Source organism: Spea bombifrons, chromosome 4, assembly GCF_027358695.1.
Source record: "Spea bombifrons isolate aSpeBom1 chromosome 4, aSpeBom1.2.pri, whole genome shotgun sequence".
Taxonomy (NCBI): Eukaryota; Metazoa; Chordata; class Amphibia; order Anura; family Pelobatidae; genus Spea; species Spea bombifrons.
The window spans coordinates 93,283,142-93,340,352 of record NC_071090.1 but is presented as its reverse complement, the minus strand read 5'-3'; the positions used below and the strand labels follow the sequence as shown (position 1 = coordinate 93,340,352).

The following is a 57,211-nucleotide window of genomic DNA, read 5'->3' as shown; positions in this document are numbered from 1 at the left end:
AAATGTGTATTGTGGTGGGTGTAAAAAACAGAGATGTCCTTAAGCTTTTAAAGATGGAGTTCTGTCGCCATCTAGCGAAAGTTTAGTAAACAGCAGCAGCAAAAATAAAGTGTCACCTACAAGTGTCCCTCTATTGTCTCAAATATCCTATTATTCGTTGGTATTTCTGCATTGGTATCCCATTCATATTGTAATTATATAACCAATCTTATTTTTTCTCTGGTTTTGTACCTGCAACATTTTTATACATTAAAGTGTGCAAACTACAAAAACATTATTCTTATCAACACCTTACACTACACATAACTTTTGTTACACAGGAATATAAAAAGAAATCTCAGTAAATCCTCCCGCTTTTGCAACGCTCCTAAATATACCATGCTAAAATAGATTTTGCTAATGGACATGATAGGAGATATATGTCTGATGATAAATCTGGAGAAGCACAATGTAACCATGAAATTTCATAACCAAAATACAATATCAATTTTAATGGCAGGTGCACTTTAAGACAACCATCTCTCAGCCTTAACGATGGGCATAAGGAGGTTTCCAAATGATGGCAGATATGAACCATTAGGTCTACTAGGCTGCCCATTTTGCCATTTTTTTCCCTGATGTAAGGGAATCAAACTCCTATCAGTCCTTGGTCTGGTCACATAGTAAGGATAGCGTTAAGTCTATCCCACGCATGTTTAAATTCCCCGACTGTATTAGCCTCCACCACTTCTGCAGGAAGACTGTTCCATGTAATTGCTACTCTCTCAATAAAGTAGAACTTCCTTACATTACATCTAAGCCTCTGATGTAACGGTGATTTAGACTAATACTGCCTGGGCAGAGTTGCACAACTGCAAGAGGCTTTGGAGTTTGCTGCCTGTTATCAAAATAATATATCATGATAGGCTAGAATGGGCTACCAGTTCTTTAGCTTTATGGGGTCTGAAAATTAGGCAGAGACAAATGTCTAGTGACTACCATGATGTAACTGCCCTGTGCACTGTAAAGAGCAGAATATAAAAAGGCTCCTAACAGTAAGGCAGCTTATGCAGAATACTTCACAAGGGTGGATGCAGTTGAAGGATAGGTGTTCATATGGAGGTAGTAGGGGGCATGTGATGATGGAGGGGTGCTAACTTTTTGAGTGAGGGAAGAAAAGATAACTAAATATGAGGGTGCTTGATGAACTTGCGGGAGGAACAGATCTGTATACATATAGCGTGCAAGGCACTATTCAAAAGCTTTGGCCAGAGTACATCATTTCTTAGCTACTACACTGGGCTTACCTACTATGGTTAACTTTGCCTGTTCCTGGCATTGTAGGAGTTGTAGTTCAGCATCAACTGGAGCATTAAAGACAGCTTCCACATGCGCATGAGCTCATCTTGTAACTGGAATAGTTTGTGCCTCTTTTACAGGCAAGAGCAGGCAATGGAGTCAAAGGGCAAGTGTCCAATGGGCTGCTCTGATTTGAAGATTTCTGACTATGTACCAGAATATTTCTTTTATTTTTATCTCTGTGTCTAAAGAGTGGTTTGATTCCTATGTGTTTTATGAGATGCTTGTACCTGCAGATATAATTGTTGTTCCCAAAGGTTTCTTTTTGAGATACAGTCACCCTTTTCATATTGACTTGTATGCAGGGCCATTCGGTGAATGCATGTCAGACAGAAAGGCCCGCCAAATGTGTTTAGGGCAGTAGAACTGGCTCACTTGGCTTGTCTCTGGGTAAAAGTTGTCAGCCACCTCCTGCTGACTCTACTCATACCCCTTAACTGAACAGTATCTGAAACTTTCTCCAAGTAGAGAAAAATACCAAATTATTGCATCTGGCACCTAAAAGAGCAATATTTTAATTCTTGTATAACTTTATCACAATCTTTTTATGTCTTTGTTATTCCATTGGAATATGGCATGAAAATCGTATTATCATACATCATTCTTACACACTACATGTGATCAAAAAAGCATCTTCTGTTATTCCAGCTATGGTAGACTCCCTGGACTTCTTGGAAGAAGTCGTACGAAGCGGATGGAGGGCCAGAGGTCGCCTATCCCTATTTGTGATCAGAGCCGGCCTTAGGTGTTTTGGCACCCTGTGCGAACTACTCCTCTGTTTTGTTTGTTTGTTTTAACTTTATTTAACATCCTCCATGTTAAATAAAGTTAAAAAAAACTTAATTTAACATGGTGGATGTTAAATAAAGTTAAAAAAACAACAACAACAAAAAAACGATGTTTTCATTTAGGTGCAGAGGGGGCGGCAGCGGACCCTGCGGCGTCGGCGGACCCCGCGGCGGCGCCCCCTGGAGTGTGGCGCCCTGTGCGGTCGCACAGGTCGCACACCCCAAAGGCCAGCCCTGTTTGTGATACTTTCCTGTTTTAAAAATCACTAAAGTACACATTTGCATTGAGCAGGTATAGCTGCTGTACACATCAGATTTAAAACCACTAATATCACAAACTATAAAAATGGCAATTTCATAAAAATAAATAAAAAATGTTATAAGATTGCGTTTGTGTTGATGAAACTTGACTTTTTCTCAACATAACTAACATTGCACGTTGGATGAAAAGGAAAACTCCTTTAACACCAACATAATTACAAAGAGGTCCTGGCTACAATAAAGAGCTACCTGGTGCGTGATTTGTCATATTTTCATCAGGCAACGATCAACAAAACACACATAGCGTTCTTTTTCATTATGTTTCGATATAAGCAAAGATTTATCCACAGACACAATCTTATTTTTTTACATCATGTTTACAAATTTGGATTTATAACCTATTTTTGCAGCAACGCAAACTGTTTCAACTGTTTTGTTCTTGATTTCTTTTTTGTGAATCTGGGTGTGTTTCAGAAAAAACAGGATTCCACCAGAACAGAGAAGAAGCAGATTCCACTCAATATTTTATATTTGTGTACAAAAGGTTATATTTCTGTAAAATGAGAAAAAGTCAAAGGGCGTTAAAGGAAAAAAACTGCAGCTGAACACAAAGGCACTATACACAAGACACAAAGAGCTATATTAATAAAAAACAACAACAAAGGAATAAAAAAGTTATTCTGGTGCTAATCTAACAGTACTATGGGATGTGTTGGAGATGCCTACATAGGTCTGCATATTGGTAGGCACTTATAGTTATTACATTGTAACAAACTAGGATATATACACTCATCATAAATAAAAAATATCTCTCCTTCTCCTTTCTCTGTCTCTTTATTCCTCTTTCACTCTCCTTGCCCTTTTCTTTCTTCTCTCTTTTCCTGTCTCTCACATCTTTCTCCTCCCTTTTCTTTCTCTCTTTCCGGTTTATCCCTCTTTTTCCTTTTATTCCTATTTAATTTTCCCTCTCTTTCTCCTCTCTTAACCCTGTTTATTTTCTTCTTTCATTCTTTTTTCTTAGCCCTCTTTTCCACTCTCCCTCTTTCTTATAATACTTCCTCTTTCTTCTTCCCATTTCCTCTCTCTCCCTTCTCTCCAGTCCTTTTTTCAACTCATTTCTTCTTACTCTTTTCACTCTCGCCTTCTTATTTCTCTCCCTTTCCCCTCTTGCTTTACTTCCCCCTCTTTCTTCCTCCTTTCTCTGTTTTAGTTTCTTATATTTCCCTTTCTTTCACTCTCCCTCTTATTTTGTACCCTTCTGTATCTCCATTTCCCTTTTTCTCCTAACCTCTCTGTTTTATCCCCAGCCCCAATTTCTCATACCAACCCAGCAAACATTTCTCAGCAGCACTTTTATATGCTGCTCAGTACACACTCTCCAGAAATCCTTTGGGGCATTTTTTGACCCCAGGGATCTCAATCGGCACAGGGCCCCCCTGGATAGCAATCATGGGAATCCTATAGGGAGACCTTTGATTACTATTTGCAGCATAATGACAGCTCTGATGCCATTGCGTGATCAGTCAGTGAAGTATTATGGCAGGAGCAGGGGTGAGCCTAGGGTAAGTAGCACCTGGGTGCTCCCTCACCCACTCACCTTAACACACAATTACTATATACTTACGCTCGCACACACACACTCTCTCACTCTGTAACACCATACACCAACACACACACAAACACTAACATTCACACTAACAACATGTGAGGGTTGCATGCATAGTTTGTATGAGGACACATTCCAAATATATTCTGTAGTGTTAATATTTTTATTTGTTTTACCCTCTTGAAACTACAGGACAAACTAATAGAAAATAAACAGCAGCATTTATAGCATTGAAGCATTAACCTGTATAGTTGGTAGTTGAATGACTTACTATATATTATATCATGTAGTATTTTGCATCCTTGTGCGATAATAAGACATCTTTCTTTCTTAAGGCAGTAATAACAAAAATTTAATTTTTACTTTTTGTCTCTATTTTTTAAACTTCCTACTTAAGTAATATATTATATTAAAAATGGTAAGCATTTAGCTGGAACAGTTAACTTAGAAATAAAAGCATGGATGTGTTTGCAAGAAAACCGGTAACACAGTATCTAAGAGAGTCTTCTGCCAGTTTAGAAACAGAACCACAGTTGGAATCACAAAAATGTGGGTGCGGAAAAAGATAAGACAGGATTAAACCCGTTTGCGTAGAAATTCGTGTAAAAGCAGTTCTGTTCAGTATTCGGAAAATCCAAAGCAATGCCACAACAGCCCGGCTAGCTCAGTCGGTAGAGCATGAGACTCTTAATCTCAGGGTCGTGGGTTCGAGCCCCACGTTGGGCGCGTTGCTTTTTTCCCCACTTTTTGTTGAAAGGCTAAATTAAATTAAATTGAAACATGCACACAAAAGAAAACATATTAATTATTGTGTTATCGCTAATTATAAAGGGATTATGTGCAAAAGTATTTCACGATAAAACGCATACGTAGCATCAGATATATTCATACCAGGCATACAAACTCAGCAGCGTACATAAAATCGTAATTTACATATGTATTCGGACATTGTTATTTACACGCGTAGTACGCCTGTTGTAAACGGCATCTTTTATAGCAGAGAACCGTGGGGAAATGCGCTACGCGGATTTGAAAGAAAAGCCTGAGATGGCGGGAAGGTCACATAACTACAACACCCATCATGCAGAGCGGCAGCTCGTACTCATTGACCATGCGTGCTGCGAGGTAACGCGAGAGGGTCTGAGACCTGCGCATGCGCGTGGAGCGCGGTAACGTGCGGGCCCGCGCGGTGAGTAAATGCGGCGGAGCCGTCGCCGGGAGCCGCGGACTTTATAAATGGCGCCGAAGCAGGACCCTAAACCCAAGTTCCAAGAGGGTAAGAGAGATGCCGGGTACCTGAATACAACATTAGGAGATTGGTGGCGGCAAAACATGTCCACCGTCTGAGCCTATAGCGCTCGCTCGTATGAGGAACGGGAGCGGGTTTTTTTTCTAGCTTAGCAATCAGGAAGAATCAGGCGTGTCTGTCGGATACATCTTCTCGGCCTGTGTTCTCCGTAAAGCGAGAATTAACGGCGTTGTTTGTGCTAAAGTCTCAGCCAGCACGCTCTTAGCGGTAAGGTCTATTGTACTGGGGTGGGTTGCATCTAAAATATATTCAGAGGGTGGAAGCGTCTAGAATAAACTAGAAAGCGGAAGCTTAATTGGTTGCTGCGCTCAATGCTCGGAAGGTGTTCTTTGCAGCAAAAGCAAAATGTGGTAGGTGGAATAGCCCGTTACTGGGGTCTTGAGGGAGAGGAGTTATTCCACGCAGGAAAGGATGGAGTTGTATAGACGTCATACGCCTCAGGAATGGAGAATATGGTGTTTTTTTCATATGTCTGGATCTTCCTAGAAGTGGCTTGAAAATCATAATTTCTTGGTGAAATAATGTCTTTCATGAAAAGACGAGTCGCAAAGGGTTTAGCATGGTAAAAACCCAGCTGTGTCATCATACAGCCCTGGTTGGCACATAGGCCCCGCCAAAATGAATAAAGGCCGGCTGTAGTTATCACAACTTTCAATAACTTGGCAATAAAATGTAGTTTTGGTAATATTTGATTTCCACATTACGTTTGTGGATGTGAGATAAGATGGGGGCATATGATGGAAACCTTTTAAATACCTGAAGTATAGGAAGGAAGGATGTTCCAGAGGAGGGGAAATGTTGGGTAAGAGGTCAAAGTCTAAAACTAGCTGAGGCTTACACATAAGCTATACTGTACTGGGAGTGGAGAGATGGGGTGTTAGGGGCTAATACACTGACATGGGCATGTGCTATCATTAAGATTAAGGAGTGCAGGTTTGTTCGGCTGGCAGACCGTTGGGCCATTTGCCTGATTTCAGTAAATGAGTGGCTCTGTTTATTCCTTTACAATATTTTCGTAGAGGAACATCAAATTCCATAGCACTGTTACCGAGACGGAGCATTACGTGTTTTCAAACAAATACTGGTACAGGAGAAGAGAGCCCTCTTCGTACGAGCTGACGATCTATTAGGAAAGGGCTTAACCTCTGCCTGGTTGCCACGGCAACTAGGATTTGCTTTGTGGAACCCAGTGTGACATTCTGTTTTTATGAACAAATCCTAGGCCGTCAGCGGATTAATATTTGGTATTTTACACCGGAGTAAGTTTTGTGGTTTAGAAAACCCCCAATGTAGGAATCTGATTTAATGTAAATATGAACTTTGGTAGTCTGCCGAGCGACGTATGATAAAAGCTTAATGGAGCGGTTCACTTCTAGACAGTCTGCCCGGGTGTTCAAGATCTTGTTCCACTGTGGATGAAAGCATGGCACTTTGAGAATTAAGACATTCTTGGCACACCATTGGCGGTGGTAAGTTAGACCCTACGCTAGAGCAATCGTGTCCAGGTCATGTATTTTTTTGCTCGACAGCCTAGTGGGTGGGACAGCGCTTGGTCCAAAAATCTCCAAAGCAATTACTTGAAAACCAGGAATTTCAAGTTTTTTATTTTATTTATGATTAATATTGCTAAATTAGTGTAATTTGTTTTAGTAGTGACATTGTGCTTCACATAGTATACGAGGAACACTATTCAAGAATGCCATGCGAAACCTCTTTGTTGGTTCTGGCACCTTATTGATTCTAGCAGGTTACCTTGCTGTTTGCGGATACCGTTGGCTTGCTTGATCGATTTAGCCATAAATTGGAAGTGTGTGAATGCGCCTCTGTGCCTGCTCAGAAACCCCGAGCTTCTGACAGGTTCATGCACTAGATTGCAAGTTGGCAGGGGAGTTTCGACTCCATGGACTCCCTCTGCTTTATGAAGGGCCATCCCTGGCTAGTTTCTCTGTGTGGGAAGGCTGATTTGGCCCTGCACAATGTATAAGCCGGTGAGTTGACTTTCCAAAGATTTTTCAAATTGAAATATAAGGGCAGTCGAGTAAACCATTTACCTGAGAATGAGGGTGTGTGTGTTGTATCTTTTTATTTATTATATACACACACTATAACATCTATATTATAATTGTATATGTGCATACAGTTATTTTGCTGTATTCCCAGAAACACACAGTGGGCTCCTGCTGCACATAAATGCTACATCGTGTGTAGTTTGCATATATTTACTTGCGGTACTAGAGATGATGAATGTATGCTAACACAAGGCGATTTATACGTTCTCATTTATACTTGGTAACCCTTGTAAAGAAGAGCAGTTTAATGACTGGTAGGTTGCTTTAATATGGTAATGGCCTTTTACGGAAAGTTTTCTGTCTGGGGGGGTGTCAAGGAGGGGCTGTTTGGGGAAAGAGCTGTCGGGTGTGTAGGGGATGAGTACAATAATAATGTAAAAAAAAATAATGCATATGAAATAATGATGGAACATGGGTGGGGGCCGCGTGATAAGCATATGTGTGGGCTCCCTGTTACAGGGAGTCTGTTTATGGTAAGTGGAGACGGGTAGCGTACGGCGTTACCCTTTGTGGTGAAGTTATTGGATAGAAGGGTATTGGCAGCCAGTGTTGGCTTGGCAGCCAGCTTACGCCTTACCCCTTTTTCATTCTGGTTCTACGTACATAACATGACTACACGGGGTGCATGTTACTTCTTGCTTTTTCCTGGGCGGATCTCTTGGGAAGTATCACGGACATCGCATGCCTGTCCCTCAGAACGGATTTATCTATATGGGAGTTAGGAGGTTCCCGGACATGCTATTGCTACTTTCTGTGGGCTCTCTTCCAAAACCACTACTTTGAACAGACTGTTTTATTTGACTCATACTTCTCAACTCATGTAGTTTGAGACTCAAACTCTTCCTGATTTCTTTTGTTTCCTCGCAGGTTAGGCTGTTCCCCTGCTATTGATGGACATTTACGCCATTGCAAGGTTTATTTAGTAAGGAGGCTCCAGAGTTTTCACTGCTTGGGTTGAGAAGTATGTTGATTTATTTACTACAGACAATTACTAAGACGTGTAAGGTGGGTTAGGGGCACAGGTTGGGTATGGGAGGGTACATGAGCAAAATCTTGATTAGTAACGTATTCTGAGAAAATTGCTTATTCCTCTCGTGAACGTGCTGCTCTGCGTCTAAATGTGAAAATAAAGACACATCTAGTTGTAGGTATTGTATGTTTTAATGATCTGCTCCCTACCTGTTTCTGCGTTCAGCCGAACCCACAGCCAAGATTTTTTTTGTGTGGGTTCTTCTACCTCCTATCAGCGATTTATTGGATCAGTGCTCTTGCGAAATAAAATCTCTTAAACACACGGGTGGCTTGAAAACTGGGTGTGACGTTTCTGGTTTTTTTTTCTTCCTCATTTTGCCATACAAGAGAGCTTAGAATTGGTGCGTAGAGCTGTAAATCCAGTACCATGAGATGAACATTGAGGTGGCATGCCTTTCTAGACCATGGGTTTTATCTGTTCCAAAAAGGACCACATTGAAACATGTCCATCTGTACATTACTATAACTTTCTTCACTTCCGCTAACCCTGTTACTACTTAAGTAGCAAACATTAATATCAATGCCCTATTGCTTTCTCTGTATTGTTTCCGGTGTGTAACCTGTCCATTCTTCTTCTGTAACAGGTGAGCGTGTCTTGTGTTTCCATGGGCCTCTCCTTTATGAAGCAAAGGTACAGCTCTGTTCGCAACACTTTATTTAACAGATTGTGCATGTGAGAAGCATGAAAAATAATTGCATCTCTCCTCCCTGTAGGTTAACTTTTAATCTTTAGCAGTTTAATGTAAATGTTTAATTCCTCTTGTAAAGAATGCTGTAGCAAAACTACAGACTTTTTTCTGTAAACTATTGTTTTTTGTTTTTCCCCCACTTTAATTAAAGCCAAAACCAGACACTTAAGTGTACCGTATATATCAATTGTATATTGTGCTTCTGCAGCTTAGAGAGATGACACCTTTTCAAAATCAATAGATAAAACAGAACTTCTTGCATGAATTCTATTTTATTATTATTTATTTGTCCCCTGTGGGTCCTGAATTTAAGTGGTCTCTTTTCTTTCTCAGTGTGTGAAAGTTTCCATTAAGGAGAAACAGGTGAAATACTTCATCCACTACAGCGGTTGGAATAAGAAGTAAGTATAACAATAAAAGCCTGTCGTGGGCGTTCTGTGTGCATTTTGTAAACAGGCGTAATATCCATTTGGGCAAGATGCCGGTTTCCGCAGTAGCCTGCGTTAGTGAACAGTCATGTCATTCTCAGGCTCTGGTGATTGTTCTCTCTTTCTGCAGCTGGGATGAGTGGGTACCAGAGAGTAGAGTACTCAAATACGTGGACACCAACCTACAGAAGCAGAAAGAACTTCAGAAAGCCAATCAGTAAGTGCGGACCTGGCAGGGGTCTTTTCAAATCTTAATGAAATCGGCTTGGGCCGAACATGCATTTCAACGCTTTGAGCGTTGGGATTAAACCTAGTAAGTGTTTTGATGAGACGTCCAGACCTCCTGTAACAAAGTGCTGTGTCCGAGCCAATGTTCTGGAACTTTCTTGCAGGGATCAGTATGCAGAAGGGAAGATGAGAGCAGCAGCTCCAGGAAAGAAGACTGCTGCCCTTCAACAGAAGAATGTAGAAGTGTAAGCTCTTCTGGCAATCAGTTGCATTCAGTTCTCGTAAAAGGGATCCTGTTTTCAACATTGGTATCTTGTCACAAACCATTTTTTCACTAGATTAGTGTTTAGAACACAACTTATTGAATAAAAAAGGAGCCGATCAGCCTTAACAATTCTGTTTTTCTGCATAAAGTACAAGTCAGATAGCAGCATACATATAATTCTGAATTTAAGATAGAGGAAATTAGTGTTTATGAACAGGGGAGTATTCCTCTGATATATCCATTGTACATTTCCTTATATAGTTATTTTCTCTGGGGCACAATTCAACTTATGATGTTGGGATGTTCTTTATATGCATTTGTGTATTTATTATATATATATTTTTTTTTTTCAGGAAAACAAAAAAGAACAAACAGAAAGGTAGGATATTTCCCAGGACTTGAGACTTATTATTCTCCCTAAAAAATAAATAAAATACATTTTTAAAAAGTTTGCGTTTTGATGTGTATTCTTTCTACAGGCCCTGGCAGTGGGGAGGGTAGCAGCACCAATGAGACACCCCAGCCCCCGCGCAAGAAACGGGCTCGTGTGGATCCCACTGTAGAAAGTGTAAGTATCTTTTTGGAAAATTTGTGGCATTCATCACGTTTCTCAAGCTCTTAACATCATTGAAAACAATTTCTAATATGCCTAGCTTTATCCCCTTCATGACAAAGCCCGTACACGTACAGGCTCACAATGCATTGTCCTTAAGGGGTTAAAATGTATATTCCCCTTGATTTTATATATGTTTAAGAAAAATTGTGCTTGTCCACCTAGTCTTTTAAATTGACAATTTCTGTAACTACATGCAGCATTAGAAACAGCATTCCAAGTAATGTTTTAATTTGTTAAACCCTTCTAAGAGAAAAATGTCTGAACAGCACCTTTAAAACAGGTGTGTGTGAATGTTGGACAAACAAGACCACAGTCTTGCTAATGCCTTGATTTAAACATACGTGAATTAATTGGTTCCAACCCTTTTAAGTGAGCTGGCCTGGCTCTGGTTTGACACGACTAAAGAGGAAAGACTAAATTGTATTCGCCAATGTGCTAGAGAGCTCTATTATAATAGTGTCAGATTAGACAAAATATTGTGTCCCATGTGTTCTGTTTCAGCGCTGTATCAACTGTTAGAAAAATGTGTCTTCTGGGTGTAACCATTCTGGGTTTTTTTTTTTTTTATTGGAAATTATGTGTGGCCATGCACAATAGTTTAGGGCTGCAACGAACGATTATTTTCATGCTCTATTAGTTGGCCGGTTTCTTTTTTTTTTTTGCCTCCCCGAAATTTCATGTCACGCTGGTGCTCCTCCATAGAAGTCCCAGTGAAAGTGGAGGACAGTAGCGGAGGATGTCTGCGCGCATCGCACAGACGCTCCCGCCAGCTGTCAGAGACGAGGATCCGGGTCCTCTGCAGCACTGCGGGGGACCTGGATCTTAGTATTATTATCCAACCTCTATTTGAGGTCTGATTATAAGACGAGGGGTATTTTTCAGAGCATTTGCTTTGAAAAAACACTCCTCTTATATTCGAAAAAATCGATTCAACTAATCAATAATGAAATTCTTTGGCAATGATTTTCATTATATATTTTGTCGATTTAGTTGTCGCAGCCCTACAATATTTAGAAAACACTTATAAAATAAAGTAGACATTTATATAAGAATAACCCAAAATGGGTATACTTATTACATGCGACGTGTCTATATAAACATAAAAGAAGCAAGCAGGTACGCTATGTTCAACTACATAAAAAGTGCTGCTGTGGAAATGTGTATTTTGACTATTTGGTTTTTCAGGAGGAGACGTTTATGAACAGGGTTGAGGTGAAAGTAAAAATCCCTGAAGAATTGAAGCCTTGGCTTGTGGATGACTGGGATCTCATCACACGGCAGAAACAGGTATGGGGGTTAAAATGTTGGTATGATGCGGTTCTCTTTTCCCAGAGAATGTTTTGCCAACGTTATTGACAGGTTGAACTCTATGTATATCTATGAAGGTGTTAAAAGCACCCCTTAGATTCGGCTAGGTTTCTGAAACCATAACATAAACTTGGCACTTCATTCAACAGTTAAAAATTTTGTTCAATTAACCACTTTTTTCCCCTAAGGCAAGGTCTGATTATCATTAATGAAAGCTTTAATTGTAGACGGCAAAGTTATTTATTTAAATGTATAAATATCGTGCTTCACCCGTTCGCTTCTTGCTGAATTATTTCTACCCTCTGTCTACAGCTTTTTAATCTTCCTGCCAAGAAGAATGTGGAAGCTATTTTGGAGGATTATGCCACATATAAGAAATCCCGTGGGAACACAGACAATAAGTAAGATCCCACTCTATATATGAAAACATGCAGTGGTCGTATGGGATACCCCAGTTATTCAGCATTATCACATTAGTGTTTTGTTTTGGGGGCTGTTGGGCATTCCCAAATAACTAGAATGTAAGTGTAAGGTTAATGTACCTTGCTGGGGAGGAAAAATTACCTATTTGGATTAGCCATGCAACATTTTTCACAATGTTGATCTTGGCTGTACGTGCTACTGCTAACAGTTCTGTTTGTCTCCCAGGGAATTTGCAGTGAATGAGGTTGTGGCTGGAATAAAGGAATATTTCAATGTCATGCTGGGTACTCAGCTTCTTTATAAGTTTGAACGTCCTCAGTATGCAGACATCTTGGCTGATCACCCTGATGCCCCCATGTCACAGGTTTACGGAGCACCCCACCTTCTGCGTCTTTTTGGTAACTTATTTAAAAAAATACGCTGTTATATATTAAAGCTTGAAATTTTGTGCTACGATTCGCGTTTATTTATCTTATCTGACCGTTGTCCTGTTGCCCTTAGTTCGCATCGGAGCTATGCTGTCCTACACGCCTTTAGATGAGAAAAGCCTGGCCCTTCTGTTGAACTATCTCCATGATTTCCTGAAGTGAGTATTTTCTTGTTTTATAGGGACACTCATGCCATCGTATGGACTTTAACGCAAATGATACCCGTGTGGTACCTTTACATTTTTATACTATCCATCTTTGTAGTAGGGCTGCAACAACTAATCGATAAAATCGATGATAAACGATAATGAAATTCGTTGCCAACGAATTTCATTATCGATTAGTTGAATCGAGCAAATGCTCTGAAAAATACCCCTCGTGTTATAATCCGTTTAGTGTGACTCACAGGAGTTACAGCAGCAGTTGCTACTTACTGTTCCCCCCTGCAGTCACTGCCGATTGGCCCGCCCACTTCCTTTTTCCAGTCCCTCCCTGCAATCGCTGCTGGACAAAGAAAGGGGCGGGGCCAATCGGCAGTGACTGCAGGGAGGGACAGGGAGGAAGAAAGGGATGGAGCCAAACAGACGATTGGCTCCGCCCATTTCCTTAGCATCGCCATGGCTGTGACACTCATCTAACTGAGTATAAAATTAATATTTGGGCTGCTGAAAGTTAGGGGAGGTGGGGGCTAATTTAGGGGCAGTTATAGTTAATGGGGTGTTTAGGGTTAATTTAGGGGCAGTTATAGTTAATGGGGTGTTTAGGGTTAATTTAGGGGCAGTGGTGGTTGATGGGGTATTTAGGGTTAATTTAGGGGCAGTTGTGGTTAATGGGGTCTTCTCTTCAGGGTTAATTTAATGATGAGGACTGAGGGTTAATTTAATAAGGTTAATGTAAGGTGCAGTTAGAGGTAAAGGAGGGCAAGCTGAGGGGAATCTAAATCCTGGGGGCAGTGAAGAATAATCCTGTATTTATTTATAAAAGTATTGTCTGAACGAGTCTGCAAATCCTATGAGGGCACTATGGCATATCAGGGGGGTATACGGCATACCTGAGGAGGACGCAGTGACATCTGGGGGTATAAGGCATATAGGGTATATAAGGCATATGTGGGGAGGGCAGTGTGGCATGTCGGGGAGGGCAGTGTGGCAAGCCTGGGCTCAAATATGCATAACTGGGGGGGCAGGTTGGGAAAATAAAAACAAGAAAAAAATTTTTTTTCTGCTGTTTGTTTTTAACATCCTATGTTACTTTATTAAATTTAAAGTAAATGAAAAATGTAATTTTTTTTATCCGATTTGTTGAAAAAAATAATCGGCCAACTAATCGATTATGAAAATAATCGTTAGTTGCAGCCCTACTAGGTAGACTGACTTAATTAAACTCAACCTTAGCTGTGAAAACGAAGTAGCCTTTGAGTACATTGGGAAATGAGTGGAATAGTTAAGGAAACCGGCAGCCATTTAGAGGATACACAAGGACCAGGTTGCTTCAGTGATTCCTGAAGAACAAAATCCTTTACGTAAACAGCCCATCTTATACTGGATTAGTCCAGCTTTCTGACTGTATAATGTTGTGTTATCAGAATTCTGTTTTCTTTTAGGTATTTATTATTCAGAGAGTGGTTTGAAGTTATCTAGATAGAGAACTGTAGATTTTATAATCTCTGTATATCTGCAAGTACTTATAAGATATTATTTTTCCCTCTTTCTTCAGGTATTTAGCCAAAAATTCAACCACGCTGTTCAGTGCAAGTGACTATGAGGTGGCACCCCCGGAATATCACAGGAAAGCAGTATAATGCCATGATGACCTTTTTATTTGTCCTGGATAACGCTTTGGCGACTGTTAGTTGTGTCTGACTGGTGATACAGGACATTTTCCAGTTCACTGCCCTCCCTAATCCATGCCGGACATGAAGAGTACATTTTTGAGTTAACTGTAAAAAAGTTCTCTAACAACCAGCCGCTGGATTGAAGAATTTATTGGCAGGAAGACACATCTGACCAGTCATAACTTCACCCATCCTGTTACACAGCAGATCTTCCGAGTACTTCCATATACTTGGAGGAAATTAATCTCTATATTCCCAATTCTCCACAATTTCTGTTCAGCACACACTCCAATCCAAGACCTGGCCGGCTGTAAACCTGATTCGATGAGCTCGGTCCTTTTCACCGGTCTTTTCCTTTGAGACTTTACGTGAAGACGGCTTGAGTTTCATCAAAATTGACTGATGCGGACTGTGGTTGAAGGACATGCTTTGTCAATAGAGCGTGATGCCCCACAAAAGGGGAAACATTCTTTGGTGTGGAGCAGGATCGTGCTTGTCGCGTCTTTTGTAAAAGTTTTTGTGTATTTTGAAAGGAGTTTGGACTGCTAGATGCCAGAAATTAAGTGGAACATGTAAGAAGTAGCTGCGTCACGGACGGACTAGTAAATGGTTGTATTGTAGGTGTGTTCAACATGCGATGCTGATTTCATTGCAGAGTTTCTGGGCACTGCAACCATGCCTGTCCCTTCACATGTATACAACACGCCAACAGTCGCTCCTTGCCATGTACCTGCTTGAAATGCTTTGAATCATTGCCCCCCAGGGAGGGTGTTTAGTCTCATTCCATTTCTTCTGCCAACTTTTTTTTGTTGTATATAGCTATTACTTGATTTTGAAGTTTGGACTTCTGTGTTGTGGCAAGCTGCTTTCATGTATTTTGTTTTCCTTTTCTCCCTTCCCATGGCAGCTGAAGCATTTAACAATGTCTGTATGCGTCATACAAAAAAAACGTATTGCTCTAAAGAGGCTGAGGGTACAGGGCCTGCAAAAGAAACCATTTTTATTGCAACCTTTAAAAAGGTTATATGTCAAGATGGTGAGTGTGTGCAGGTGTAGAATAAAAGTGACGAGAAGCCCAATGATGGATTTAGTCGCTGTTCTGTATATTGATTAAATCTGTCCAGATGAGAGATTCTTCATGTACAGGGATTTTTGGAAGATGTCGTGTTTTCTTCCTTGTTGCGGGTTTTTGTCTTCGGAGATCCAATGCTCAATACAGTGTGCACGTTTATGGTGTTCACGTTTTTTAATGCATGGCTGTCTTGTGTATTTTTTTAAATACATTTGTACAAAAGATATTGTATAAAATAAAGGCGCTATTATGCCTTGGGGCATTATAAAAAAAAATGCCTTTTTCTTTCCTCTTACCTCTCTGGATGGGGTCTTGCCAAGTACTGTAATGTTTTTGCCCTGCCTTAAATTAGTGAATTTACAACATTCACAATAGTAGAACTATTGAATAAGCACTTGTTTCTGTTGCTATACTTTAAAATAGTAACTTTGGCTTTTTTGTAATCTTCAAAAAAAATTGTCTTATTAGATTGTCTTGAAATACTGTGAAGGTTCGTTACGCAATGTATTGATCACACGCAGTGTTTCGTGATGGATTATTGGTGTCCATTAACATGGCAACTTTTTCATGCAAGAGGGAGGATTATTCTTGTCAAATGAATGTTCTGCCTGGACTATTGTGTATACCGGTGGCATCCAAAACCTCCTCGCGTTGCACGTCAGTGGATCGTATTTCCGGATCACTGAGTGAGTGTAAGAAGTAAGCCGCTCCTGGGCACACGCACAAGGCGATCTCACGGATGGAGCTAGCACCTGCTTCTGAGGCTTCCTGCGTGTAACTGGTGATCTAGTGTTGCATGGTGTTAGAATGTGGACATATTGGGCCGCAGCAGATGCAGAGGGATTGCGTGGCAGCTAGTCCAGTCTTTAATGATATGTTATAAAGGCTGCTGCTTTACTTTCTTGGCAGTCGCTCGTTAACATGCAATACCGCTGGGCATCTACAAAGATATATGCAGTATGTTACCACTCGCCTGGTTTGTGCTGTCAGGGGCCACACGCAGAGTTCGCATTTGCCATTGACCTGTGTATAAAGGGGAACAGCGCTGCAGCCTTCTATCAGAGACAGAATGAGAGGAACTGAAATGGTAAAACACACAACTGTTCCTTTTAAAGTTGTTGTACAAACTATTTTTTATCTTTCATGTAAGTAGTTTTTAATGGGGAAAATTTAAGTTGGTAAGTGGTCTTTGATTCAATTTCATTCTCGTTAAATTCATTAAACAAATTAGCGTGGTTTCACAAAGGTTGTTATATTTGACCCGCAAACGTGTGCCATGTTCAGTGGCCCATTAAAGATTCTGGAGAGCAAGACATTTTGTGTAATTTGTTTTTATAATTTCTATTTTAAAGAAAGAGGGAAGAAAGTTTAGTTTTCCTGAGCTATTATATATAGATTATATATATATATCTATTATATACAGGCATATATCCTGAGTGAAGCAGCCCATCTAAGGAATGGAATAGAAGTAACAGGATGGGTCTAAAGATGAAAAAAGCCTCCTTTTTTTCAGTGAAACAGGATGTTGAAAGTATTCTACCAAACCAGAAGAGTTAAAAGTGTGCGTTCCAAAGGTGAAGGGCATGAGGCTTCTGCACACAGCAACTTGTTGGATAGCTGTGCAGGTATTGGCAGCATGAGAGGTAAATAGTGGGCACCAAACCGGGTTAGTTAAATGTATTTACAGGTACATCCAAAGAAATTAAGTATTGTTTTAAATAGCCCCATCATGTTCCGTAGCACTGTACAATGGATAAACAGGACATAATGAGTATATAACAACAATTAGACTTATAGAAACAGGTGAGGAGGACCCTGCTCATGGATGTAAGATGTAAAAAAACAAACCAAAAAAAAAACCTTTTGCTTGAGGATACCAAGCGACCCGGAGCGACTATGAAGCATTTTCACCATGACCGCCTTATCAGCTGTAGCTCTAGAAAAACCAACATCCAATTGCCTCGGAATAAATACAGATCGGGACAAATATATTCCAACCTGACAAAGTCTGTAAAAGATTCTTGTTTCTATTCACTGCAAAACCAGAAATTGCCTTTATTTCAAAATGAAAGGAGAATCTCCATGGTATTCATGCTACCGTGCACAGCAGTATCTCCAGCCACGGGTTCGGTATCGTTCATTTATGTTATACCTGACATTTGCAACAATGCACGGTATGTTCTTACAACTAAATATTTGTTGACCTAAAGGGTTAATTGCGGTATAATGCCAGCAAAATGTCATCAAGGACACAAAGGCAGCGCTACGGAATATGATGGTGCTATATAAAACAATTTGCTTATTTTACAAAGTGGTGCTGAGACTAACTGCTGTCCTTAAGGTGGACATGCTTTCTTTCAAATATGTTTTAATCTGTTCCTCATCCCCCTGCAAACCTAACCACTAATGAAATAAAAGAACAGACAATGAAGGAGAAATACCCCACATGAACCGGCCTCACGTGTGTCGCTTCGGCTGCCTGTATTTACAAGACTTTCGATGTCAGGTCAGCCATGCTTTGATCGACCCTGGAACGGAGGGTTTGAAGAAGAAAAGCAAGCGGACATTTATCCATCCACCTATCTTTCCATCCGCCATCTGTCTATCCATCCATCCACCCACCTATCTATCTAGAAGTGAAATGGATGGCATGTTGCAGCTGAAGGGCATTGAGGCACAGGGGAATGCGTGGAACTCTTGGGATTCTGTTTGCACCCATCCTCTGTGAATAACAGACTATTGTATGAGAAACTGTAGAGAAGACAATGAGTCGCTATGTCAGGAGAATGACAGCAAACAGGACCGTAACATCGGGTCTACTTCAGGAATCCAATACTTTCCTAATTAGCCTAAACCATTATCGGAGAATTTTGAACAAATTGCTAAACTTGAAAGGAATCCCAATTATTACGGTTTTAGTCCTGATGACGTTTGTACCTCCCTTACGCTCTCCGATAGGAAACTGCTGGGACAAGAGGCTTCCAGATACTTAGGGAACGTTAGAAGACATATGGCTTACCCCTCTAGTGTCTCTTTTCAGCATATTTGGAGGCAATCGGTGTATCCCAGGGCTCTACAGCCATAACAACCACAATAATAATGTGTGTACTCTATAGAAACAATGGAAACAAAATACATCGTAAAGAACTCACAAAAGCCATACCAGGAACTCGAGGTATTTGCCCCAGTCTCTGGGTAAAGGGTCAGAATCCCAGAGTCATTCAAATTCTTTACAGATCTGACGGTACCTGAGCCTCCCATTCACTGCTTTTGCACCAGTATGGTAAGGTTGATATCCTTACTTGAATGCAGGTGACTCAATTAAGTGCATCGTTGAATAATGACAACTCAGGGTTTCTATGCCCAATATTAGAGCCACTTGGTTAACACATTTTCCCGATGGGCTACTAAAGGGTTAATAGTTGAAGCGTTTCAGGGTATGACATTTGTCTTCGTGAAGCCGTACCCTCCAAGGCATGGCTCTAATCACACCCCCTAAAACAACGGGCTTTATATATCTCTGAATAACCGTCTATTTCGCGCCCTCCGGTGCGCGCACCGCTTCGCTCTTTACGCACTCCAAGCAATAAATAAGCCGTTCCACCTGCGTGACGTCATACGCCCGCTGAAAGGTGTGTCCGAACTGTTGGAAAAACTTCCCCGAGGAAGTTCCGCCTCTAAACTTTTCCTTCATCGTGATTGGCTAAGAGTCAGTCCGTCTGCAGCATGTGTGGAATACGATTGGATGAGGGGAGAGGAGCGGTTCAAAGCCATAGGAAAGGCTAGAGAAAGTGAGAGGAAAGCAGATCATTCGCAGTAAATCAGACCCGCGGGAATGGTGGGAGGAAAGTTCGGCGAATAGCAATCCACGGACACGAGAAACGAGTCACCATGAAGAGTCTGAAATCACGGCTGAAGAAACACGAAGTGACAATCACTGTGAGTGGGGTGAATGGCTCTGGGGGGTGTGAAGGGAGCATGCTGTTGTGTGGGCAGTTTGGGTACAAGAGGTGTCATGGGGTAGCTGAGAAACAGGAAATGGTGCATGGCTCAGGGTGATGGGAGTTTTATCCGGTGGCAGTTAGCTGAGGGTTTGTTGAGCTCGGTTATAGTTCATGCATCGAGTCTGATGTAGTGAAGGGGGGTTGGGGGGCTTTCCTGTCACACACTGTCCGCGGGTGTTACACGTGAGGCTGCCGCGGGGCATGCAGCTCATCACATTGTTAAATGGCTCATCACATTGTTAAATGGCCATGTGTCCGTTCGCGGTGCTTGTGACTCATGGAGGGAAGAATGGGGTGTAACCAGCGCCCCTTCTCTGCTGATGAGGGGACATTTGAGGTCTTTGGCACATTTTGTCGTGTACTGTGCCTGCCCCATCCATTGGGGACTGATGGTCTCTATGTGCTTTTTATCACACTGACCATGACATGGGGATATTTCATTGTATTATATATGTATGTATAAGTATGAGTGTGTGTGTATGTATGTATGTATGTGTATATATATACATATATATATATATATATATATATATATATATATATATATAATAGTGGATTATAGGTCATGTATGCCACATGCCTTAATTGGTATCCCTTTAATCACATGCCTGATTACAGTATTTTATGGTTGATACTTCCCTGTCATTGTTGTGCTTCTTACGTTGCGGTTGGTGGCCCCAGATCTCTCATGGCAGCCTTCAGGATGATACTAGGGTGTGGCAGAGTATGTGATCTGCACTTCAGAGTCCACAGACAGGTAGCGCCCAGGTTCTTGCTAGACTGCAATGCCTATGATCCGTAGCAAGTAAGTCGGTCATAGTTTTCTTCAAATCGGTAGCACTTCTCTGTGTTTACAGCTAGATAGCAAATGTCCCTCAGCCCTAATTAATTTTGGAGGCCCTTTAAAGGAGAACGCCAACCTTTATTCTATCGTTTTTAATATTATCATTAAAATACTGCCGTTTTTTGTCTCGGCATTGATGTAACAGCTGTATAGTAGCCTTTTACATCTGTTGGTTTGGCCCAATCTGTTAGCTAAATACCCTGACTCCTTGTCATACTGCCTTGTGCTGAACAATAGAATGTGTCAGTCTTAATCACCCTGAGGGACTCTCTCGATAAATTAAGGCCTGGGGAAGGGAGCTTAATTAATATATGAAGGACTTCTTTAGCACGAACAAGCAGCGGAGTGTGTGGAACTTGACGGAAAAATCACATGATTGCCTATAATGGCATAATGCTCGGCTCGCCACATTATTGTATACAACACAATATTTAAAACATGGCTGTATCTGGATAGGAATAAGTCACTAGGTTTGTTGTGTGTTCTTAGAAATGTATTCTCTCCTGCAGAGTGTTTGTGTGTCTTGTGCCATTTGGCTTTCACACGGGTGGTACGTTAGTCACTTTTGCTGGCTAGTGTGGTGTTAGCGTGGCTACTGAGCCTTGTTGAACCTGGGAGAGAAAGTATTGGGTGTGTGAGCTGGTAGACCTGGTAATATTTTTATAGATGCGTGCCGGTATTTCATTGAATGATGACGCTATATATCAATGAATAATAATCTGCTGCCGTGTTCTGTGGCGAAGGTAACGTTGGGCTTCTGATGGAGAGATCCTTGTTTCATGTGTGATGCGCAGTTTGCTGCTCTAGTTTACAGCATTGTGTAATTTGTCACCGCTGTATAAATAACGATGATGATGACAATAAATTTGTGTTAACCTGCCTCCTTCCAATGAGAATACGTACTTGATGCCACACTGGGTGGTTTCTGAGGAGCAGGGCTCCTCATTGACCCAGTTATCCCCCCCCATAGTATAATACAGTACTAATGGCTGCGGCGTGAATCCCCTACGTATGTGTTCTTTCTTTTATATTTGTCCTGTCGAATAGACGAACTCCTTAAGCCCTCTTCTGCACTAAAAAGTCAGGGGGATTGCCCCTTCATAATGCCAATGAGCTGAAAACTCCGCACTCAAACAGTCTCCTAGTTTAGTGAATAAACCCCAGAGGAACTCTCTGATTTATGGTATGACTCTGAGACGTCATTAGTTCCATATAAACAATCGGCTGTGTGAGCTTTTTAATACAGTCATCCCAAATGCATGTGACTCCCTACAATGATGACCTCCAGCTCAGCAGATAAAGCATAAAACAAAACTTTTCTTCAGCCCCCTACTTTATGTGATAATGTATTTATTACTTAAAGAAAAGTCTTTGTCCAAACCCCCTTGCGTATTCTTTTCCTTCACATCTCGTTTCTGCCGGATGTGCGCTGCAATACCATCTATGTGTTGTTTGTGATAGATGGGTGTCGTTGATCTGTGTGACGTGACACTTGGACTATATTGCTGCGGGCTATAAAGTGTCCCAGCCCAGGCTTTTCTGGCCCTCAATGTTGTTTTGTGAAATTTCATTTGTATAAAATGTCACCTGACACGTCTGTTTCTGTGAGAAGGGGACACGTTTGGTTTGTTAAGCAGATTCCATTTCTGTCTGGCTAATGAGGGTGCCAGGGAGGCTAATTGGCTTCTTTCATATCTCGCGCTGTAAAACCATTAAGCTGCTGTTCTACCTACACCTACACCCTCTGTGGACGATACGCTTGTCATGGAGCGGATTTTCACTAATTTAATGTTTTTTTGGGTGTGTTTTTCTACTGGAAGGGAAAATATCCAGCCCATAATTACATTTTTTACCTGTTTGGCTCATTGTGTACCAAAACCGGTAACTCCTGTCTGTTTCCTCTGTGTTAGTTAATTTATATGTAGTAGGGTTTGCGGTGTGATTTTGATTTTACATAGAAAAACATTTCACCTCCTCTCAGAATTTTGTGTACATAAGGTTGAAAAAAGACCTAAGTCCATCAAGTTCACCCCTTCTACCTAACCTTCCTACTCTTCCTCCAAAAGAAGGCAAAAAAAACCCTAATTAAGCTACTTTGAATTCTGTCATCAGGGAAAACAATTCCTTCTTGACTCCAAGAGGCAATCGGATTTCTCCCTGGATCAGGAAGCTCTAAAATATTCTATTTATATCCCTGTATGTCATGCCTTTCTAATGAAGTGTATGTGTTGGCCATGGCTGATATTTGATTGGGAAGAATTCTTAATTTCATATAATTATGCATGGACCAACTTGACTCTTTATCTTTGTTGGAGGAGCTTACTGGTGTTGGTCCATTGCTGCATGGTTAAGCTGGGTCACTGGCATGCGTCATCTCGCCCACACCTTTAAAGGATTACAAATTCATTCCCAATTGCGAGCAGCCCCAAGCAAGTAGGATTTAAGATATGAATCCGCTAAACAGTAATTTGTGTGTGTGTATACACTATATGGACAAAAGTACTGGGACACCTGACCATTACACCAACAGTGACTTTGATGACATTGCATTCTAAATACATAGACAATAATATGTAGTTGGTGTCCCCTTTGCAGTTATAACAGCTTCTACTCTTCTGGGAAGGATTTTCACAGGATTTTGGAGTGTTTCCGTGTCTTTGGACACTGCTATGCTTCCAAATTTGTGGGAACAGTTTGAGGAAGGCCCTTTTTTTATTGCAGCATGACTGTGCCCAAGTGCACAAAACATGACCCCTAAAGACATGGTTGGATGAGTTTGGTGTGGAAGAATGTGGCCAGCCACACAGAGCCTGAACCCCATCGAACACCTTTTGGATGAACTGGAATGGAGATTGTGAGCCAGGCCTTCTCCTCCAACATCAGTGGTTGACCTCACAAATATGCTACTGAATGAATGGGCAAAAATTCCCACAGAAACACTCCAAAATCTTGTGAAAAGTCTTCCCAGAAGAGTAGAAGCTGTTATAACTGCAAAGACGGGACCAACTACATATTAATGTCTATGTATTTAGAATGTAATGTCATAAAATTCCCTGCTGTGTGTGTGTGTGTGAGTGAATATATATTTATATTTATCTCACTCTGGTCCTGACAGTCCTTTGGTTAGTATTAGAACTCAGCGCTTAAGCTTTCTTCTTTCCATGTGTCTGTTGGTGAAGTTTCTCATTGTGTCAACCAGGGACTATTAGTGTTACCATGGTTTCTGGCAGAATGTAAACTGTTGTAACATGTTGGTATTATTGGCCAAATGTTACATTTTGTCTTCTACATCTGCATTAGTTTGTTTCCTACAAATTATTGAAGAAGCCAACTGGAAGGAATAAATAGTGACTTTAGTGTCGGCATCCTTTTGATGGTAGCAAAACCAATTAATGAACCAAAAGATGATGCAGCGCCTCAAACCACTCAAGTGTTAATTCACAGAGCACCCCATGATTTGTTTTAAACTAGCTTTAGATCTCCTTACCCATTAAATTATACATTATACAGGGCCATCTCAGCCCTTCATGTTGGGGAAAGTTGTCAGTGTTTGCCTTTCATAATTACGTTATACATATGGATTAATCTCTTCTGCTCGGCCTATGAGCTCAAATGACTTGAATTTTCTATACGGTCTTGTTATTTCTATGAAAGTAAAGGCGACGAAGGTCCAGAAAGTGAATGTTGAGCTGTACAGATATTCATCCTAACGCTTCAAGGTAGCTGGCCAGCATGGCGGTGAAGAGGTCACCTCGTTTGGGACATCTCCTTGTTATGTATTAATTACTGCCACTTGCGAGAGCGCCCTGCGATCCTGCCATATATTGTGTCCTAGCATATTCCTAGATTTGAGATTTAGTGTGTTTTTACTGAATTTTGGTTGCGCCCTCCCTTTTAGATCTGCTAATGGATATGAAGGTTGCGTGACTGCCCTTTCTGTGATAACAGCAGCTGCGGCTTTCATCGAATACCTAAAGCTTCTTCCAAAGGCTGCATGACTTTCTTCTCCTAGGAAAATCTTTCCAGATGTTTCACATATTCAATTGATTATTTCTTCAGTTATATCAACAATATTTTAAAAAAAATCTAAATATTAGCATAGCATGAGATCACAAGAGCAGGGCCCTGTCTGTGTATATAAATCATATATATTCTATATACTGTATGTATAGGCTTACATGTATTTGCTGCTGTGGCAAGTTTTTTTTTTTTTTTTTATGGGAATTCAAGGTTTAGCGGACGTATAAAGGCTCCAGGTTTGGCTTCCAGTAATCTGCTTGGCTGTGGACTGCCTCCCACATGCGCGTACGACCTCTGCATGCCTCAGATTCCAGCCGCAGGGTGTGTGGATGTGGGGGTTGTGTTCCTTATTGCTTTTGAACTGTTTTTTTTGTTTTTGTTTTTTTAGGTAAAATTTAATTTTCTATCCTTGCTGTAAAACTGCTTGTTCTCTGTCCCTAATTAAATGGCTTTATATTGCATGATGTGTGTGATCAGCGGTGTGTCCGTTAGCAGGTTGAAGCTGGGAAGATGCAAACACAAGGCATCCAAGGAACATCCTATACATTATTGTGTATAATGACCGGAGTGTAAATCTCAAAACCAGGAATTTGTCAACTTGAATAATTTGCTGTCCAACAAAACACCGCATGAGCACTTGTATTTAGGCTGTCAGCCTTGCGAGGGAGGTGATTAACTATGTGAATTGTACGTACATTGTTAAGGACAGCGTCTGTATGACATTGAAATAGATTTTATGTTGGGCATTGTGTACGCATGCTGCCTGTCCTTCCTGTAAGTAGTATGAGTGCAGTCCAAAGCTATTCCATCCTGTCTGTTAATCTGACTGCTGGCGTTCCCCGCTGGGGTGACATCAGAGACCGGACATTCCACGTTCAGCAGACAGAACCTGATCTGTAGGATTAAGAGCTGCCGCTCCATACATTACCTACTAAGGGGTGAGAATTACAAGCGTGTGATTGCATGACCTGTTTCACGTTACCTACATGGGGCGGACGTATGCGATACCCCAAGTACTCTTGTAGTGTCCTCATCTCATACCAGAGAGAAGAATGTATGACCCAATGTGGTGGGCACGCCAATGGTGATTTAAAAAAATCATTAACCTACTATTTTCTATGAAGTACGTTAAAGGGACACTCCAGCCATCATATGCACTTTATTTCATATGATAGCTATGTGATCCTTAAAAATTTTTTTTTTTTGACACTTGTATTGGGGATTCTGGAAAAGCGTCCCCCATGTACTTTTGACCAAACACATCTCCTTGCATGTGATATCCTCACCTTTAGCTGCTCAAGCTGCGGGTGGGCCTCTGTTTCAGACCCCTGTGAGCATGTTTTTACTTCACTTTCATGCCACTGATTGGGTACTTCAAGCAACCAATTGGTGGCAACAACAGTCAGACCATGGAGGAGGGCAGTTGCTGCAGCAGGACAGCCTCTTCTATTGGTGGCGAGTGCTTCATTTGTATTTTTTTTTTTTTTTTTTTTTTTTTTTTATAATTTTTGAAGATTGCATATTAAAGTACTCACAGATCTGTGTTTTATAATGAAGTGTAAGGGACATTAGACTGTCCCATTAAACTCTAGTAACATTGATGATAGGCTGCCATGATTTCGTGCTCATCAGCGATGCCAACATTATGTGGGAACCATTCTGCACATCTTATGTACTTATCTTTACCATCACCGCTACGTCTGTAAGTGAACTCCTTTCCTTTCTATACCCCGATTTGCCAGGCCTCTACCTCCACCAACAAGATATCTTGTGTTGGCTTGAAGGGAGAACACCACCAAACTACAAAAATGATGAAGATGTCAGATACTTGGATAACCTGATGGTCACCTCCTTGAACTGTAGATGGTTATGATAACTGATTTTATTATTTTAAATCCAACTTAGCCTTAAACAGATTTTTATGTTTACACTTGTTACCCATAGACGATTCAGTTACCCCATGTGTCATTCGTTTTCAGCCCTATTCAGGTATTTTTGTTGATGGTTGGTGTCCTCCCAAATTGGTTTATGGTAATTTGTAGATCTACTCTTTCATTGAAACAGAAAATTTTGTTGAGATAGCCAGAATTTTGTCTATGAAAACAAGATTTTGCAGAAGCTAGCAACATGGTGTATATCATGTTTCACATAACCCCTCTCACACCCACAGGGTTTGTGGCTTTCTCTGAGCTCCCGTGGAGTTTAGTATTGATTTAGTGGAACCGTACAAGGTCACCATGACACATGGTGGTGTGAATTCTCATTGTTTGAAGTAATGAATGAACAAGAATGAATGTAGCCTCGTCCTCTATGTGCGAAGGAAGAGGGGATAGATGATCTGGAGGGGGATTCACATTTCAATTGTTTCATGTGTTTAATCATCTATCCTGACTGCGTTGCAATTCCATCCTTCCTGCCAAGATAAATGTATCCATCTGTCTCTAGTTGACTATATCCAAAGCATTTGAGGCCACACTGGGTGCTCCGGTAATAAGACACACATCAAACGTCAGCTCTGCTGTACAAAGACTATGAGTACTAAGATAATACAAAATTCGTAACATTTCTCAGAATTAGGTTGAAATTTTCTGCTTTCTGGAAAAAGAGGACTTGACTATGGTATCTCCCACTAACAATAGTTTGCCTAACAAAGCCTTTAAGTCCGTACTGTATATGAAAAGGTATTTTTGTGTTCATCTTCCACAACATACAGGATTTGACTTGCTGTGAAGAGTCCACAAACAGCTTGGATCCATGTAATACAGGAAGGCGTTTAAGGGATTTGTAGAAGAATTGGCCATTTTGCAAAGTTTGAAAAGTGGTCTTGTTGCCATAGCAACCAATAGAATGCATTTGATGACTGGAACATTCCATTGGTTGCTAAGACCATTTTTCCAATATCACACCTGAAACACTTAAAGAAAAAAAAAGGTGTTTTTATTTATATTCAATATATCCCAAGCTATGCACAATACTCTATACGGATGTCTACTTCCTACTTAAGTACATTCTGTTAATGTTTAAATGTCTCTATTTTTTTTTGTACATTTGCAGTCCTCATGTTCCATTGGATCCATCCTAATTTGGAAGCCTAGTCCCAGGTTATTCCTTTTTAATAGCAAGGTGGTCAGGGCCAGCCCTGCCACAGGGAACAAAGCTGCAAGAGGGAGCCACCATGAGGTTCTCTGCTAGCTCAGAATGAATACACGTTGCAAATCCTTCTTAATATTTGTGTCCCTTTTGTGTACAAATATAAGAATTTAAAGGGTTCCGACAGTTACAAAAAGTTAGTTTCGGACACTTAAAATGTGTAACATGAATCTACCCCTTAACGTGTCGGTTAGGGCTTCCTGTAACCTTCTTATTTATCACGTATACCACCCATGAGTTTGTATAGCATATTTTCACGGCACGGTAATGTATGTTCTGGCTGCGTTCCTCTGTTCTTCTAGGAAAAGCTGCTGTAAATTACTTAAGGAAGCTGGAAGCTCAAAAGAGCTGCAGTCTTCTGGACTGGTGCATATATGTAAAATTTAATTCACATCTTTAGATGTCCATCAAAAGGAAACCTGGCCCTGTTATTCCCATCGTGAGGCCTTATGTAAAAAGTCATTTTTCATTTTCTTTTTATATATTAACTTACATACATGTTCTGCCTTTAACATGTTACACGTGAATGAGAATTGGGTGTTCTGCTGAGTGCGGCAAAATCGCAGAGGGAGTTGTGCTTCAAAAGTGATCTTGGTTACAAAGCTTCAAATGTTGGTCGTCCCATCCCTTACGAAAACAATTACTGCAGTTTTTCTGAAGTAATACTGCAGTTTTTTGGAAATGAAAAAACTGCAATACTGCACATTTACTGCACTTTTTTTTATATTGCAAACCTACAGTTGTTCTTCAATGTACTGCAGCTTTATTGCATTTGTACTTCCGTACAAAAATAACTGCAGTAAAACTGCAGTACAGTGAAGTACAAATGCAGTAAAATTGCAGTTTTTTCATGTCCAAAAAACTGCAGTATTACTTCAGAAACAACTGCAGTAATCTTTCGTAAGGGATAGCAAACGAGGGAATAGGCGTTGCATTGGTTGTCATGGTAACAAGACCCCTTTTTAAACTTTGCACAGTAATCGTATATACATTAATCCCCACCAACACAGATTAAATAAATGTATTTGTTAGTTACAGTCAACAATCAGTAGGAGTGAAACAACTGGGAAGGTAAAATAAACACAGCTTTGTGAACTATTAGGAGGCGAAATAGGTTTAGTACGGGTAGGAGGAGAATGCATTCCTCTATTTGGTGGGAACCGCAAATGATTCAGTTCTCCCGGCTGGTCATTTTTGGCTGAAAAAGGGAGAGACATGGGCCAAACCTCCTTTTATAGAAATATAATTTATTATATGCATGTACACACTATAGATGGAATGAGCTGCCATGCTTTTGTTTCTTTAGCTGCAGCTGCTGAAAGTGTCCATTAGATGGCGCTGTAGGAGTATGTATGTATGCAACTATTTGGTTTACAGAATAATTATCGTTTTCATAATAGGCATTTATCCTCTATTCTTGGAAGTATTTTGGCATTACTCCAGCTCTGTTGGAAGCAAGCGTAGCCTTTTTACTAGAAAAAAAATATTAACAAATACAAGCCCTCTAATGCTTTCGCTATAATAAAAACAATTGAAAATATATTGTTGCTTTTCTTTGAGATGCTTTGAAATGGAATGTTTTGTTTTTACTTAAAACTGTACTTTATTATCCAGTAACAGAAAAGTGTTCACATTTTAAATATACCGGTATTTTCGTTGTCAAAGGAACGCCCAGTTCCCCTTCTAAGTGAATCTATTTTGCTGCATGCGTTATTTTCTCACTTTCCTCTTAGTTAAGTCAAAATGCATTGAGGTTCAGCACATTTTTTAGGAGATCAGATTAATTAGTAGGTCAACCTCCTACAAATCAGAATTGGTATTAAGAAGTAATCCTTTCTTTGCCCAAACCATATTACGGTAGTTATAGAAAGATCCATACGATTGGCGATTTCCATCTCCCTCAACAGCTCATTCTGTTTAAAAAAATAAATAAATAATAAAAAAATATATATATATATATATATATATATATTTATATATATATATATATATATATATATATATATATATATATATTTATTAAAAAATATATCTATATCTATCACCAACATCTCTTTGCTCTGCGCGGTGTTTTGTAGACCAGATCTGAGCATGGCTTTGTAGTGGCAAATTGTCACAATTAAACTTAGTATCCGTACTTCTACTGTAATGTGTTATAAATCTCAATAGTAGGCTACATACAGCATTATATGCTTGCCCTTATATATATTATGTGGAAACTGTGTGGCTTAAAAGTAACTTCTGAGTGTAGAAAGATTTTTTGTGGCGCAATTGGTTTTCGTGTGTGTGTGCATAGGTCAACACAGTCAATCTTGCAGCAGAAAGTTGGGAGGGTAGATACTGCTGTACCTGTTAATGTGAGTGGGGAGCCCTCGCCTGTCACTGGCTGTACCTGTAAATAATATGGGAGCGGGGAGCCCTCACCTGTCACCGGCTGTACCTGTTAATAATATGGGAGCGGGGAGCCCTCGTCTGTCACCGGCTGTACCTGTTAATAATATGGGAGCGGGAGCCCTCGTCTGTCACCGGCTGTACCTGTTAATAATATGGGAGCGGGGAGCCCTCCTTGCCTGTCACCGGCTGTACCTGTTAATATGGGAGCGGGGAGCCCTCGTCTGTCACCGGCTGTACCTGTTAATATGTGAGCGGGAGCCCTCGTCTGTCACCGGCTGTACCTGTCAATAATATGTGAGCGGGAGCCCTCGTCTGTCACCGGCTGTACCTGTCAATAATATGTGAGCGGGAGCCCTCGTCTGTCACCGGCTGTACCTGTTAATACGGGAGAGGGGAGCCCTCGCCTGTCACTGGCTGTACCTGTTAATAATATGGGAGCGGGAGCCCTCCTCGCCTGTCACCGGCTGCACCTGTTAATATGGGAGCGGGGAGCCCTCGCCTGTTAATAATGGCTGAGCGGGTAGATGCAGAATGCTAATTACAGAGCGCGGAACCCAAAGTCTCTCTGAAACTGAGTGAAGCTGCACTGTCTGCCGTTGTTATGCGGTGATGATGGGTGTTGTGACTTGTTGGAGACGGTGCTTTACTTTACTTCATAGCGCCAGAAGACAAGCTATGTCAATTAAAAATTGAACTCTTTAAGCTTCTTCTAGGAAAATAATTTTCATTGAGAATTGTCTCCTATAAATGCATTCTGAATTAATTATAAAATGTATATCTCTATTTTTTAATTTTTTTAAATTTTTATACCCTTTTTTCTGTCTTTCTTTGCATTGGGTTGTCTTTCATGATAACACCCTGTGTAGTCCCCGGCTTCTCCTTTCATCTTGATGGTGGCTTCCATGCCATTGATATAGATCGGGTGATGTGACGCAATCCAAATTCCGGAGCTCTGTCTCATCTGTTGTTGATTCTGTGGACCCATGAATTTGTTGTTACATTAATTGTAAAGTAATTAGACATTATAAATGTAATTTATTCCAGATTAGGGCTGGTTCACTTTTGCATCGTGATAAGAGGCCACCTGCAGGAAAAACCATCCAAAACATAGCCAAGCTTACTTTGTACAGCACTGCAGAGCATGGCGGTGCTATATAAATCAGTAATACTGTATTTTGGGAATATGCTGTGCACAAGCTTCGTCTTGTGTCTGTCTTCTTGTATCTGAAACGTTTTGTAGTAAGATCAGTAGGGGTGACGTGGTAACTAGTACAGGCTGCTCCGCCAGGAATGGGAGGAATGCCGCTTTCTTAATGATATGTTTTCAGAGAACCTTTCTTTGACTGGCGACATGTAAATGTTTGAGTGACGGGCCCGGTGCGTATGGGCGTTATAGGTATTGGATGACCGCACGCACGGGTGGATTAGTAAAAAAAAGGTAACTTGATGTTTGGCCTCCGTTTTAGAAACACAGAAAGTCCGAGGTGCGCACCCTATAACATAAAGCAAAAAGTAGAGGTGCGATACGAAGTGTTTGTCCGATTTAATGGGGGGGTGGACAAAAATGTAAAAATTTTTGTAAAAATACAAAATTAATAGGTTTTGGCAGCAGATACAAACTTTACAGGTACTTTGTTAAATTTCTTTCCTCTCTTGTGACCTCCCAAGGCATTCACAACGGTAAAGAAGAAAAAGATTTCTGTACACATGAGTTTTAAAGTAAAAAAAGAAATAATGAAATAATTCACTACATATATGGAATTTATCATGGATCTCTATCAGGGTGTGTGTATACATGCGTATATATTGTACCCATTGTACAGCGCTGTGGAATATGATGGCGCTATTTAAAAAAAAAATTCTAAATAGTTCTGTCATGTTGGGTAGCCCTATGCATGGGGCGTAACAAGCAGTTTATATATGGCTATATCCCTATAGCTTTGCCTGCCTGTGAATGATGCGCGGTGTGTCTGGCAGGGGCCGGAGGAAATGCCTGCTCTTTATTTCCTGGCGTCCTGCGCTTGTTATAATAAGATTGGAGAATGATCCATTGTTCTGCTGCTTCATGTTCTGATATGAGCCGTGGGAGAAATACCCACCCTTTACACTAATAATTCTCCCCCAGTTCAGGCTTTACATCAGTGTGTCTGGCTTTGAATTGCTTGAGGATGGGCATCCTAAACGACGCTATTTACCAAAGTATTTTGTATTCAGGGATAGTAGTCCTCTGCGTCTCCTCCTGTCTGCCGATGCTTTTGTTCCCTTTACACACCAACGAAGTAGCCCATTACATCATTGCTCCAGAGGACAATGCGGCTCGATCAGCGTGCTTACGGCCAGATCCCTTCCGTCCTGCTGGGACATTGTTTATTGAAAATCAACGCTCATTAAATACATTTAAAGTTTAAAATTCAAATTCTGGTTAAAGGCGCTGTTCTACTTGGGCGAAACACTGTTGGCTCTCTCTGGCATGTTAAGTAAACCTTATCAGATCTATAATTGTATTCTTTCTTTTTGAAGGTTTGTTCACGTGGAAATAAAACAATCTTTTTAGGATCGTTCCGTGCTTTGCGTCACGATGTGTTCCTGGCAGTAATCAGAAGCGATGATTTTAATGCTGGATTTAGTTACTGCAGAGTAGGTGGAACAGTACCTTTAAATCAGTCTATAGTCCTGTGTCTGATTTCTTTAATAGATATATTGATAGGCAAGTGATTTCATAACAGTTACGGGATTCACTAATATGAAGTCAACATGAGCTTGGCATTTATTCACTAAACAAAGGTGTAAATTAAACCGTAAGCTCTCTGCTCCCTTTCCTAATGTGTTCATACAGATGACACTTATTGTGTCTCCCCTTTTGTTATAAAGAGCGTCTGTTAGCGATTAATAAATAACGATATACCAACACATACACAGTGTGGTAATGAAAGTGAATAAAAACATCTCTTATAGCCCATATAGCCTGTAGAGGCATGTGTCATCTTATAGAGAGCAGAGATATAGGGAAGTGCTACGGAATATGATGGCGCTATATAAAACAATAAATAATAATAAAAATAAAAAGTGAACATATCCCTAAGCGCCTCTCCCTATTGTCAGAGGAGCTGGTCGTTCGGTTTTAATATTTGTTCTATGAGACCTTCTCACGGTCTCTGGAGTTCTATTTAAACGCAGGGCTTTTCACATAGTCCTCCTTTTCCAATGTCATCGGTTTGTTGGCATTCCCTATTGTACTGCGCTTCAGATGCTGTTGGCACTATACGACTATGTGATAATAATAATGATGATTTGGATACTGTAAGCTGTAAGATATACAATTGTTTATATAGATCTGAGCTGTGCCCTTGACTGCTCTCGGTTATATTGCTCACACAAGGTGTAAATGCTCTTAATTGTTATTCTAATGCTCCCTGCCCTGAATTACAAGGCTTGATGGCTCAGTGCATGGGAATGCGGAGCATGTGTGTGCAGATCCTCCTCACTATCTCAGCTGTTAACCTCCTCCCCGGCAAAAATAGAGCAGACCTCCCTCTGGGAAAGAGGCCAGAGACGCCGTGTTTACAAGGGGAGTGAATTGGGAGAAGCCGCTATTTGTTTGAGGAGCAGAGAAGCAGAACCTCAAAGAGTGAGGAGAGCGGAGCCTCGGAGAGGGAGGAGGGGGGCACGGAGCGTCCGTAAGGCGGGGGCTCAGCGGCAGACATGGCTTTAGCCTGACAGAGCTGCCCGGTCCTGGGGCAGGTGCTGGGCATCCCATATTGAGGAAGATGGCTCTTGGGATTGTGTATGTGATGTCCGTTTGTCCCCGGGGGATGGGATGCCGCAGCGCTGGCACGCTTACATCCCTGTGATTTCTGAGGTGTCTCCTGGAGGTTCTGGTGGTATCAGGATGACGCGCTGGTTTTCGTGTTCTTCTAAACGCACAGTAAGTTTATACTATTGGAGGCAGTGCTTTTTTTGGACAAAGGTTGCTGTGTGCGTGTGTTTGGGTGTTTAATCCACGTGTAAGCGTTATTTACTATACTTAAGGTGAAAGATTTCATCTCACTGATGAATTACGAAGAGCCAACCCTGGGGAGATTATGCTACAAGGAGGGTTACGCTGATCCAGCAAGATGTGCGGTTGTATGTTAAGAAAACATTATTACCTTTTATTAAGTAGGCTCTTGAGATCATCATCCTCGAGTCCTGAGCAAGTCTGGTCTGAAAACAAAATGTTAATTTATGAAAGAATGTATTCCCGCAAGCAAACAAGTTTGTTGAATCGTTAGCCCCCATGATTGTGTAGATAACCTCAAGAGGGCCAACAAGTTGTTCTCTGGGTTGGAGCTTGTTCAGAATTGCACTATATATTTGGCATAGTGTTTAATGTATATATTCTCTTCCCGAATCTACTATGCTATTATATTACATTTATTTATATAGAGCCAGCAGATTCCATAGCGTCATTACAATCGGTGGAATAAAATCACACGTAATGGCACACTGGTACAAGAGGCACTTCTCTTGTGAGCTTACGATGAACAACTTAGTGTGAATGTAAATGAAACTGCTAGTATTTGTACATGTATGACATGGGATGCTGATAATACAATATATATATGAAATTATATGCAGCACACTTTGAATGAAAAGGCCCAAAAATAATGTCACAGTGACCTAGTAATTGGCACATTGCAAATGAGAAATCTGCCACCATCACAAAAAATGGCACTTTTCAATACTTTTGCTGCACCATTAAACTCCCAATGTGTTTTTGTAATGGCTGCACGTTTCTGACTTTTTCCATACATTAACCAGAGCACCCAGCTGAAATTCCGAGAATCCGATCGTCATTGTTGCTTCCGTCTATCGGATCATCTTCTGGTATCTTTACTGAGCTGCTGTGCAGGGCGAATGTGTATTTGATTTACACTTTAATCTTCCCGATGTGCACTTTTGCCCTCCACCTTGGTGCAAATCCTTGCCAAGTTCTTATAAAGCCTTACGGGCTATGTAGCCGGCTCTGGAATGCAAGTCGTCCAGTGGAACAATTACCAGGCTGTACCTGTGTTTGTCTAAAAGGTACAGAAAACAAAGCAAGAATTCAGCGCACACCCAGCAAATGCTATTCAAAAAAAATCATAAATATTGGGGATTCCGTCACGCTATTTGGCCATATATTGCTTAGCCAGAAACTACATCAAAGTACCCCAAGTTTGACAAGTCCTAAGTATGGCTATATTGCTGAATCAGTGGGACTGCACCGCATTTTAAACCCAAGTTGAAAGCCTTCTCTGGACACCAGAAAGGAGACACCTGTGGGGCAGGAGGAGGTCAAACCTATGTCTTTTTGTTCGGTTTCGTTTTCTCTGCCGATGTTTGTTTTAGAAAGGAGGGCTTTGGAAAAATTGCAACGTTCTGGAATCTGTTGCTAATGTAGCCGCTCTCTTTATAACTTTATAAAACTGGGGCCTGCATGTGTCTGTGGGAAAAGAACCTGAACAAACTTTGGCAGTCAATGCGGTCTTGTTTTTACTCTGAGAGATCCTCACAATTTAGTGATTTCTGTTCGGAAGACTTTTAGATAATTATTACAGATAATGTCCTCTTGTGTTTTAATAGTGGGTGTTGGATCGTATGTATTGATGCTGCCTTTTTCATTAGGTTTATTTCTTGTGAGGCGTCACAGTCCTATTACTCATAATATGCTTCTGAAGTCTGGTTTTCATATCTTGTTTTACTTTACTTTTTTTTGTTTTTTTTATTATTAGCAAACAGTAGACTGGAGTAAGTATGATGAACGTCTTATGAGGGCAGCAGAAAGAGGAGATGTCGAGAAGATTTCATCCACTCTTGCCAAAAAGGGAGTGAATCCCAGCAAGCTGGACCTGGAGGGCCGCTCAGCGTAAGTCCCGATTTATGGTGACTCGGAAATGGGTTATGGGAAGAAGGAAAACCCCCCTACTGGATGACTGAGATAGCCGTGTGGCACGCCACTCATGGTGCTTGTAACATGGCTGCTCTTGTTGTCTGGGACAAACTTTGTATAGTATCGCAGTATACAATGTAGGCTGAAGTGTGTCGTGGGGAGCAGAGATGTCCTTCTTTGTGTTATGGCGGACATGAAGGAAACTTTATAACACCCACTCTGGCATTTTAAGGAGTAGATCCTTATAGGTGACTTTTCAACAGATGCTGTCATCACTAGCCTCCTAAACGTTCTTATTTTCTGATTCTTGCTCCCTAAGAATCTCCTGTAGTCTACCAAGCAAGCTCTCTGATGATGCAAATCTTCATGGGGAAATATGGCAGTGTCGCCTTAAAAGCCATTATCAAACCTGACCCAATGCCACTGCTCAGACTTATATTGCCACCCTAGCATTCTATATATTCTATTAGACTTGGTCTTATAGTAACTTTTATGGCAGGGATACACAACCCAAAGGTGGGGTGTTTAGTTTTAACTTGCACCCCCAATACTAGTACCAGTCTATCATTTGCTTAGTTTCTGAGGGTGTTTAGGTAAATATCACCTTAGTCTTAATCCACGTTGCTCTGATATTGTCAGGTATTAATGTTTCATTATCTCATATATGCATATTAGAGGGCCATGCCAATAAAGCTGGGTAGGGTGATCGTCTTAATGTATGTGTTTTATAGCAAATGTCTTCAAAGGAAGTACAAAGAAAAACTGCAATGATACCAATGACTGTGTCTATAAAGCGTACAATAAAACATTTTATTACTGTCTTACTATTTAGGTTCCACATTGTGGCATCAAAAGGTCACCTGGAGTGTTTGAATGCAATCCTATTACATGGGGTGGACCTCACGGCTCCAGATGCTGCTGGTACGTGGGCCGGAAGAATAAATAATTAGCTGGCAGGGTGGCTGTAAATCAGACAAATATCTGTCGCCCTTTTAAGAAAGATAACGCAATGTTTAGGAAACCCAACCTCTGATATATACCCTGCCCGTTAATGAATAAATGAATGAATGAATTAATTAATGCAGCTATAGATGGGGCATGAATTTTCCACTAGCCTGTGTTGAGCTTTGCCATCTACATAATATTGGTGTGGCTTGTTAATTTTTTTTTTTTTATTTATTTTCTCACCAGAATTTATAAATTTCCGTAGACACGTGCTGATAGCCTTTATGTGGGTCTGCTAATAATAACTCTCACTGAATACTGTGAGCGTTGATTATTTTATATTTTTAATTAACTCAGGTCGGAACGCACTGCATCTGTCTGCCAAGTACGGTCACTCTTTGTGTCTCCAGAAGCTGCTGCAGGTGAGTGAGGCTCCAGGTGGAGTGAGAGGGTTTGCAGTCTCTTAACCCACGCGTTTTCTTGATGTTAGTGTCTTTCTCTTTCTCTTTCTCTCTCTTTCTAGTTTAATTGCCCGACAGAGAATGTAGATCTCCAGGGCAGGACTGCTCTTCATGATGCAGGTGAGAAGGAACCTACCCCTAAAGGCTGGATTCTGTCCGGGGCAGGCTGGACTTGGCTCAAAGTTCTTTTACGGTCTGTTTTATGCTGTGATTATGATTTAGTTGTACCTTCATGATTATTTTGCCTTTCGCACAGCCATGTCTGATTGCTGTTCCAGTGTGCAACTTCTCTGTGACCATGGAGCCTCTGTCAATGCAAAGGATGGGGTAAGACATTTAATACTTTTCATTTAAATTTAACAAAAACTTATCCAAAATCAGAATTTTTCTTTTAAGTACGCTCTGGCTGAAAAGTCCTTTTCTTTCTTGCTACCCAACCCTCCATATTTAACACTACAGGATGGGAGGACTCCCCTGTCTCTCGCCACACAGATGTGCCGCCCAGCTATATGCCAACTTCTGATTGACAAGGGAGCTGATATCAATGCCAGAGACAAACAGAATAAGTAAGTAGCAGACACCAGGGAATAGTTTTTCAGTAACTGGCTGGCCTTTTGGCCTTAGTCTGATTACCTATAATGCTTCTAAATCTGTATTTATCAGGACCCCGCTGATGTTGGGCTGTGAGTATGGCTGTAAGGAGTCTGTGGAGGTCTTGCTCAGAGGAGGAGCGGACATAGGGTTGGTGGACTCTCTGGGACATGACTGTGCTTATTATGGAAGAATTGGGGACAACTTGGAAATTCTGTCTCTGATTAGGACTGCAATGGAGAACTCTCCAAGAGGTAATTGTCTGAGCAGTGAAACAGGGTTGGACAACCTGTAGCCTTCTCGTCACTTCGTTAGGCGTGCAAATTAGTAATTCTGGGCCCTTTTGCAAATATTTAGCCTATCTTTCTTAAAGCAGGAAGCTAGAAGATACAATACAAGTGAAGGTCTGATCTCTGTATCTCATTGCAGGACACGAGGCTTTGAGGAGTGCTGTGTCTCTGCGCTCGGTGAGTATGAGTACGTTAAGGATAATATAAGGTTAATCTGCTCTGTAAGCAAGTATGTTGGGGCAGCTTTGGGTTTAATAACAAGTTTGCTGCTGTTAGCTGATTTTACTTGCAGTTTTCTGCACTCTAATGAATTTAAGTGCCTCTCATCGGTTGATATCAACATGTAATATTTGTACGAACGAAAGCCTTCATGCTTTGCCAGCCAGCAAGCAGATGTTCTAGTGAGAGGGGAGAAGGGGGCTACTGCCTATGGTAAAAATATGTGAAATTTGTTAGAACCATATGTAAAATCTTCTTACAGGCATCCATACGAGTGGAATTGTATGCACGCAAACTGATAAATGCTGGGAGTCAGGCAATCTCTCTCTCTCTCTCTGAAAAATTAAAGGGGCTTACTTGACCCATTGCAATAGATATCTAAACACAAGGCTGGAGCACTCACAGGAAAGAATACACGTAATGGAACGGCGCGTAAATGTTTCCATCCTGACTTTAGAATATAATACACATAATTTAATGGTGGGGAAAGTGGGTAGATGTTTTAGAGACCTTTTGTGAGACCTTTTATCTTATTATACCATCCATGCCAAATCCAAATAAATCCACAAATGTATTGCGTTGCCGTTCTTTTTATGTTTGCATGTATATTCCTTCTTTACATGAAAATATTATTTTCCCCAATCTAATTAAATACCCCCCCCAAGTTTTAATTAATCCCCGTTCAGCCTGTGCCTTGCTGGTGGATGTACCTCTGATATGCAATGCTAGATTTAGGTGGCCTACCAACCGAGTCGGGACTCGCTATGACTATTCTCACTCAGGCACGGCCTCTTTAATGTGCGTTGGCTTCCAAACTAGATGTGTTTGGAATTAATCCACTTGGCCCAGAATTTAACTTTAAAGCCCTGGGCTTGATCTTGATAAATTTCCCTTTTTGTTCTGAAGATTAGGTACTATTTGCCTATTATAGCTTTGATCTGGTTTATAAGGAACAGATGGATGGCTGTAATAAGTTATTGTGTGTGCGTGTTGACTGCAAAGAGCAGATTCCGTAATACTTGTGATTCTTTTACACAGAAACGAGTGAAGCAAAATTCAAAGGAAGAAGCCCATACAAAATCAAAGGAGCAAATGCAGGTCTGTGTCCATCTGGAGATAACTGTAATCTGGCATAGTCCGCGATGAATGCTATGTGCTTAGGTCACAGCCATCTTTCTCCCATAACTCCCCGCAGGACCTGGAGGTAGAGAATGAGGATTTACGGGAGAGACTGCAGAAAATACAGCATGAGCAGCGGGTTCTGTTTGACAAAGTAGGGAGTTTACAGATGCAGCTTAGCCAGGTATGGATCTACCCAATGCTATGTATCCAGTTGGACGCTTATTGTATGGAGTGTGCTGCTCCATAAGTAGAGATTTACATATGATCTTTGAATATTCTTAAATGAACCGCTCGCTGTGATGTATTGTCTTTTGTGCTCACTTAGAGTGACTGTACAATGAGAATGTGGATATCTTCTTGCAATATAAGTTTATGAAGTTGCCAATAACTGTGCCGTTGTTAGTGATGTATTTCTTTTTACTTGTGGGAGGTATGTCTCCTAACCTGGGAATCGCTTTGTTTACAGGAACAGATGATGTCTGATGACCTTGAAAATGAGGTAAGGGCAGATGAATCAAGGAAGATATATGTATCTATTTGTAGAAATGTCTGAGCACGAGGCAGGACCCCCAACAAAACAAATGAAAACAAACTAGAGAGTTCCAAATTGTTTGCATTTCCTTTTTTTTTTCCACCCTCTTACTCACGCTAATGTCTCCCTACCTACGTCGCCAACTGCTTACGTGTCCTATCTCCTTTTGTGCAGTCATGCTTCTTCTTTTGCCTCTTGTTCTTCTTGGTTCTTGGTCTTATTTCTCCATCCACCTCTCCCTGCTTTCAATTTTATCAACCGGGCCTCCCGGGTGCTTCTGCAGAACGGACTTGCGGAGAAATCATATACTTGTTATATAGACAACCTCTGCTGCTACTGGGGCTTCTATGGTGGCGCAGCGGAAGGTCATGTGATGCAGGTGCTCCGTCATAGAAGCCCCCAGAGGAAGTGCCGGCAGCAGCAGAGGCTGCCAGAGAGGAGGATCCGGGGTTCCCTGCAGCGATGTGGGGGATCTGAATCTTAGTCTTGTAATCAGACCAATATTTGAGGTCTGATTAGAAGATGACCTCGAATATAAGACGAGGGATATTTTTCAGGGCATTTCCCCTTAAAATAAATAAATAAATAAAAAATAATAAAAAAAACCCTTGTCTTATAATCGAGCAAATACGGTACTTTTCCCTGACCACCTTTCTTCTCCCTGTTCTCTCCACTTCCTGTAAAAGAAAGAGGAAATGAAATTACTACTGCAAGCAAAAGAAAAAGAGTTGGAAGAAAGCCTGAGGACAATGGAAAATCTAAGAGGAAAAGTGAGATATTACGAGGTGAGGAAGGGTCACAACTGTGATTGTTGGGCATGTGCATGTACTACAAGCTGATAATTACTGATCGGAAGCTAAGAGAGCTGATGTTTTGAAAGGAGGAAAGGTTGGAGAGCCATGTTTAGATATCTTTACTGAATAATATGCTGGTAATAAGGCTTGCACCCTTCTGAACATGTGTGGATAACACTAGAACCCCAAGATAAATATCCAATATGATTCTTAGAGTTCTATATATCATGACCAATAAGATTTTGTTTCTTTTTGTTTTCCAGCAGATGACTCATTCTGCCCCCGGCAGTCCGTTTAGTAATAGTGAGTATAAGCTTCAATGCCTCAAGCTATTCCAAGTAACCTTCACACAAAATAACGTGACGCTCTTTGTGTCTAGGTAAAGAAGAAGTTGTCATGAAGCAAATTCCTATGCTTAGTGCAAATCCGCAGGTACCTGTTCTGGGGTAAAGGGGGATCGTTCTTTGGTTTTTTTTCTTGTCGTTGTACTGGGAGTCTCTTCTTTTTTGTTGGCCTCAAATGCTAACACTCCACAAACCACTGTTCATCCACAAAATTTACAGTTGTGCTCAAAAGCCTGCATATAAATTTAAGGCTATTGATCATATGAAGCCATTTATTATCACATAGTTTGGGCTCCTTTTTAAGTCATAATGATAACAGACCCATGAATGTTTGGCCTTGTCTCACACACACACACACACACACACACACTTAATTTCCCACACCTGTGGCTTTTTAAATTGCAATTAGTGTCTGTGTATAATAGCTCTCACGTTGATGCACTGAGCAAGCTAGATACTGAGCCATGGGGAGCAGAAAAGAGCTGTCAAAAATGTGTGTAACAAGGTAATGTTATTTTATTTAGATGGAAAAGGATTTAAAAAGATATCCAAAGCCTCGAAAATGCCAGTCAGTACTGTTCAATCACTTATTAGGAAGTGGAAAATTCAGGGATCTTTTGATACCAGGCCAAGGTCAGGTAGACCAAGAAAGATTTTACCAACAACTGCCAGAAGAATTGTTTGGGATACATAGAAAAACCCACAGGTAACCTCAGGAGAAATACCTGCTGCTCTGGGAAAAGATGGTGTGGTTGCTTCAAGGAGCACAATACGATACAATGTCACAAAAAAGCCCAGTTATGATATGCCAGACAACACCTTGACACGCCTCACAGCTTCTGGCACGCTAATTTGGAGTGACAAGACCAAAACAGGGCTTTACGGTCACAACCACAAGCGCTATGTTTGGAGAGAGGTCACCAAACCCTATAGCGAAAAGAATACCATCCCCACTGTGAAGCGTGGTGGTGGCTCGCTGATGTGTTTTTGGGGGGGGGGTGAGCTCTAAAGGCACAGGGAATCTTGTGAAAATTGATGGCAAGATGAATGCAGCATGTTTTCAGAAAATACTGACAGACAATTTCCATTCTTTCGCGCGAAAGCTGCGCATGGGACACTCTTGGACCTTCCAGCACGACAATGACCCTAAGCACAACACCAAGATGACCTTCCAGTGGTTACAGCAGAAAAAGGTGAAGGTTCTGGAGTGGCCATCACAGTTTCCTGACCTTAATATCATCGAGCCACTCTGGGGAAATCTCAAACGTGCAGTTCATGCAAGACGACCAAAGGCTTTGAATGACCTGGAGGCATTTTGCCATCACGAATGGACAGCTATACCACCTGCAATAATTTGGGGCCTCATAGACAACTATTACAAACGACTGCACACTGTCATTGATGCCAAAGGGGGCAATACACAGTATTAAGAACTAAGGGAATGCACATATTACCAATTCTCCAAGGGTATGCAAACTTTTGAGCACAACTGTATGTTCGTAACATTCTACAGCTGACATTTTACTACCTGTTAAGTATTTGTGGTTACATGAAATGACTAAATTCTCGGTCAACTATAACAGTTCTGTTTTAAGGGATAAGGATGAAATAATGTTGGTATGACTATTATCGTTAATAATCTCTTTACCGTGTTTCTTATCTTTTCAGCTTTCTGCGCACCTGCTGGCCAGGTCTCAGCTGCGGCCCTTAGAGCTCCCTGGGAACAATGCAGAGCAACATCAGGAGTTGGAGAACATGCGCAGATTCTGTGAAGCGGCAAGGGACGAAACGGTTAGGTTGCAGCACGAGCTGTCCAGGAAATCATCGGAATGTCTCGCCCTGGCTTCTGAGAGAGATCGTACTAAAGCCGAGTCTGATCAGCAGATTCGGCAGTTGGAGGAAGCTCTCCGTGATGTGCAGAAGCGAATGCTGGATTCAGAAGCAAAAGTGAAGCAGATGCAGTCTCACTTCCTGGCGCTGAAAGACCACCTGACACAAGAAGCTCTGAGTGGAAGTTCCCGTGCTGAAGACTTGAATGAACAGCTGCGGGAGGTGAAGACCAAGTATGAAGGAGCTTCTGCAGAGGTTGGGAAACTGCGAAACCAGCTCCGCCACAATGAGCTTTTGGTACAGGAGCTGCGCAGAGAGGATTCACGCTTGCGCAAGGAAAACAGAAGGCTGCAAGATGAGCTTGCCGTGTGCGAAGAAGATAAGGAGAGAGCAGAACGTAGGGCTCAAGAGGCAGGAGAGCAACTAGGTCTTTCTGTCACGGCTGATAAATTTGAGAATATGAAATGCCTTCTAACCAACGAGGTAAACGAGAAGTCCAGGAGTCTAGAGGAGACGGAGCGTGAGCTCACGCAGCTACGACAGGAGCTCTTTAATGCACAGAGTGAGAAGAATCGTTCCGAAACCAAATGGGAAACTCTTAAGAAAGAGTTGGAGGACCTGAAAATAAAGACTATCGGCAAGGTCCGTGAAGGGGAGAAGCTGCAGACTGAGAAAGTTTTACTGCAGAGGCAAGTTGAAGACCTCACGGGACAAATTAGAAGCCAGCATGTCCCAGCACAGCTTCACGCGGAGACCAAGAGAGCTTGTGAGGAAACTATTGCTCAGCTCCACCAGAAATTGTCAGATTCTGAGCAAAGCCAGAGGAAGGCTGAGCTTGAACTGGAGCGGTTACAGGCGGAGAGGAAAACACTCAGAGAAGATCTGATGCTACTGCAGGCATCCAGCACCTCTCAGGCGCAGCATGAAAAAGAGATGCAAGACATGAATTCAAGGATTACCCAACTAGAGCAGCAGTTGGCTGAGGCAACCAGTAAATTTGAGGTGGAGAAGACCAAGAACACCAGTCTGATAGAGAGCCACCTACCATTGAAAACGCACCACCAGGCACTCGCCAAACTGACCTCAGAGCTAGAAAAAACTAAAGCCGACTTGGCTACGTGCAGGGAGCAACTGGCCTGTTGTAGGAAAGAGCAAGAAGCTCTACACACACAGCTTGGAAAAGAGACTACTAAGAGGACAGAACTTCTAGCAAAGCTGGATAATGAGTCTGTGGTGCAGGCTGGGTTGAAATCACAATTGGAGGTTGCAAGCGAAAAGCAGGCAGAATTGCACAAACAGCTGGAGCGCAAAGCTGCAGAGTGGACACAACTGCAGTCCCAAGTGGAGAAAGAGGCTGCCGAGCGGGCAGATTTACAGTCTCGACTGGACAGTCTGATAGCGCAAGTAGATGTTGAATATGTGAAAAGGAAAGAACATGAGGTGAGGGTATCAGAATTCCAGAAGCTGGTAGAACAGAAGCAACAAGAGTGTACCCAGATATATGCAAAGTACCAAAAAGCAGAGAGCGAGGTGCAGAGACTGCAGGCAGCTATCCAGGAGCAGAGAGAGGAGCTAGACACACTACAGCGCTGCATCACCGAGAAGTATGCTCCTCTCACCAGCATGGAGGAGAAGGAGCAGAGCTTCCAGGCCACAAGACGGGAGCTGGAGAATGAGTTACAAGAACAGTGTCGGATAAGTCGGGAGACGCAGCTGAAGTTTGAAGAGCAGCAAAATGAGATCCAGAAGATGCAAAAAGAGCTGCAAAGTGCAGAGTGTGTGCTAAGCAAAGAGCGGACCTCCTGGAACCAAGAGAGGGATATGATGCAAAGCCAGCTGGATGAAGTGCATGCGCATCTGCAGGAAGTTCAGAAATCACTGTCTGAAGCCAAGGAGAAACAGAGGACGCTGCAAGAGGAGTGTCTAGAGACTGCCAGCAAACTGAAGGCTTTGCAGGAGTCATTAAATACACAGTACATTCCCGTTGTTCAGCACCAGGAACTGAAGGTTATGCTAAGTAACACCAGAGCATCTCTAGAAGCTGAGCTGAAAACCCAGGTAAACCTGTATGAAAAAGTTCAAGAGAGAGTTCACGCTCTGGAAAAGGAATTGGAGGAGCTGAAAGGAACTTATATCTCTGGAAACCAGCACATCCGGGAGAAGGACGCCTGGGAGAGGCAAATGGCAGAGGCACAACAGAAACTCCAGGTAAAGGAGGAGGCAGTGCAGGTGATTGAACTGGAAGTCAAGCAGCTCAGGGAGGAGATACGACAAGCTCATCACAGCCTACAGGAGCTACAGAGCTCCAAGGACCGGGAAGGCACAGATCTGAAAGCAGCAAAGACAGAGCTGGAGCAAAGGGTTGTTCAGCTGGAGGAGTCCTGCAGAAAGTACAGAGAAGACACCAAGCAAATGGCCAAGGAGCTGCAGATGGCACATGAGCAGAGCAAACAGCTGCAGAAGAAAAACAATGACCTAGAACAGGAGCTCACTCAGCTAAAGGGAATATGCGAGAAGTCTACGAGTACCATAGAAGAACTGCAAGGACGTATTCAGCAGTCAGCCAGAAACGTGGAGGGCAAAGACAAAGAGGTGAGCTGCAAGGAGCATCTTGACTGTATTTGAGAACATTCCCATTAGTCTCTGTAATCCATAAAACAGTCTCTGCCCAGCAGTCTTTCATTTGTATCCCACATATCTAGTGTTTCAGACCTGTGATCTCTCTTGTTAGATCCGTGCCCTTCATACTGATGTGGAGAAGCTGAAGCTGACTTTGTCCCAATTGAGTGAGAGGAGCCAGTCTGTGGACAACCTGCAGGCTCAGGTCACATCCCTGCAGTGCCAGTTGGATGTAAGTAGCTTGGGGTCACTCCTAGATTAGCGGTTATCCAAATACACAAGTGGATTTAAAACTGTATTATTGGTATACAAATACTGTGATAACACAATGAGGCATTCTAAACTGATCAGATTTCCTAAAGACAATAAAAAAAAATCCACAAGTGGCACACACGCACAAAAATGCGTTTCTGGCACAGTACAAATATATTAAACATATTAAAATACTTACAATTGTACCTTGGAACTTCCAAGAGCTCACCTTCTCCTGCTTATAGAAAGCAGAAAGGGGATGTGATAAGTAGTGGGGCTATAGCTGTACATAGCAGCCAAGCCAAAGGAGGGCTGACCCCAGTCTGATTCTGAAAGACTGCAAAGTCTGCGTCACCAAATACTGCATCCCCATTCAGAGATTGAAGACGGCCATGGATGAAGCCAGGTAAAGCGCCAGCTCTGCTTCTGATCCACTAAGTCTTCATTTTCCTTTAAACCAAAAAAGTGTGATTTGTGCGCTGGTGAAAATCTATGGACGTAATAAAATGTATGGTACCTGATATCTCCGAATGATGCGGTTGAGCTTCGGATATATATATATGTGATGAACAAACGCAAATACATATAGTGTAATATTGTCTTAAAGGTGTGTGTTAATCTTTTTAATTTGGTACTGCAATCGCATTTGAGGAATGTAATAAAAGGCACGTCCTGGTCGATGCACCTGGTTGAAGCCCGTTTCGGGGTGAGTGAGATGTAACTTTGTTTCTACTTTTGATGGACTTTATTGTAGCCATTAATTAACTCTGTGCCAATTGCTGCAGTGCTATTGAAGAGCTGCCTTTGGATTGTATTGGAAGAACTATCTGGAAGTATACTCCATTACCTGATGTGCCTTTTATCATATTCTGTATATGTGGGTGCATTACCAAATTAAAGGACCCACGCATTTTGAAGACAATTTTTTTTTTCTTTTGTCTTGTGATTTTTTTTTTTAAAATTATGTATTATAAATAATATATAACAATATAAAATACAGAAATTAGGCCTCTCTGCAAAACCTGATGAAATGGCATTACGCTAAATATTAAAGCTAGTACTTTCCATCAATTAGTCCACAACATTGAGCAGTAAGGTCGGTCCTTATGGTGATCTAAGCACAAAAACTAAACATTTTATTACACATAACCAGTGAGATATCATTATTTTTTTTTATATAGCACCAACATATTCTGTAGCGCTGTACAATGGGTATACATTATACCACAAACAGCCACTCTTTCCTTTCAGCGCCATTGGCTTTGCACAATAGCAACATCCCACACTTTGCCCCACAGTAGGGTGTGGGGGGGAGAATTTGTATTTTGTGTTTCCGCCACTTGTGTATATCACACAAGTGGCGGGAACACAAAATACAAATTCTCCCCCCCCACACCCTACTGTGGGGCAAAGTGTGGGATGTTTCATGTTGGCAGAAGGGTTTACAGCATAATTGGGATTTTCCTAATATATTATGAAGAGCCAGCCCCAGTGAGCTTTGGCTGGTGGAAGATCTTGGCTGACCTGTATAATGCATAATTAGCTCGGTGTGGTCTCCTTACTCATTTTAACTATGCATAGTTTGGGGCCTTTTCTAGTCTCTAGCTGGAGAATCCTGCTAGTTTTGGCTCTAATAATAATAATAGTAAATTTGTGTATATAAATTCACGGTACCATCATTTTTAATGATATTTTGTATAATATGGCGTTTTAATTCATTGTAGGAGACTCAGCACAGACATCAAGAAGTAATCTCCATTTATCGCTCGCATCTGCTGAATGCTGTTCAGGTAAGAAAGTTTAGGTTATAACCGGGCAGTTGGGTCTGAGCCCAGAACCAGAGATAAATATGATCCCCTCTCTGTTAGGTGCTCCGTGGCATGCGCTTCTCTTTTCTTCTCTCTTCTTCACTGGGGGTTGTGTCTGCCGAGGGGCAATCAACACTCTGGGTCCACAAGCCATGGTCTGCCTCACCTCTAGTGTAGATCGTTTTGAACACGGACGGAGAACATGGCCACGTTTATGAAATTCCTTGTGTTTGGCACATGTCTTGTTCTGGTAACACAGTCCATCTCTTTCTTGCAGGGTCACATGGATGCCGAGGTGCAAGATGCTTTATTACAGATTATCCACATGCGGCAAGAGCTCGTCTGTTGATTCTTAAATACTTAGTGGCCTGAAAGCTACGTGAAATGTTTATTCCCAAACAGGACTTTTGACTTCTAATGTATATACAGAAATAACCACACATATCAAGCTACAAGCAATGGGAAACCATGACCTATAAAGCACATTGAAAACAAGCAGGACGGGGCGGGAAAAAGAAAGGAGTATGGGAGAGAATGGTTTAGGAAGTTATATAACGGGAAAGAAGAGGGAAAAGATGGAGGTGCTAGTGGGAGGAAAATGGATGGTATGTTATAGGAGACTGGAAAAGGAAGGCATTATATATGGGGTATGGGCGATGCGGAGCAGCGAGTGACCAAGATCTGGAGTGTGGGAGATAATGGTGAAAGGGAAGTGAGAGGGTGCGGTGGGATGTGAGAGCTCTGACACGCGATCAGAGTGAGAATGAGCTGGGATGTAGGGAGTTGGAGATCTGGAAGAAGTAAGAGGAAACCTGTGATGGGTGATTTGACGCAGAACAGTATCTGGAGGAGTTGGCGAGGTGGGAACTGAGAATAATAGACAGCTGCATGTATGGGCAGAAGGAAGGGGGGATTGATATAAATATGGTGTGTGAGCGAGGAGGAAGAGGAGATTGGAAGAGAAGGCAAAAGGTAAGTCTTTAGAAATGTAGAGGAAGATGTGGCAGGGAAATGGGAGATGATTGGGGAAAACAGAAGGCCAAAGCAAACACGTTTACCGTAGGGTTTTTGTAAGTAGACCGGTTAGTAAGCCTTCTAGTTCTTTAGTGCATTATTGTGAGTAGGGATGGTGAGTGAGGGACCTGATCCTGTTGCACACTTGTTGGGTGAAATTTTAGTTCTTCACTTGAGTGAGTTGTTTCCATTTTTATAACTGCCCCACACTTACTAGTTCAGGATATTTATAAAATGTAACTGTCGCTGACCTCTGAGGTTGGAATCTCTGCGTGGTCGTGTTAAAAGGTAGAAGTAGTCATGAAAAGTGTAAAACTGGGTTCATGCGGAAGACTCAGGGGGGAAACAGCTGGAGAGAAGTACTGAATGAATGCGCTGAGACCTCTAGGCAGAGAACAAGGTGACAAAGTTACTGGCGGCTCCATAGCGCCCCAGAGAACTTGGCTGGCCAGGTTCGGAGACTTTCTAACCGTTTACACACTTTGATAGCAGTTTACACTCACCGTAAATAGACATAGAGCTCTATATTTATATATATATTTTGTATGAATATGTTGGATCATTTACCTTTTCTGTGGAAGGTTCAGCTGGTCTGACTCCTTTTCCATGAGAACTGATGTCATATAGTCATAGAGGTGCTAGGGTGATATTTTATGCCTAACCTGTTGTTCTAGAGGTTTGGTATCTACTTGCACCTTGCCTGCCTTATAGTACTAGGGACAGCAGCTTGTGGCTATATAAGAATATCTCCGCGCCGCAGGCTATGAGATGGCAGGCATCGTATGAGCAGAGGGATGTACAGGCTGCCTGGCTTTGATTATACTATCTGATCTATATAGTATTAGAGGAAAAAGGCTGTGTGTTCGGCACACTTATGGAAATGGATCAATAAAAACTACAATAAATATATACTTTGCTCGAGTTGTTTTGTCCTTGGCAATTCTTTTGTGTGTATAATTTCCTTTCATGTGTCTAGTATAATGTGTATGAAATTACATCACCTGTTTAGTTTTATTTTTTAAATTGTGTCATGAGTTATAAAATAAGACAGTGGCACCCACAGGTGACATGGAGTATTTTCTAAGGTGTTCCGAAGCCTGTTATCCCAAGAGAAGACTATTTACTTGGATTATACGCCGTTATTTAGTTTACGCTTCTGGCAATACAGGTTGGGATGCACTAAAACCAGCTATCAGTGGGCAATGGCTTTCTGTCCTGCAAGAAGCATTCTGCATATTCACTAGGATACAGCTCTGTGCCACGGCGCTGATTTATCTATACTCCAGGTATCATTTCTGTGACCCAAAGTATGTTCCAAACCAGCGATGCTTTCACCAGCATGCCAAGCAGGCCTTTGCTGTAGACCCAGAAATCTGTGTATGGCGGGAGCACACTCGGCCCCCAGAGCTAGAAGGAACCTGTCAGCTGGCCAGGGTTTATTTAAGATTCATTGAGACCTCTTATTTAGGAAGCTGTCACTAGATAGGAGCGGGCCTGCTACCAAAAGCACTTCCCTGACCCCACCAGTTGTCTTGAGGAATAATAAGGTATATAGTGTCCTAACGGGCTCAAATGACTGTAAAAGACTAACAACTTTACATTTATCCTACATTTAAGGAACGCTTTGTCATTACCAAGTCCTAGTCATTATTTAAATGTAAAATTACATAAATTCATCAAGTTCCCCACCAGGAAAGTCCAACACTCTGGGCACATAGAATAAAACAGACACCCCCCTTAACAATTGCCTGTCCTATGAAGCATCACTTTACTAACGGAAGCAACATCTGCGCAAGCACTGTGCGTCGGCAGCTTCATGATATAGGCGTCCGCGGCAGAACAGCTGCACACAAGCCAAAGATTGTCACGTGCAGCACCAAGCATTGGAGCAGTAAAAAGGTTCTCTCTGGGGTCATTAATTGCACATTTTTTTATGTGGAAGTCTCATGAACTCCTGCTATCCAAGTTTGCCGGATGCCGGGACGCCGAAAATGACCCCCACCTTTAAAAATAATAAAAAAAATCCCGCACTTTTAATAAAAGTAAGTTACAAACCAAAATTGTACACAAACTTTAATAACAATGTTATATATATAACGGCAATCTCAGGCATACCCAGATCCCAGCATGTACTGGAGTGTGATTGCTGTCAACAATCATATATAAATTAATTACTGTATTTTTTTTTTTGTCCAGTTTTGGTGTGCTAACCACATTTTTATTAAAAGTAAGTAACACACCAAAATTGGACAAAAAAAATCAACAATATGACTTGGCATGATAGGAGTGTGATTGCCTTCAGAAATGCCTTATACCCTCCTATATGCCGCTCTTCCCCGTGATATGCCTCTTAACCTCCTATATGCCACTCTGCCCCATGATATGCCTTTTAACCCCCTTTATGCCACTGCCTCCAGAAATGCCTTCTGATCCCGGTTGCACCTCGTGGTCCCGCGGGCCGCATGTTGGACGCCCCTGGCATAGTTCTTACGTCAAAGTTTGGTGGAGGAGGGGTAATGGTCTGGGCCTGTTTTTCATGGTTTGGGCCCCTTAGTTCCAGTGAAGGGTAGTGTTAATGCTACAGAATATAAACACATTTTAGACAATTGTTCGCTTCCAACGCTGTGGCGCCAGTTTGGGAAATTCCCTTTCCTGTTCCGCCATGACGGTGCCCCTGTGTACAAAGCCATAAAGACATGGTTTGGTGTGAAGGAACTCGCGCGGCCGGTACAGAGCCCTGACTGCAACCCCATTAAACCCCTTCGGATGAATTGGAGAGATGTAATCCATCATCCCTTCACCTCAGCCGTAATTAGCTGCAAACACATTGAAAACATAGTCTGACAGCAGAGAGACCCAGTTAGCCGTCCAGTCTGCCCATTTTTCCTGATTTAAACACTTGAACCTTATGAAGCTTTTTAGATTCAGGGTAGATTTATGTCTATTCCCTGCATGTTTAAATTCCCTCGCTGTTTTAAACGCTGCCATTTATCCGCCGCTATCATCTTGGCCTGATTGTGAACATTTTCTACCTAGATTTTGTTTAGCAAAATTATTTAATTTAACCCTTTGTATTTTCACATGTACAACAACCTCTATTGGATAAATTTACTAAATGGGGTGGGGCTTAAAGAAAACGATTTCATTTTTGTTACATGTACTATTTAGTTGGAAATTTGTGCACAGTTTGCTTTAATCGATGTATCTATGAATAGCATAATTTATCCTGAATATAAAGAAACACATTTTCTTGGGTAAAACTGCAAAAGTTGGCCTGGCTCCTGCAATGAAAAATGTCATGACTCCCGCCGCACAAAGAGTTAAACCTACCCCGGTATGCACAGTGTTAGAGCGAATGCTTGGAGTCAGGTGGATCCTGGGTAAAGTCTCTTTGTAGTTGTAGCCCTAGTTTAGAAACTGCTGAAGTAGGGGCTATGAAAATAGCTTTACTACGCGGAGAAGTTGAGTAGCAGACAGGACCCGCATCCCATAATTATCCCGCATTCAGTATATATGGAAGGAGACAGAGGCTCGAGCGCCGTCCGACACATTAGTCCCCGGATCATGTAATGCGGTAATTGGCCGGCTTTAGCTCCTGCCTGTCCAGCTGTTTCATCCCCTCAGGATTGGAGCGGTCGGCCCCACTTCTGTCAGCGTGGTGGGCTGCCGGGTGATGATTGTTCATTTAAGAGATGTTGATGGCCCTTTGCTAAGTGATTAAAGAGCTAGAATCTTCCGTATCATTCAGAAAAGTGACAAAGACTCCAATCTCCCCCCACAGTGTATTTAATTCGCAGCTCGATGTATAAAAGGAATATTCTCATTTTTATGTTTTACAATTTTGTATCAGGACACACAGTTGTGAGACAACACGCTTAGTACAGCCCTGTCTAACAAACACGCTTAATGAAAGGGAATGCGTTACAAACTCATGGAAGGAACACAGAAAGGAACCAGTCTGGCAGCTGGTTTATCCATTGTTAGGGGATTCATATTACTGGCTTTACTTAGATCGCTAATGTAATTTTTAATTTTTTTGAGAGCATTTGTGCTCTTCGTCATCTACTACCATGCCAGTGAAAACAAGGGGGCTGCTGCTCAAACGGTGGGGGGGGGGCAGATCTTCTAGGATCGCCCCTAGAGCAGACCCACTGAAGTCTTCAAAGGGCAGCGGGGGCCAGAAGGCACAATCCACTCCCTCCCCACCCATTCCACTGACTCATTCAACACCAAAAGCCACGAGCACTGAAGCCAAAAACACCTGATACGGGCCAGTGAAAAAATCCACAGGCCCCAGCCGGAAGGCTGATACGTTAAAACAGAATCCCCCTCCCCCACTAGCCATAGGCCAGGGCTATTTTAAGCGTGGGTAAGTGCATCAAGAAGTGATCCGGGTGAATCTAGCGCTCTTACCAACCCGTGCACAGTTTGTGAGGCGTACCCGGGGACGCTAGAACAGCCTCGGGCTCTCTGACGCAACTCCCAGCCTTAAGGCCAAACTGTCCCTCTCTCACAATGTAATGTAAATGGACCAGTTACAAGGGTCTCTCATCACCCCAATCCGTCCATTGAGCAACAACAGGGTAATCTGCCCCTAGTAACCGAGCCCCTTTAATACATCGCTGCAACCGGGGGCAAAATGCAGTTTAAATGCCAGGTTACTCAAGACTTATGTGGAATTGCAAGGAAATTGCCCCAATTGTTGGTGCTATATAAATAAAAGATAATAATTGCCATCTGTTGTATACAGATAAGCTTACTTTGTATCAGGTTCTATAATCTTATTAAATGTATTAAAACTTACCGTCTACTTTAAGGTTTTCTCTTATAAGTTATACACTCCAGTAACCACACATATACAAACCCGGACTATACACGGACACAGTGACTGTATGCGTGTCTCTTATAAACTGCACTATCCACTCTGTCAGAATACCAGCTCTGGCACGCAATACAGCATGTAATAAAACTGAGCTCCAAAAGTTAGTTGGGAAAGTCGGGGTATCTGAGGGAGTTGTAGGTGGGTCGCAGTGACATGAATCTCATTTTCTAACATACAGGGTCAATTCAACCCCGTTGGACCAACCTGGCCCCTTATTAACGCATAGTTAATATAGTAAGATTATAGCGAGTAAACGCCACAGAAATCGTAATCTGAGTAATCTGGAGGGGATCGTTTTGAATAGCTGCACATAAGATATCGAGACGGTCATGCTGGAGGCAGACGGTTTAGACCTGGAATGCCATAGTTTAAAGACACAGACTTTTATATTTAGTCCCTCCATGTTATTCAGCTTTATAAATACAATCAAGAAGTATTTTCAGGAGTGACGTATTCCTGTAAATTAATAGTTTAGACAAGGAATGATTCCTGAACCTGACTTTGGGCTCGTCTGGGAAGCTATTATTTTTAACAGCCGTCGGGGCCTGCGATCAGCAGTCTTTCCATGACAAGTCCTTTGATAATAAATCTCTTTTAACAACCTCAACCTATTTCTTCCCAGAGCTATTCTAACCACCCAAGTAGCACCCGGCTTGTCCTGTAACCCAGGCTGGGGTATTTCTGGCTCTAGCTGACCGTATGGGGACAGCCCTAGACTGGTGCCACCGGTTGGAATTCCGGGACCAGTCTTGTTTGATGCTATGTCCGGTGCTACAAGCAGATCCAACAGCGCCACAACGATCCAACTTGCTGCTCATAGAAAGCCAGGCCCTGTAGATATTTACAGATTAACGTATTGCGTATTTGGAAAGCCATCATAACATACACCATAGCCGACAGACATTTATAAAGATACGGCACCACCGTCAGGAACATTCCATTGGATTCCTGGATTCCACATTTATATCTTTGTTCTAGAATTCCTTTTTATGAATACGAACCACATTATACCAAAAAGGTAATAGCCTACCCGTAACTGAATATCATTTTAAAGTAGCTCTACAGGACATCATAGAGCAACGTTACAGGCTGTCCTTTGCTCGTTCTCAGTTTAGCGCAGCATTAGGGAGAATGACAGATTACTTTCTTGGCTACTTTCAGAACCAGAAGAGAACTGTCCCACTTCTCTGGGTACAAAAACTAAAACCCTCTCAGAAACTTCCTCAGGAAAAAACAAGGCTTGCAAAGTCATTCTGAAATGCTAATAAAGGTAATCAAGACCCTTTCCACACAGTGTTTTTTTTTTTTTTTTTTTTTTATCTATTCAGAAAGAACCCATGTTATGCAAATAGCTTAATTTATGTAACAAACGGTTAATCAACCATTTGCCTTAAGCTCAGAGGTAACGCGAGTTTATAAATAGTCGTCATTTTATTGGTTGGAACAAACACTTCAGGCCACTAAACTATGGCATAATCTTATCACTACAACCTCTTTGTTTATCTCCAGTAACACTGATTCCTAAACACAAAATGGACACTAAATATATAAAAAAAAATTCAAGACATTAGATTTATTGACAGAGCCCCTGCTCCCAGTGTTTCCTCTCACCTATGGTTTGGAGTAACTTTTTTTGATTAACATGAATCCATAATAATCCCTGCAGAATTGCTGCCAACAGCTTCCTGGAATGCAAGATCTACTTCTACTAAACGTCCTGTGCCAGAGCCGCTCATTCCCAGATAACATACCAGCTCAGGGATTTATGATAAAGAGCCCTTCTACACTTAACTCAGACATGGCAAGAACACCGTCCATTAAATTAAAGCCTGTGTGGCCGCCCAGCCCACAGCGTTAATAAGAAATCTACATTTTACACAGAGATAGATTAACGTGTAAACCCCACACCTCAAAAGCTGTGCAGAAGCCAAGAGGAATTCTCTGACGGTATTATTAACACTGAAAAGAAGGACCCAGACCAGCAAAAGCATGCATTGGAGGAGAAACAGCACTGAGTACTGCGGGACTGGTGACACACTGCCACCTGCTGGCAGCGGAGCAAATCTGCACTAAGTGTAATCTGTGAGCAAAGATCTGCCTAACAAATGTTAGTTTATCTGCCACAAATGCTTCTTGTGGATTTAAGCTATAGATTATATACAAGGAAATCCAAGATCTTGTTACAAACACAAGCTCAGTGGGGTTGGACCGTTATAACTCATAACGAAGTTAATTGAAACAACTCTTCCTTTAGCCCCATAGTGATATCCCACAGTAAGCAAGTTTATACATCCCCACTAATGAAGAAAAGCAATGTTAAGGGGATGGTAAAATTAGATGTGTCATATGGGGGGCACACACTAATGCTAACTCTAGGTACAGGCCAACATACATGTATTTAAACTACAATTACCAAAATCTTCACCCAACACTCTCCTGGAAGGAAGAATGTATAACTACACCTGTTTTATATAATGTGACACTGATGAGAGAAAAAAAAAAGTGGCAGGTCTTAAACAAAAATAAAGAGACAATATGTAAGTGGCCAACCATCACCTTTTGTACAGCAATAAATTATTGACAATGATATCAAATTATGCCTGTTGGGACAAACCTCTTGAGATTGTATGTATATATATTGTTGCAAAATAAACATGTAAAAGGGACACCAGCAAACAGCATATGTATAAAAAAAAAATCTGTAATTCTACTATCGCTGTAACAGATTAATTTACAGGAAAAAGCAGTTGTGCCTTAGAAACGAAAAAAAGGTACAAGCAGGCTAAGTTATCATTTTCATGAAAAGCCCTTTAAATTTTATTTACAAGTCTCTAAAATCAGCTTGTATATTTCTTGCTGGAGGTTAGTAGTATGATTAGAGACATGTTGCGTAAAACAAAGCACCATGTGTTAAATAGATGCAGTGCATCGCTATGAAACGCGACGGTAAAGTGCATTGTTGCCGCTATCAGGAGCAGCAGTTTTTCTTTGTTTAAACAGTATGATGGAGAAAAAAAAATAGATATAATAGATAATAAAAACCCTTCCATGTTTAATGTAGAAAACTGTGTATATAAGTAGCTCGATATCCCACTGTCCGAAGGTTCATGAAAGGTTAAATAAAATCCACAGCCGCAGCAGCAGAACAGCACAGAAAGTCTATCTGGCAGTGAATCCAAGAGATGCAGGCTGGCTGCCACTCATCCCACTATATACAACTTCACATATTCCACGCCATCAGCAGTCTTCACTTCAAGGTTTTCTGCGTCTAAAACAAAGGAAAAAAAAAAAAAAAGTATAAATAAACCCCCCAAAAAATAAAAAAATAAACACATCTGTCAGACTTTACTAAATGGTTAAAATCACTTAATCAGATAAGTGTCTGCATATTGCCCAATAAAAGTTTTGCACTATATTGGTGCATTCATATACCATTAAGTTAGCCTAAAACAGTATTAGGATTATTAATTTACATTACAAAGAGGCATCAT

The 57,211-nt window shown here is 41.6% G+C and overlaps 3 protein-coding genes and 1 non-coding gene across 17 annotated transcripts in view; 3 read left to right on the top strand and 1 right to left on the bottom strand.

The window, feature by feature from the left end:
- Positions 1-4,646: 4,646 nt before the first annotated feature.
- On the top strand, positions 4,647-4,719 carry TRNAK-CUU (transfer RNA lysine (anticodon CUU)). The gene has a single exon. It is a non-coding gene; the product is annotated as a tRNA-Lys (tRNA).
- Positions 4,720-5,133: 414 nt separating this feature from the next.
- Positions 5,134-15,192, top strand: MORF4L1 (mortality factor 4 like 1). Of its 5 annotated transcripts, none has more exons than XM_053463599.1 (13): positions 5,142-5,269; positions 8,239-8,332; positions 8,988-9,034; positions 9,426-9,493; positions 9,651-9,737; positions 9,913-9,993; positions 10,367-10,392; positions 10,493-10,581; positions 11,815-11,916; positions 12,250-12,338; positions 12,586-12,758; positions 12,862-12,946; positions 14,505-15,192. In XM_053463599.1, the coding sequence occupies exons 6-13, from the start codon at positions 9,935-9,937 to the stop codon at positions 14,587-14,589; spliced, it is 708 nt and encodes a 235-aa protein (XP_053319574.1). In that variant the 5' UTR covers positions 5,142-5,269; positions 8,239-8,332; positions 8,988-9,034; positions 9,426-9,493; positions 9,651-9,737; positions 9,913-9,934; the 3' UTR covers positions 14,590-15,192. The 5 variants fall into 5 exon arrangements, with proteins under 5 accessions (XP_053319573.1, XP_053319574.1, XP_053319575.1 ...); XM_053463602.1 differs by lacking the exon at positions 5,142-5,269 and adding an exon at positions 6,753-6,771; XM_053463601.1 differs by lacking the exon at positions 5,142-5,269 and adding an exon at positions 6,993-7,159.
- Positions 15,193-19,485: 4,293 nt separating this feature from the next.
- UACA (uveal autoantigen with coiled-coil domains and ankyrin repeats) lies at positions 19,486-48,850 on the top strand. 3 transcript variants are annotated; one of them, XM_053463583.1, is made up of 19 exons: positions 19,486-19,633; positions 35,860-35,993; positions 36,850-36,938; positions 37,320-37,384; positions 37,486-37,543; positions 37,680-37,750; positions 37,883-37,989; positions 38,087-38,268; positions 38,444-38,481; positions 39,562-39,621; positions 39,719-39,826; positions 40,112-40,144; positions 40,864-40,962; positions 41,235-41,274; positions 41,351-41,403; positions 42,984-45,737; positions 45,877-45,996; positions 47,741-47,806; positions 48,102-48,850. In XM_053463583.1, exons 1-19 carry the CDS (start codon positions 19,586-19,588, stop codon positions 48,171-48,173), a joined length of 4,197 nt encoding a protein of 1,398 aa, XP_053319558.1. In that variant the 5' UTR covers positions 19,486-19,585; the 3' UTR covers positions 48,174-48,850. The 3 variants fall into 3 exon arrangements, with proteins under 3 accessions (XP_053319558.1, XP_053319557.1, XP_053319555.1); XM_053463582.1 differs by lacking the exon at positions 19,486-19,633 and adding an exon at positions 33,707-34,031 and having other exon boundaries at positions 41,238-41,274; XM_053463580.1 differs by lacking the exon at positions 19,486-19,633 and adding an exon at positions 33,707-34,031.
- A 7,657-nt stretch (positions 48,851-56,507) lies between these two features.
- KIF23 (kinesin family member 23) overlaps positions 56,508-57,211 on the bottom strand; it is a 13,687-nt gene continuing 12,983 nt past the window's right edge. For all 8 annotated transcript variants that reach the window (XM_053463584.1, XM_053463587.1, XM_053463588.1 and 5 more), the window contains one exon: positions 56,508-56,988. In XM_053463584.1, coding sequence (XP_053319559.1) covers positions 56,973-56,988 — 16 coding nt within the window. In that variant the 3' untranslated portion in view covers positions 56,508-56,972. The remainder of the gene's footprint in view (positions 56,989-57,211) is intronic.

What these genes read in the sequence shown, in the direction of transcription:
- MORF4L1 (XM_053463598.1), top strand. Translation starts at nt 5,230, where the DNA reads ATGGCGCCGAAGCAGGACCCTAAACCCAAGTTCCAAGAGG. An exon ending in TCATCACACGGCAGAAACAG is followed by an intron (nt 11,917 to 12,249) that starts GTATGGGGGTTA and finishes CTCTGTCTACAG; the next exon opens with CTTTTTAATCTTCCTGCCAA. An exon ending in TATCTCCATGATTTCCTGAA is followed by an intron (nt 12,947 to 14,504) that starts GTGAGTATTTTC and finishes CTCTTTCTTCAG; the next exon opens with GTATTTAGCCAAAAATTCAA.
- UACA (XM_053463580.1), top strand. Translation starts at nt 33,924, where the DNA reads ATGCCGCAGCGCTGGCACGCTTACATCCCTGTGATTTCTGAGGTGTCT. An exon ending in AATCAAAGGAGCAAATGCAG is followed by an intron (nt 39,622 to 39,718) that starts GTCTGTGTCCAT and finishes AACTCCCCGCAG; the next exon opens with GACCTGGAGGTAGAGAATGA. An exon ending in CGGCAGTCCGTTTAGTAATA is followed by an intron (nt 41,275 to 41,350) that starts GTGAGTATAAGC and finishes CTTTGTGTCTAG; the next exon opens with GTAAAGAAGAAGTTGTCATG.